Source organism: Chiloscyllium plagiosum, unplaced genomic scaffold (genome assembly GCF_037043375.1).
Source record: "Chiloscyllium plagiosum isolate Xiang-an unplaced genomic scaffold, Cpla_swu_hap1 HiC_scaffold_34, whole genome shotgun sequence".
Taxonomy (NCBI): domain Eukaryota; kingdom Metazoa; phylum Chordata; class Chondrichthyes; order Orectolobiformes; family Hemiscylliidae; genus Chiloscyllium; species Chiloscyllium plagiosum.
The window spans coordinates 26173242-26234189 of NW_028270172.1; the positions used below are offsets into that span (position 1 = coordinate 26173242).

General features: G+C 41.1%; 2 protein-coding genes across 5 annotated transcripts in view; one reads left to right on the forward strand and one right to left on the reverse strand.

Moving 5' to 3' along the window:
• The window catches only part of ahrra (aryl hydrocarbon receptor repressor a), a 191039-nt gene extending 171329 nt beyond the window's left edge, over positions 1-19710 (reverse strand). Inside the window, exons 1-2 of one of the 4 annotated variants that reach the window (XM_043719297.2) lie at positions 19564-19710; positions 18877-18949 (exon numbers count right to left, since the gene is read on the reverse strand). In XM_043719297.2, coding sequence (XP_043575232.2) covers positions 18877-18938 — 62 coding nt within the window. In that variant the 5' untranslated portion in view covers positions 18939-18949; positions 19564-19710. The other 3 variants (XM_087978560.1, XM_043719299.2, XM_043719298.2) reach the window with 3 other exon arrangements.
• A 17776-nt stretch (positions 19711-37486) lies between these two features.
• LOC122564292 (small nuclear ribonucleoprotein-associated protein B'-like) lies at positions 37487-52753 on the forward strand. The gene is made up of 8 exons (XM_043718965.2): positions 37487-37522; positions 38586-38737; positions 39246-39357; positions 41853-41993; positions 43070-43187; positions 45199-45327; positions 50818-50886; positions 52731-52753. The coding sequence occupies exons 1-8, from the start codon at positions 37487-37489 to the stop codon at positions 52751-52753; spliced, it is 780 nt and encodes a 259-aa protein (XP_043574900.2).
• Positions 52754-60948: the final 8195 nt, after the last annotated feature.

Sequence of the window (60948 nt, forward strand, 5' to 3'; positions counted from 1 at the left end):
TCTGATTGGACAGAGTCAACATAGATTTATACAGCAGAAATCATGGTGACAAACCGGAGAGTTTGTTATGAGGATGATGCAAGCAGAGTCAATGAGGAAGTACCAGTGGATATGGTGAATATGGATTTGCAGAAGACTTTTGATAAAGTCCCACATGGCAGAAATCGAATAAAACCCATGGGATTGGTTAACAGGCAAAAAGCAGAGAGTAGGAATACTTCAGTGAATTTCACTGCGACCAACAGGCTACCATAAGGATCAATGCTTGGGCCCTGGCTCTTCGCAAGTTCCATTTAGAATGTAGAAGCCAATTGTAATATTTATAATTTTGTATATAGTACAAAACTTGGTGGGAATGTGGGTTGTGAGGAAGATACAAAGAGACCTCAAACAGATTTAGATAGACAGTGAGTGGGCATGGCAGAGTGAATATAATGGGGATAAGTGTTGTGCCATTAACTTTGTAAGAAGAACAAAGGTATGGGACATTTCGTAAATAGTGATAACTTGCAAATCTGGATGTCCAAAGGGACTGAGCAATCCTTGTTCAGGCAGCCAACAGGTGCAGCAAGCAATCCGGAAGGTAAACTGCATGCAATCTTTGGACACTGGGGTAAAGCACTCTGCTTCAGTTGTATGAGAAACTGGTGAGATTGGACCTGGAGTACTTTATGCAGTTCTGATCCTCTTGCCCAAGTATGCACATACTTGCTACAGAAGGAAAGGTTTGCCAGACTGATCCCTGAAATGATGGGAATGTCTTACGAAGTGAAATCAAGGAAACTTCACTGGAATTTGAAGAATGGGAGGTAATGTGGGGGTCTAGAGCCACGGGGCACAGCCTTGGAATCAAATTTAGGACTTCAATAATAAGGAATTTCTTTACTAAGTGTGGCACATCATTGGAATTCTCTACTGCACAGTGCTCGAGAAGCTCAGTTATTAATTTCAAGACAGAGATTGATAGACTTCTAGTATTCAATGACATCAACAAATATTGGGGTAACACAGGACTATTGCTTTAAGATAGCTGATCTGATGATGACCCAAACTATGGAGCAGGCTTGAGGGGCTCAATGGCCTACTCCTGCTCTTACAAGATCAAAGAGATGTTTTGTGTTCAGTTACTGTACAAAAATGATGATGAATTAATACTATAATTACACAAGCATTCATCCTCAAAAGAACCTGGAATGGCTAATGGAATTTTCTTCATAAATTAACTCCACTAGAAATGAGTCAGTTTTGCCAAAGAAGAAAATCTGACCTAAAAAGGAAATATGTCCCTTTCATTCCCTCACTTTGCCCTATCCTCTCTTGAAGGTGCTGACTTTGCTGAAGGACAGATGTTATGTGCACGTAAACAGAAAGACAGTGGGAATTCAGAGAATGAAATTCCCCAGTTAGTGTTGGTAAGTAATGTGTTTTCAGCCTGAAATTTAACACAACATACTTAATGTAAAAAACTTTCTAACTGGAAATCAGTGGTATATATCAGACAGAGAAAAGAATCAGTAGTGTGGGTATTATAGAGACCATATCTTTTTGTGTTTTTCTGTATTTATGATTGTCAATAATTGGAAAAAGGGTTGTTTCTAAAAGCCAAGGATTGGCTACACTTTTAAAAAGTGGATCATTGATACTCATTGTAGATGCTGTTTACACTGTTGTTTGTTCAAGCAGGGAGTGAAGTGTACCAGAGACAAACTGAAGGCAAGGGATGTGTATGAAAGTAGATTTGGCCAGCAACAAATAGCTGATTGGTTTGTGGAATGCTGGCCAATTGTTGATGACAAGAGCCTTCAGCCTGTCAACAACTATGTGATTAGCTCCCAACAGGCTGAACAACTTACAGCTGTAAATGTTTCTTTAGAAGCCAACCGTCCAGAAAGGACAGAACTGTTCTTCATTGAACAAACTCTCAAGACTGAAGAAAGCCAGTTTACGCTGTAAGCTGCAGCTTTTCATCAATAAGTCACGGACTTTAAGTGTAACTAATCCTCCCTTCCTCCTGAAAGCAAGATTGAGGAGCAGTAAGTCCTGATAAGCTAAAGAAGCAGTTTAGTGAACCCGATGTGAATTAACTCCATAAAGGCCAGTATTCCTTCAAGTCACCCTTTATTTACACATGCATAGTACTTGACACTGGTCCGATTTCCTCGGAGCCAGCTGGGTGAGCAGAACCTCTGACATTCCTGTCAGCCAGATCTCCCTGACTGGACCAGGTTAACAGCCACAGTCAGGGAACTCATTCTAGGAGGTCCACCTGACTAACCTTGTTACAATCTTTATACTATGGACAGAGAACATTGAACTAGGTTCCCAGAATTTCTCTCCACCAATAACACTCAATTTATAGTGCCTAAGTTTCTGTATAGGTGGAGTTTTAGAAAAGAATTAGAGTTTTAGCTAGTAGAGTTATGAGTCAATCATTCATGATTGTTTATCTGTGATTAGAATCTACTTATGCATAATACATAGTAATTCATGGTAACCTGGATCTAAAAGACAGGGAATTGGAGGAATTTTGTGAACCTCTTATAAAACCTTTAACTTTCGTGATGACTCTGGAATACCCTTGGTTTTATTTCCAGCATGTTGTCCCAATGAGGTGTCACAGTATCTAACCAGGTGTGCCTTGTTTGGCTGGCTGTTGACTGACCAGTTTCAAAGAAATTACTAGCTGGAATAAAGAGAAGATCCATAAAGTGAAATCAAGAAGGTTGTAAAACTAGCATTGCAAGAGAAACAACAACTTGAATTTATATAGTGCCTTTAATGTAACAAAAGGTGCTTGCGAGGCATTACAACATACAGTAAGTGTCATATCAGCTCATATTAGGACAGACGGATAAGCAGAAGAGTAAGATGTAGATGAAGTCGTATGGAAATAGACATAGTTGGGTGAAGGTGCAGATGTGCTTATAATGTCACTGCAAGAACAAATATGGAGAGGGTTGGAATTGGTGGTGAGGAAAGAGTTTGATGCCATTGTTTTAGATCAAGGCCACAGACTAAATTTCATCATTCTCTAGTCCACAGTACACAATATCAATTGCAGTAAAGCAGATCAAGGATAAAACGCATATCTATTAATCTATATGATTCAGTCTGAGACCAATCATGAAGTTTATCATTGAAGGTATTGAAGAAGATTCAAAACAAAATTGTTTTAAAGAAATGGAACAGAGCCAAAAAAAACCCAGAAGGAGGAAACAAATTTTAAAATAAACATTTGTTTTTATTCAAGACAATGTTATGATTTTGTACACTGATACCTTTTGCTTTGTTCCAATGAACAACACAGGCGAGCAATTTGGAACTTGCCCATCGTGTTTCACAAAGATGCAAGAAAAAATTGTATTCATCTTCAAAAGAAAACAAATTACTTATTGATGACAAGAACGCAGTAAATCTGGTTAGTCAATAGTAAATACGTGACCATTTAGCAAGTGTTTCATTTTCAGAATTGGATTGATGGTTATACAGGTCAACGTACTGCCATCTATAGCATATAATTATGGTGAAATGTAAGTGACCTCTGATCATGTAGTAATTACGTGATGATTTCTGTGTGTCTGATAAATAAAGTCTAGTTTGTTGCCTGGGATAGGCAGCATAGACTTTGAGAGGATTACATTGGTAATGAGTTGGAATTATTAACTATGTGCTCCAAGAGGTATCCTATAATACTTCTACTTTATGGGCTTTGGTGTACAACTAAGTTGTGAGCCAGGAGGGTGTGTAATAATTCTGAGCAGGTTGATTAGAAAATATCTAGAAGTATTATATGGGAAGGATAGGGGAATGCGACTAATAAAGTTCATCATGCCAGTCCAGGCATGGTGAACTTACTGGTCCTTTCTGTGCCATGATGCAATTTATCTCAAGCCAAAAAATGTTAAAATATTAAAGAAGAATGATCAAAACCAATAAGAAATCCATTTGTTTCCAGATGTTATTCGCTCTATGGCCATGAAATAATATCTGAATAGACCGCTATTTAAAAATATACATAAATTGAGAAAGTAGAAGTTTGGCATTGCTGTGTTGTAGGAACATACTGGTGTGTTTCGTGTCTTGTTCTATGCAGCTTGAAAGTCAGGCATGAAACTGTGCAGCGTTCACTTATAGGTTATAAGGTTATTTTAACTTTGAGAAGATGGGTTTGATTCTTTTAATACAGGAAGCTGGAATTGGGACCTTTCTGTCAAAAACTACCTAAAAACTGCCTTTGGATTCCTAAGTTACAGATTGTCACAGATCTGAGAAGGTAAAGTTGAAATCAGACCTCCAGAAACCCTGCAAGCAAAGATAGGTCTCATTCACACCCATAGAGAATGTAAAAACATTCCAAAAAGAATAACTTCTAACTCAAACAAAGACCTAGGTGCAATTGACCAGTTAATGAATTGAGGATCCTCTATCACACTGTAGTTTGCAACAATGTGATATCATCAAAAAAAAACCCAGAACTGTTAGCAACTCACTTCATTCCAACCTTTGTGATTTGGACTCTTGATCCACAAATGTTCTTTTTGCCTGATGACATTCTCTTGTGTTTGTCAAGGTTGGAACTAATCATTCTGGGAAGATCATAGGGTAGCAAGTGGTTGAGGATGTAAGGGGAAGAAATAGGAGGACAGTGGTTGCATGAGGTGTCAAGCATGAAGCCTGTGATTACATTTTTACATTCAGTTTCACGTGCGACTTTTCTTTCTATGTACGTAGTCAATTGATCAATATTCTCTCTCTGACTTTGCAATGATTGTGGTAAGTAAAGTGCAGATATAGAGTCTAAACAGAACACATTTTGAATTGATTGGTCTTGGAAATGTCAATGGCCCCATTAGCCTACAACCATAGGCAAACAATAGACGCTTCCTTGCTTCATTTCAAAGTAGTTAGGCCCACTTTCATGATCATGCCTCATTGTTCCAGCTTCCCACACCAGAAGCAATGGGTTGTGTGCTTCTATCCTATCAAATTTGTCAACCATTTTAAACACCTCAGTTGGAAGGCTCCTCAGCATTCTAGACAAAGAAATGGAAGGCTAGTTTATGCAGCATATATAGTCCCATTCACTGAAATGAATGAGCAAAAAACAATTGTTTGAACATACAGAGTATTGCTAAAAAAAGAAACACTTTGCTCTGATTAATGCGGCACAAAATATTTCAACAATTTGCACCCATGTAAAAGGACACTTCATACGAATTGAGAATGCTGATTGGTTGACAAGTTGAGTCACTGGTAGAGGCATTGAGATGAAGAAAACCATCAACCAGTTCTCCTTGTTTCATGATCACGTAAGCATCTCATTCATTTCGTGAAGAGATGTAATCAGTCAACTTCCCATGTAATGTATTCTTGCCATCAAGGCAAAAAGGAGCAAATTCGCGGAGTAAAAGTCCAAACCACAAAGGGTGACGTGAGTAATAGCAACTGGACCTCACATTTATCTTGCCTGATGCACCTCTTTCAGACATTTAAGATGTAAAATAAAATAAGATGGTAAAAGAAAAGCATTCAACTACTAGGATAGAACAAACAAGGAAAATGGACACTAAAATCAATCTGACATTTTTTAATAGTTTAAATTCAAGATGGGATAATATGATCATGTTTTTCTTTAATACATCTGTTTTTTTTGCTGTTCAAAGTCACATAGAGAATCTTTAAACCACATCTGATTACAACAGGGACATTAATTAAAGAGTAAAACAATTTGTGCTGAATAATGCAGAACATGCACAAGTACAAAAGAAACTTAATGCAAATTATTAATGTTGCAGCCAGTATTTAATTCTGCTGTTCTCATTAACCATTACTAGAAGTCAGCCCATTTCTTACACTAACATAAATAACTCTTCTTAGAAAGGGAGAACATCAACCTTTCTTTGCATTCAAGGATCAGCTGATAAAAATTGGGGAATGCTTTGATATGAGTGATTGTGTTAGTTGATTAATCACAGGCCAAAAACAGCCAAAACCAAAATTCATTAAGAAATTTGCTCAAACCCGGGATCTTCCAACATACATTTAGCCAATGAAATGTAGAAATTACTTCAAAAAAAAGGTAGAAAATACAACAACTGATTTGCAATATACATTACTGTTTACATTATTGTCCCCAAATCAGCAAATAATTTCTCTTAGGTATATTGCTCAAGGGATAAATGATTGCCAGGACAACTCAGACAAATCTCTGCTTCACCTCAAAATAATTGCATGGGATTCTTTTCACCAATCCAAGAGAGTAGATGCAGCCTCACTTTAAAAGTCTTATCTGAAATACAACAGAGTGCACCTCAAATATCTAGAGATAACATTCAAACTCAGTGGAGAACGCTCTACTAAAAGGGTCAAAGCTGGCACAGGAGTAAGTCATTGAGTTCCTTAAGCCAGTTGATTCTATTAGATTAGTGGATCTGAATCTCAACTCCATTTACCCTCACTCCTTATGAAGTAGAAATCTCAATTCTGAAAGGACCATTTGCCTCCTACATCCTTTCTAGGGACAATAAGCTTCTGAAGCCCACTGCTCTTTATGAAAAAGTGCTTCTTTATCTCACTCTCAAGTTCTCTGGTTATTATTTTAAATGTGTGCTCCATCAGAAAAGTGTTGGCTTTCAGTATCTTTCCAATGAAGTTTCCAAGTTTTCAGGGCACAATCCTGTCATTACTAGCATCAAGATGATACTATAAGTGAGTACCTTTGGGTCATTCGTTGGTCAAAGCTCTCCTTAATCATCATCTCCTCACTACATGTGAGACCAGGAGCAGGGCTTAAAGTGCAAAGACAAAGCAGGACAATCATTTTAGCACCCCCCAGCCAACCCCCAACTTTAAAAATCTGAGAAATGAGAAGTGGGGCTGAAGGCAGAGAAAAGAGTGACAGACTTATCACCTCCAATGGTGGATCTGATTGGTTAGCTAACAGGAAAGAATAAACAGAAATGGATAATTTCAGACTGGTAATATGTAAGAAGTGACGTGTGACAAGAATCAGTGCTGCAGCCTCAACTCTTTACAATCTGTATAAATAACTTGGATGAAGGGACCAAATATATTGTTGTTAAATGTGTTAATGACACAAAAAAAAAGGTAAGAAATTAGTTTGCAGGGAAAGCATAAAGGAGTCTGCAAAAGAAAATAGCTAATTTAGGTAAGTGGGCAAAAATTGGAATATAATGTGGGAACATGTAAAATTGTCCACTTTAGCAAGAAGTGGGCGGCACGGTGGCACAGTGGTTAGCACTGCTGCCTCGCAGCGCCAGAGACCCGGGTTCAATTCCCGCCTCAGGCGATTGACTGTGTGGAGTTTGCACATTCTCCCCATGTCTGCGTGGGTTTCCTCCGGGTGCTCCGGTTTCCTCCCACAGTCCAAAGATGTGCAGGTTAGGTGAATTGGCCATGTTAAATTGTCCGTAGTGTTAGGTAAGGGGTAAATGTAGGGGTATGGGTGGTTTGCGCTTCGGCGGGTCGGTGTGGACTTGTTGGGCCGAAGGGCCTGTTTCCACACTGTAAAGTAATCTAATCTAATCTAATACAAAAACTTCATATTATTTAAATGGAAAAGACCTGCAAAACACTTGATGTACAGAGGTATCTGATTGTCCTGGTAAATGAACCACAAAATCAGTATGCAGGTAGAACAACTGTTTAGAAAGGGACAAATTGAATATAGTCATTTACTGCAAGGGGAATGTAATCCTGAAGTAGGCTACATTTGTACAAGGCTTTATATGAAATATTGCAGGCAGTTTTGGATATCTTATTTAAAGAAGGAATGTAATTGTATTCAATTAAGTTCAAAGAATATTGTTTGGATTAACTCTTGCTATGGAAGGTTACCTTGTTAGGAAAGGTTGTAAAGTTTAGTCTTGCATTCATGTGAATGTGGAAGAATGAGAGTTGATCTCATTGAAATAAAATCTTGAGGGAGCTTGCCAGAATGGAATTCTGAAAGGATGATTCCCTTGTGGAAGAGACTAGATTGAGGGAACACAATTTAAAAATAAAAAGGAGTCTCCTATTTAAGATAGGGATGAGGAGGATTTTACTTCCATCTCAGGTGCTGAAGAATACTTTAAAAATCTTTTCTCCAGAGAGCAGTGGAGGCAGTGTCATTGAATATCTTTAAGGCTGAGGTAGCTTGACTCCAATTTTAGTAAAAAATCTGAGGGTGGATAGGAAAGTGAGTTGAGGACACAGCAGCCATGATCTTATCAAATATTGGTACAGGGACTGAAAGGTCCACTCATGTTCCTAATTCATATTTGTATTGCTACATAATAAGACAGCATATAACAATGCTATAATAGATAGCAGTACATAATATGACGACAATCTAGATTTTGATCTTTGCTTCTGAGCATTTAATCTTCGTCAACAATGATATTCATCAAGTCAAATGAAAATAATTTAGCCACAAAGCAGGAGCTGACCAATGGCCCTGAAATAATCCAAATATTGAAACACGGATGCAGGAATGCTGATGTCTGACATTATTATAGCAAATCTGAGTAAAGAACCATCTGATATTAATTTAAGTTTAGATCATTGGGCCCTCTTCAGGCAGAGTTGGGTTCAGTCATGAGAAAAAGCTATAAGTGAGAAATTGAAGCATTTGTGGAACAAAAAAAGCAACTATTTTCTTTTAGATATCACACTTGATTTTATCATGCTAACACCAAAGGAGACCTACTTCAGAATCTATCAATTTAAAATCAGATTGGTTGTGGGCTAAATATTGAACAGGTCATGAGAGAGCACCTTTTTGTTTTTCTTTGGAAAGATCTCAAGGAACTTGTGGAGGGCAGCATCTGAAGGTAGCTAGGTAGCAAGGATGAAGTGGTGCATGACAGCAAATATGATTGGATGACTCAAGGGATGCAAAACAGCTAGTGCTATGAGGCCTGTGTGAGTCATGCTAACGGTATAAGAGAGATTGAATAAGTAAATACTCTGTAAAGAAAACGTCTCTATCATAATAGGGACAGATAACGATAAGAATAATATATAAACAAGCTTTGCATGCAAGTATCAATTGCAATGTTGTATAAAAAGCCAAGTCTACAGTAAATCTTACTTCAGCTTGAAGGTGTACTAAGAAGTATTTCCAATAAAGATAACCTTTAAAACTCCTGCCCGGTCTCAGTCTCGTTCCTGTTTGCCAGTCTTGGAAACAACCCCCCCCCCAACAGAATCTTTTACATTATCCGAGAATACAGACAAGGTTCACTTTGTGCACCATCCAAACACTAACACCTCCAACAGCACACAAATGGCAGTAATGGAATGAAGTGACAACATCGATTTTGTGCTCACTATTTCTGGGAAGGAACTTCAGCTGAGGGTCACCTGATCCATGAACATACAAAGTGAGGAGTAGGCCACTGGGCCCCTTGAGCCTGCACTGTCATTCAATAAGATCATGGCTGATCTGATTTCTACACATTCCTACTTACCCTGATCTTTTAAGCCCTTGCTAATCAAAAATCTGTCTACCTCTGTCAAAAATATTCAAGGATTCTGCTTCCACTGCCTTTTGAAGAGAGTTCCAAAGACTTACAACTCCCAGAACAATGCAATTCTCTTTATCTTAGCTTTAAATGGGCAACCCAGCCTATCCATTCAATGCATTGTGTAAACTTTCCCTGAACTGCAACTTTTGATGGATCCCTCCGTAAAGGAGACCACCACTCTCACCAATGCCAGAAACAACTGAAGGACCATCCTACTTTTGTATTCAATTTCTGTTGCAATAAACAACAATATTTGACGAACTTTCCTAATTGCTTACTATTTATGCACAGGAACCAGATTCTTTTGCTGCTCAGTGCTGTGCAATCTCTCTCCATTAAGATTTTTGTATATTCTTCCTGCCAAAATGGGTAATTGCAAATTCTGTTCCAAGTACCCATATAGTTGTCCACTCACTTAACTAATCTATATTTCTTTGTGCACACCTTATGTTTTCTTCATAATTTACTTTCCTGATTATGTCTGCATGGTCATCAAATTTAGCAACTGTTGAGTCAGAGATATATAGCATGGAAACAGTCCCTTTGGTCCAACTAGTCCATGCTGACCTTATATGCTAACCTACTGTAGTCCCATTTGCTAGCACTTGGCCCATATCCCTCTAAACCCATCCTATTCATCTACCCATCAGATGCCTTTTAAATGTTGCAATTGTACCAGCCTCCACCACTTCCTCTGGCAGCTCATTCCATACACACACTATCCTCTGCGTGAAAAGTTGCCCCTTAGGTCCCTTTTAATTCCTTCCTGTCTCATCTTAAACCTATGCCCTCTAGTTCTGGACTCCCCCACTGCAGGAAAAAGACCTTGTCTATTTACCTTATCCATTCCTCTCATGATTTTATAAACCTCTATATGGTTATTCCTCAGTCTCCATTTATGTAATTTGTAAAATGTTCAGGTCCCAGCCAGTTTCCCCTTTGTTTTCTGGCTGCGTGCGTGTGCACGTACGCGTGTGTGAAAGAGAAGTCAATGCTGCTGTATGCCAACTCTGATAACTGTTCAGCAAGCCCACGCAGCTCGGCAGCTTGGAGGGAACATTGATTCCAGCACTGTCCTGTGTGGCATCCACACATTACAACTTGCCAACCAGAATATTACTCATTTTGCTTACAGTTTTCTGATAGCTCCTCAATATTCCATCTGTGCCAGTATGTTACCCCCACGCCATGTTCTTTTATGTTCTGCTATAATATTTGCTAGGGCACTTTATTAAAAATAGGAGAAATTGAGGACTGCAGATGCTGGAGATCAGAGCTTAAAAATGTGTTACTGGAAAAGCGCAGCAGGTCAGGTAGCAAAGGAGCAGGCATAAGCCCTTCTTCAGGATTCCTGTGCTTTTCCAGCAACACATTTTTAAGCACTTTATTAAAAATGCCTTTTGAAAGTAGAGTATATTACATCCACCTAATCCCCTTTATCCCACAGCATACAGTACTTGTTCAAAGTACTCCAGTGCATTAATTAAGCACTATTTTCCTTTCACAAAACTGTGTTGACCCTACTTGAATTTTTCTGAAGACCCTGGTATGAAGTCTTTAATAATAGCTTCCTATAACAGATTGTTACATGCACTATTTTACAACCTAATGAAACTTTTCCAAAATTTAGAGAGTTTTGAAAAACTAAAACCAACTGTCTCACTAGCCACTAAATGACCTTAGGAGGAAATATGTTAAAATCAGAAGCTCCAGCAATTTGCTTAGTACCACTTCCTTGGTGATTGTGCTCTTCTTGAGCTCCTTCCTTCTAGTTTCTGATTAACAACTATTTCTGGAATATTGTTTACATCCTGTATAGTGAATGCAAAAGCCTTGTGCCATTCATCCACCATCTTCTTGTTTTCCATTAATTCCCCAGTCTATTTTCTATAGGACCAATGTTTGCTTTAATTAATGCTTTTAAAAGATTATGAAAACTCTTATCAATTCATTTTATGCTTCTAGGTAGCTTTCTCTTGCATTATAATTTTTATCCTCATGATTACATTTTGTAGTCTTTTAATATTCTGTACAATCTTCTGTCCCGCAGCCCATCTTTACATAATTATATAGTTTTATTTTAAGCTTCTTCCTTTTTCAGAAAATAAATATTGTGTATTTTGAAACACCCTTAAAATATCTGTAATGCATCTCTATTGACTTATCATTTAACCTAATTTGCCAGTTCATTTTAGTTAGGTTTGCTTTCATACCCTTACGTTTAATGTTCCAGTCTTGGTCCACTCTTCCCTCCCTGAAACTAAAAGTAAAATTCAGTCATATTAAAAAAGGTGGCTGCTACCTAGAGATGCCTTCACTGACATCATAGACTAATCCCATCTCATTGCATAATATCAGCTCCCATAATCTAGTAGCACTTGATGTCTGGTTGGTTACAGAACATGCTGTTGTTTGTGGTATATTTTCTGACATATCAATAAACTACTCATCCATTTCACCTTTGCCTCTTATTTTCCTACTGTATATGCAGATTAAAATCTATGATTATCACTGTACCTTTCTGACAAACTCCAGTTATTTCTTCTGTTGTACTCTACCCTACCAACATGGTTACTACTAGAGTCCATACACGATTCTCACACATAAGATTTTGTTTGGATCATTTCTCATTTCCACCCAAACTGTTTCCATATCCTCATATTCTGAACATAGATCTTCTTTCTGGGTTGTGCTAATACCATCATTTAACAGAACCATCCCTCAAAAGTAAGCGTTATCCACTGCAGATACCTTTCATGCTCCAGCTTTTACAGATGATACAAAATGCTATGGAATTGTAAGTGTGTGCTCAGTAAACACAACTAACTATGCGGTCAGTTTCTCCAATTTATTCTCCTAGTGCAGGGGCTTTGACAAAAAAAAAGTTCAGTCTCAGATGCTGCAAGAACAAATATGCTGTAACCCAGGTGTTTTTATTAATTTAAGAAAGTGTAATGTCACAGACTCCTGGTGAGAGAATGGATGCACAACAGATACATTCAACTGAAACATTTACAAGTTAAAAACAATCCTGTAATGTAGAGTTGATCACTGGAAGACAGAGAGAGAGAAAATCACTCAATGTGTTGTGCTAGTCGACACACATTTACTTGTGCAGTTTCAGATTTCCGAGTGCAGGGTTTTATAGATGGCTATATAACTGTGCAGAGTTCAAAATACATAACAAATCAATGGAGTATTAAAAGTTAGAATGAACCCTTTCAAAATACAAGTCAATAATTTTTTTTTTAAGTTGAACTGGGCAGAGCTAGCAGGTCTATAGCACAGATAGACGGACCCTCATCCAGGTCAATGGAGAAGGCTGTATACTTCTCCCCTGTCCCATTCATTCTTTCCAAATAAATCTCATGTTTAGATGGAATGGTTTATATGATAAAAACACCCAAATACTCCTTGTTTGGGTGAAGTACCCTAAATATATAAACAGCACATTCTTATATAGAACAGTTCGTTAGGAATCAGGATAATAACTAAAGATCATAAAATTGTCAAATTAATACCCACACAGAATAAAGGAAAACAGATGGATTAAAATGATGCTGAAACTTGCTAACCTTGCAGGTTTCAAACATTTTGGAAAAAAAAGGAAGAGAGAACGTGTGGACTGAGTGTGAAAATACAGGGATAATGCACTGGGCTTGACCAATTCTGATAAAGGGTCAGCAGAATGGGGTGGAGGGAGTGCATCCTCTGAGGGTCTATCTCTAGCAAAAGCAAAAGATGAGTATTATTGTTTTCTTACTTGTGGTATAATTACTCAAAGATTATGTATGTCAAAACTTGGGTTGTCAGCAGACACTGCCAAAAGATTATTCACAACCAAACTGCTATCAGTCTGAATACACAGCAACACAGTGAACTGAATGCTGAAGTCTCATCTGACAACAGAAATGGTCAGTAAGAGCTCAAAGATCATGAGCAAAGACTTGAACTCCGACTGCAACTGAACCTGCCCAAGCAACGTGATGGTTGGCAAAGAGATTCAATCTCCTACTCAAATGTACTTCACTGAAGTGAAATGGTTCTGCAAGAGTGGATAACCTGATTTACAAGTGGCTTTAAGAATCTCCCCCTCCCCCAAAATGTTAGGGGTGAAATTGTGGACAACAAAAGGACAAACTCTCCTCCTTTGAATGGAGAAAGTTACAATCTAACCCTACCTGTTGAAGGGCTTGGGGCCAACTTTGACTTCAGACCTCACTTTACCTCACTCTCTCAGTTCAATTTCAAGTTTTGGATGTTTGCTCATGAGGTATGGGTGTTGGGCAATGAGCTGCAGGGCACAAAATTAGCTCTGTTGGATGCCTAGGACTGACGCCTTACTGTTATCAACAACATGCATTTATCTAATACACACAGTAAAAAATATCAGGAGGAGGAACCGGACAGGGAAAGACACTTTAATATTGCTTGTCTTGGCTCAAGAAACTCAAGCATGGGAACACAATCTTGGGACAGGGGAAAGGTGGGCGCACGTTAATCATTCAGGAGAAATTTCTTTGCGTAAAAATGGTTATACACACCTTTGTGATTCTCTATCCATGGGGATTGTGGTGTTCTATTGTGTGATTGCATAGAAGATTGGAAAATAGAGATTTTTGATCTCCCTGGGAATCAAAGGATATGAATAGTGGGCAGAAAGGTGAAGTTCAAGCTGACGATGGTCGGAGTTTAATTTAGATAAATGTGAGGTGCTACATTTTGGAAAGACAAATCAGGGCAGGACTTATTCACTTAATGGTAAAGGTCCTGGGAAGCATTGCTGAACAAAGAGACAAGTTCATTAGTTCCTTGAAAATGGAGTCGCAGGTAGATAGGATAGTGAAGGCAGCATTTGGTATGCTTACCTTTATTGGTCAGTGAATTGAGCATAGGATTCAGAGGTCATGTTGGGTTGTACAGAACATGGTTAAAAAATGTGGTGCTGGAAAAACACAGCAGGCCAGGCAGCATCGAGGAGTAGGAGAAGAATCGACGTTTCGGGCATAAGCCCTTCTTCAGGAATGAGTCTGGTGGGGGATAGGGCGCTGAGATAAAAGATGGTGGTGGTGGTGGGGGGGGGGGGGGGGGGGGGAGGGAATTTGGGGGGTAGGGTGCTGGGAATACGATAGGTGGAAGGAGGTGAGGGCGAGGGTGATAGGCCGGAGAGGGGGTGGGGGCAGAGAGGTCGGGAGAAGATTGCAGGTCAAGAGGGTGGTGCTGAATCCGAGGGTTGGGACTGAGATAAGGTTTGGGGGGGGGGGGGGGGGGGGGGGGGGGGGGTGGTGAAGTGGGAAAATGAGGAAGCTGGAGAAATCTATATTCATTCCGTGTGGTTGGAGGGTTCCTAGGCGGAAGATGAGGTGCTCTTCCTCCAGGCGTCATGTGGCCAGGGTCTGGCGATGGAGGAGGCCAAGGACCTGCATGTCCTTGGCAGAGTGGGAGGGGGAGCTAAAGTGTTCAGCCATGGGGCGGTTGGGTTGGTTGGTGCGGGTGTCCCAGAAATGTTCCGCAAGTAGGCGGCCTGTCTCCCCAATGTGGAGGAGACCACATCGGGTGCAGCCGATACAATAAATGATATGTGATATGTGGAGGTGTAGGTGAATTTGCGATGTATATAGAAGGATCCATTGGGGCCTTGGAGGCAGGTGAGGAGGGAGGTGTGGGCGCAAGTTTTGCAATTCTTGCGGTTGCAGGGGAAGGTGCCGGGAGTGGAGGTTGGGTTGGTGGGGGGTGTGGACCTGACGAGGGAGTGGCGGAGGGAGTGGTCTCTCCTGAATGCTTATAGGGGTGGGGAGGGAAATATATCCCTGGTGGTGGGGTTTGTATTTCAGACAGACCCCACCACCAGGGATATATTACAGACAGACCCCACCACCAGGGATATATTTCCCTCTCCACCCCTATCAGCATTCGGGAGAGACCACTCCCTCCGCGACTCCCTTGTCAGGTCCACACCCTCCACTCCTGGTACCTTCCCCTGCAACCGCAAGAAGTGCAAAATGTGCGCCCTCACCTCCCTTCCCTCCAAGGCCCCAATGGACCCTTCTATATCTGTCGCAAATTCACCTGCACCTCCACACACATTTACTGCATCCGCTGCACCCGATGTGGTCTCCTCTACATGGGGGAGACAGGCCGCCTACTTGCGGAACGTTTCGGGGAACAGCTCTGGGACACCCGCACCAATCAACCCAATCGTGGCTGAACACTTTAGCTCCCCCTCCCACTCTGCCAATGACATGCAGGACGTTGGCCTCCTCCATCGCCAGACCCTGGCCACACGACCTCTAGAGGAAGAGCGGCTCATCTTCCGCCGAGGAACCCTCCAACCACACGGGATGAATGTAGATTTCTCCAGCTTCCTCATTTCCCCTCCCCCCACCTTATCTCAGTCTCAACCCTCTGACTCAGCACCGCCTTCTTGATCTGCAATCTTCTTCCCGACCTCTCTGCCCCCACCCTCTCTCCGGCCTATCACCCTCACCTCCTTCCACCTATCGTATTCCCAGTGCCCCTCCCCCCTACCCTTTATCTCAGCCCGCTCGGCACACCTTCCTCATTCCGGAAGAAGGGCTTATATCCGAAACGTCAATTCTCCTGCTCCTCGGATGCTGCCTGGCCTGCTGTGTTTTTCCAGCACCACATTTTTCAACTCTGGTACTCCAGCATTTGCAGTTCTCACTTTCTCCCAGAACATGGGTTAAGCCACTTCTGGAATACTGATGCAGTTCTGGTTTCTCAGCTAATAGGAAGGACGTTGTGAAACTTGAAAGGGTTCAGAAAGGTTTTACAAGGATATTGGCAGAAATGGACGGTATAAGCTGTAGGGAGAGGCTGAATAGGCTGGGGCTATTTTCTCTGGAGCATCAGAGGCTTATGAAGTCATTAGGGGCATGAATAGACAAGGTCTTCTACCCAAGGTAGTGCAGTCCAGAACTAGAGGGCATACGTTTAAGGTGAGAGGCAAAAGATTTAAAAAGGACCTAAGAGGCAATCTTTTCACACAACGGGTGGTTTGTGCATGGAAATAGATACAATTACAACATTTAAGAGGCATCTGAATGGGTATATGTTTGGAGGGTTTGGAGGGATATGGGCCAAATGCTGGCAAATGGGACTAGATTTATTTAGGATGTATGGACAAATTGGACAGAAAGGTCTGCTTTCATGCAATACATCTCCATGACTCTATGTAACAGCAGAGCAATCTTGATGGGTTGTGGGGTCTACTTTGGCTCCCAGCTCTTGTTCTTTAATGCAGTAAAATATCCAAACCACTTCACAAGATTGTTCTCAGATACAATTCAAAACTGATCTACAGAAGGACACATTTGGACAGGCAACTAAGAAGCAATAATTGGAGGAATGCATAGATCTTAGACAGTAACAGGGAAGAGCGAGGCTGTGGGGTGGGGGGGGGGGTATTTGAAAACAAGATTAAGAATTTTAAGTGAGCTTCTCACAGACATTCCTCAATAGGCCACTCAAAAGGAGAATTTTAACCTAACCCCATCTGATGGAGTGAGAAACTACTTGAGGGCCAATATCAATCTTACACTCCACATTTCTCAGCATTGATGGTTCAATGTGTTTCAACCGGACAAAGATGATAGGTGAATAAAATTTGGTAACTGGGTTTTAAGTAAGGATTGGTTCATGTTCGTACTTTTGCGCTTTAGGGGAAAAGAAACAGACCCAATGAAAAGAAGGGCTATGCCCCGAGCAACTAGTGCTAGACTCCTTTCAAAATATTTGCTGTATCTTGGTGCATGGTAACAGGATAGGACAAGGTAGGTCCTTTGTTGAGGTTATCACTGATCTGCTAACATTAATCTTCTAATGTGAAGTTGACATTTCCCTCATGCTCAACCTCTGGTGTGATATGAAACAGGTACTGGACCCGAATGAATTCTGTTCTGGATTACTTTAATATGGGGGCTCCTTACTCAATAGGAGCAACTCCTGCATCACTGAACTCTATGGCCAATATTTATTGTTTCTGAACCAAATATTGAATTGGAGCCAGACGCATTTGTCAAAATAATATTCCATTTAAGACAGTATATTTCAAGTGCACAGGCTCCATGCACATGCTCAATATGTCACAGATTTTATGAAACAACAGCTGCACAACCACAATATAAACAAATAGCACCCTTGTGTTTAAAATATAATTGACTATACATAATGATAAAAAGCATGCTGCACACAAGAACATCATCTTAGAACTAAATGGTGGTATCATGGATTTAATTGTTGCAAATAAGGATTTAGCAGAAAGAATATTGAGAATCATTTCTGATCCAACTGCCTGAAGAAATATTTTTAATTCAAATCTCCAAATTGCATGTACAATTCTGACCGCTGCAAGTAATTACAAAGAAGTAGTGCATGTTCATTAAATAAATCAGCTGTGATTTGGAGAATCCTATTGCAGAGGAATACACAGTGGCTCAGTAGTAAGCACTGCTGTCTCACAGCACCAGGGACCCGGCTTTGCTTCCATCCTCAGGTGCCTGTCTGTGTGGAGTTTGCACATTCTCCCTGTGTCTTCGTGGGTTTCCTATGGGAGCTTTGGTTTCTTCCCACAGTCCAAATATATTCAGGTTAGGTGAATTGGCTATGCTAAATTACCTATGGTATGAAGGTTGGATGGATAAGCCATGGGAAATGCAGGGTCACAGGGATAATGTAGGGGAGTGGGTCTCGGTGAGTTTCTAGGGAAAGAAACTGACATTGTTAAGGACTGCTTTACACGTGTGCACCTTGTGGAGTGTAAAATTTACAAAAAACTTTTTTTAAAAACCTTCACGAATGCGGATTTTACAAAGAGCCTGTATACAAACAAAATGCAACTATGCAACATCTAATATCATTCATACTAAACACATCTGTACATTCAATAGTGAAATGTACACATTTTAAATTGGATGTGTATTTAAATATTTAATGTTCGGGAGATCGATATGTTCAATAATTAACATCTGTACTTAAATAATGAAACAAGAATCATTGTTTGCAATGGCAACTTGAAATGCCCCGAGTTTCATCTGTCTTGCTATTACATGCAGGTATTAAAACCCCGGACCCCTTACAATAAAACTCTTTAATCCCTTAGCATAGTCCTCTTCACACCGATTTGATGGGTACTTTATTTTTTTAAAAAAGTATATATTTATATAATAGATTTCTGGCCAGGAGGAAAAAAAACAAAAATCGCGATTCTATTCAAACAATCACTGCGCCAAGCACCTGGCACCAACCGTGTGTTTAATTTTTTTTAAAAAGGCAACAAAATTAGACATGTTACAGCTGTCCATCCGGTTGCTGGTACTGTACTCACTGTTTCTGAATCGGTTTCCTCCGTTTTCTGCCAGCGTACATACACTCGCCGAGCGGAATCATGGTTTTAAGACCTGCCGACAGTTACAGGTGCTGTTTTAGTCAGTCGAGTTCAGTCCACTTCCCTCTGTGCCATCCTCATCATTTATTACATTAGTCCCTTTAAGTGATACACCGCACAGCATTCGAGTCAGCTGCCCTTGATTTTAGTCGATCAGTATTGCAACTTTCATGGTTAGTTTAACTAGAGTGTAAGCACTATCTAACCCAATCGAGCTGTCCTGGCCAACAGCCAATCGCTATTAAATCCCAACTGTGATAAGACTTAGCTGTAAAACTCGCTTTAGATAGGCATCGCGTCACTGTTAGTACAGAAACCCCTGACTCCACCTGCAAGTTGCTACTCGTTATCTATTCCTCCAGCCTCTGAAACTGACCATCTTCCTGGCTGAAATCGACATACCTGTCTGTCACAAGCCGACCCTGGACGGAACTTGGAGCTATGAATACAGCGCAGAGATAGAACTAGTTGCTACCACAACGCAACCCTCGTCTACCAGTTCACACTAAACGCAAAACCCACAAGAGCAATTCGACAGCACGGGTCTAAAATTTGGTTGGCTTGGAACATGTAGCCCCGAGTGATGGGTTTTGCCGCGCTGAGTAACCCAACCAAGCAAAGACTCACTTCCTTATATTTCAGGTGCCGGATCCTTTTCAATGTCATGAGAAGCTTTGCACGCAATGTCATCCAAAACACTAAGCAGAGTGGCGAGTGCGCGCACACATACACAGATTGAACTCTCATTCATCAGCGCGCCAAACACACTGTGGCCTTACACACCAAAACATTGAACCAACTAGACACCAACAGCCGGCTCATGTCTCGCTGACACTGCAGTCTTGCAAATTGTAAGATTTCAAATGTTGTTATCTGAGTGCTTTCGGCTCCAGGTTGCTACGATTGCCATTTTCATACATTTTCTAATTGCAGGGAGAGCCCTGGTAAATGCTGGGATAGAGGGTTACGGGCAGGATGCTCCACGGAGGGTTGGTACAGGTTCGATGGACAGAATAGCCTCCCTCTGTATTTGTTGAGATTCTATAACAGGCTGAAGGAGGAGCTGGTCAATACTAAATGGTTAAACAAAGTGCAATCTCTGGCCACAGCATTATTCCAGAAGACCTGTAGAACACCAGCAAATCATATGACTGACCTATATTAGTGATTATTATAAGCCCAAAGACCAGCCTACTTTGCCAGTACTCATTGTGATACTGATCATCCCTTAAAACACCCCTCTATCACTTCAACATGGACTGCAATCAGATGAAACGTTGCCTGAACATGAACGAATCATCCTTTGCTTTAAGATGCAACTTGGGATTGAACACTCGAGATATTAAAACGTAGAATGACTTATGCTTTTTATTGTGCAAAATCATTTAGAATTTACTTTTAGCCTGTACTAATCAGGTTTTTGCTGTTGATTGGTCAATTGCTGAGCAGCTTTACCTCACCACCAGCTGCTGCTGCTTCTCTCCCATTTGCTCGGATATATCATTCTGGTTGACCAACATTCATGATTTTTAAAAAAAAATCAACCAACCTGTTCGGATATATTGTGACACACTTCAGGGGCAAATAAGAGCTCAACCACTGCACCACAAATGCCAGAAGAGGAGCAGAAGTTGCCTTCAGTTAGTTACTGGGAAGTCAGAAGCCACTGCATCTGGTCTCTCCCAGACCTTCTGTCCCATAGTCCATATTGCTATTCACCTCTCTGCCTTCAGTCTGAGATTGAACACCAGCGGCCGATTGAACCTGGAGCTGAACTTCCATCTGATTGCCGAGACCATCGATGCCCAACTCTGGAATTATTACCCTTAAAATACACCTCTGGAGCAGGTGGGGCTTGAATCAAGCTTCAGGACTAGCGATAGTGACACTACCACTGCCCAAAACCACCAGACCCTCCATACACTTTCTTGAGACTATAACAGTGTCACGGCATTGTTACCAAAAAAAATTGCAAATGAATTGCTACCTCTAACTTGCACAACTCCAATGCTCTCCTTAGCATCCCACTCTCTCGCAACCAGAATTGACATCTATATTCTAACACATTCCTGGTCTAAATCAGTTCTCAGTCTCACAAATATATCAATTATAAAATGTACAATTCCACCTGCCCAAATCCCAATGGCCTTACATCTCCCTTTCTTTACAACCTTCTCTAACTCTATTTCCCTCCAGAATTTATGCTCCTCCCATTAAGGCCCACTTTGAATTTCTCTACCATAAGGTTTTGGTTGTCATGGGCTTAAACATAGATTTTTTTCTTACACAATACTATCCCTGTCCTGGAAGTGTTTGATGGGGACAATGTAGAAAGACCATCCCTTTCAGTTTTAAAAGAAAAGTAGAATTTCTTCTTAAACTGTCTGCCTATCTCTTTTTCAAATGATTCTTAACACATGCTTCATTGGTCAAGTTTTTGATTGTCCACAATTCAGAATCAACTGGTATATGGATACACACTTATATAGTACTTTGGGATTTTTTCATTACATTAGAGGTGCTAGAAAAATTTAGGTTACAATTGATTAAATATTTCTGTAGTAAAGAATTAACAATCAACCTGATCACATTCTATACAATTAGAAGAATTGTTAAAAAGTTGAGCAAAAAATTCAAGAACTGCTCAACATTAAATAACTTCCAGAATTAGTCACAGGAAAATGCAAAAGAAACCATAAAATTGCATTTCTGACACCTTATTAACTAATGCCTGTTGTTTGACTGAAGCTTGATCCTAGATGTAGTTGACACTGAGCCCTGGCATTTCTTATACAGAAGACTGGAAAATATCACCCTCTGCTGGACATAAACATTCATGCAATTTCAAAACAAGTTGGGGCAGATTTTTTTTTAAAGAATTTAAATTCATTTGCAATTTTTTTTGGTAACAATGCCGTGACACTGTTATAGTCTCAAGAAAGTGTATGGAGGGTCTAGTGGTTTTGGGCAGTGGTAGTGTCACTATCGCTAGTCATGAAGCTTGATTCAAGCCCCACCTGCTCCAGAGGTGTATTTTAATATGATTAATGTGTTTCCTTCCTAAGTATTTGCTGATCTTTTTGTAATAGTTATTCAGCTGATTGAGGAATACAATCCTGGATCTTTGGTGTTCTGTATCAGGCTCACACAAGAATTAATGCATGGATGAGAAGTGCCACTTGGTTAATGTTTCCACCTATTCAGAGTGATATTAAGATTTTTCCTATAAAGCAATGAATTGTTTCCAAAGAATAAAGTTGCTTCCACATTAATTCTTTGAAGTAGAAGTTTATTACCCTTTTTGATTACATTAGATGAACTAGAACTTACTGACAAAATGTCATTTATAACTCGAAGGCCATATTTCCTTGTTCCACACCCAGAGTTTTCAAGCAAAATAAAATTTGACCCTGAATCAAAAGGAGGTAGATAAGAGTTAGGTAAAGATCTGGAGCGTTGGAGGCTGAGGCGTGACCTTATCGAGGTTTACAAAATTATGAGGGGCATGGATTGGGTAAATAGGCAAAGTCTTTTCCCTGGGGTCAGGGAGTCCAGAACTAGAGGGCATAGATTTAGGGTGAGAGAGGAAAGATATAAAGAGACCTAAGGGGCAACGTTTTCACAGAGTGGTACAGGTATGGAATGAGCTGCCAGAGAAAATGGTGGAGGCTGGTACAATTGCAACATTTAAGAGGCATTTGGATGGGTATATGAATAGGAAGGGTTTGGAGGGATGGGGGCCAGGTGCTGGCAGGTGGAACTAGAGTGGGTTGGGATATCTGATTGGCATGGACGGGTTGGACTGAAGGGTCTGTTTCCATGCTCAATGTATTGAATGGCTTACTTCAGTTTCTACATCTTATATTTTGTAGCACAATTACAATTAATATGTGGTACATTATTCTGGGATGTGAACTTGTTATGGTGTTCTCTGCTCTGCTGGTAGACAATGCTACTGAAATGAAAAATGTGTAGCTGGAAAAGTACAGCAGGTCAGGCAGCAGCCAAGGAGCAGGAGAATCGACAAATTTCCTGAAGGGCTTTTGCCCGAAATGTCGATTCTCCTGCTCCATGGATGCTGCCTGACCTGCTGCGCTTTTCCAGCAACACATTTTTCAGCTCTGAGGTCCAGCATCTGCAGTCCTCACTTTCTCCAATACTACTGAAATGTCTGATTTTCAAGTTATATTTATTTGTGGATAATACAGTGACCCAAGATGTGAGTGTTAAATCACTGCAGCGCAATAGACAATAGGTGCAGGAGTAGGCCATTCAGCCCTTCAAGCCTGCACCGCCATTCAATATAATCATGGCTGATCATTCCTAATCAGTATCCTGTTCCTGCCTTATCTCCATAACCCTTGATTCCACCATCTTTGAGAGCTCTATCCAACTCTTTCTTAAGTTAATCCAGAGAGTGGGCCTCCACTGCCCTCTGGGGCAGCGCATTCCACACAGCCACCACTCTCTGGGTGAAGAAGTTTCTCCTGAGCTCTGTCCTAAATGGTCTACCCCGTATTTTTAAGCTGTGTCCTCTGGTTCGGCACTCACCCATCAGTGGAAATATGTTTCCTACTGCCAGAGTGTCCAATCCTTTCATAATCTTATATGTCTCAATCAGATCCCCTCTCAGTCTTCGAAACTCAAGGGTATACAAGCCCAGTCGCTTCAGTCTTTCAGTGTAAGGTAATCCTGCCATTCCAGGAATTGACCTCGTGAATCTACACTGCACTCCCTCAATAGCCAGAATGTCTTTTCTCAAATTTGGAGACCAGAATTGCACACAGTACTCGAGGTGTGGTCCCACCAGGGCCCTGTACAGCTGCAGAAGCACCTCTTTGCTTCTATACTCAATTCCTCTTGTTATGAAGGCCAGCATGCTATTAGCCTTCTTCACTACCTGCTGTACCTGCATGCTTGCCTTCATTGACTGATGTACGAGAACACCTAGATCTCTCTGTACTGCCCCTTTACATAAATTGATTCCATTGAGGTAGTAGTCTGCCTTCCTGTTCTTGCCACCAAAGTGGATAACCATACATTTATCCACATTAAACTGCATCTGCCATGCATCTGCCCACTCACCTAACTTGTCCAGGTCACCCTGTAATCTCCTAACATCCTCATCACATTTCACCCTGCCACCCAGCTTTGTATCATCAGCAAATTTGCTAATGTTATTGCTGATACCATCTTCTATATCATTAACATATATTGTAAAAAGCTGCGGTCCCAGCACGGATCCCTGCGGTACCCCACTGGTCACTGCCTGCCATTCTGAAATGGAGCCGTTTATCAATACCCTTTGATTCCTATTAGCCAACCAATTTTCAATCCAATCTAGTACTTTGCCCCCAATACCATGCGCCCTAATTTTACTCACTAACCTCCTATGTGGGACTTTATCAAAAGCTTTCTGCAAGTCCAGGTACACTACATGTACTGGATCTCCCTCATCCAACTTCAGTGTTACATCCTCAAAAAATTCAAGATGATTAGTCAAGCATGATTTCCCCTTCATAAATCCATGCTGACTCTGTCCTATCCTGTTACTACTATCCAGATGTGCAGTATCCTTTATAATAGACTCCAGCATCTTTCCCACCACTGAGGTCAGACTAACTGGTCTATAATTTCCTGCTTTCTCTCGCCCACCTTTCTTAAAAAGTGGTATAACATTAGCCACCATCCAATCCTCAGGAACCGACCCCCAAATCTATTGAACTCTGGAAAATAATCACCAACGCATCCACGATTTCCCTAGCCACCTCCTTCAGTACCCTGGGATGCAGACCATCAGGCCTCGGAGACTTATCAACCTTCAGACCTAAGTCTCTCCAACACCAAATCCTGGCAAATATAAATTCCCTTCAGTTCAGGTCCTTCAGCCACTGTTACCTCAGGGAGATTGCTTGTGTCTTCCCCAGTGAACACAGATCTGAAGTACCCATTTAATTCCTCTGCCATTTCTTTGTTCCTAGTAATATATTCCCCTGTTTGTCTTCAAGGGTCCAATTTTTGTCCTAACCATTTTTTTGCCTTGCACATACCTAAAAAAGCTTTTACTATCCTCCTTAATATTCTTGGCCAGTTTAACTTTGTACCTCATTTTTCCTCTGCGTATTTCCTTCTTAGTAATCCTCTGTTGCTCTTTAAAAGCTTCCCAGTCCTCAGTTTTCCCACTTATCTTAGCTATGTTATACTTTTTCTCTTTTAACTTTATATGTTTCTTTACTTCCCTCGTCAGCTATGGCCGCCCATGCCTCCTCCTGGGATCTTTCTTCCTTTTAGGAATGAACTGATCCTGCAACTTCTGCATTATACACAGAAATATCCGCCATTGTTCCTCCACGGTCATCCCTGCTAAGGTATTGCATCATTGAACTTTGGCCAGTTCCTCCCTCATAGCTCCATAGTTCCCTTTATTCAATAGAAGTACTGTCACTTCCGACTGTACCCTCTCCCTCTCAAATTGCAGATTGAAGCTTATTGTATTATGCTCACTACTTTCCAATGGCTCCTTCACTTCGAGGTCTCTGATCAATTCTGGTTCGTTACACAATACCAGATCCAGAATTGCCTTCTCCCTGGTCGGCTCCAGCACCAGCTGCTCTAAGAATCCATCTCTGAGGCACTCCACAAAGTCTCTTTCTTGAGGCCCAATACCATCCTGATTCTCCCAGTCTACCTGCATGTTAAAATCTCCCATAACAACTGTAGTGACATCTTTGCGACAGGCCAATTTCAGCTCCTGATTTAACTTACATCCGACATGCAGACTACTGTTTGGGGGCCTGTAGATGACTCCCAAGAGGGTTTTTTTACCCTTAGTATTTCGAAGCTCTATCCACACTGACTCTACATCCCCTGACTCTAGGTCTCCCCGCGCAAGGGACTGAATATCGTCCCTTACCAACAAGGCCACCCCACCCCCTCTGCCCGTCAGTCTGTCCTTACGATAGCACGTGTAGCATTGAATATTCATTTCCCAGGCCCTGTCCACTTGAAGCCAAGTAGCGGAATTATATATATTGAAACCCATCAGTCTATGTCTTGGTTAAGCCAGGACTCTTCTGCATATGACTGAGTCACTGGTTTAACATTGTCACTAGAATTGATACAATTTACCAAGCTAATTTCACTGGCATGCCCAGCCTTATTGCCTTTACCACTGGAACAGGAGTAGGTGGTCCCCAGGGAAAGTGTCCCAGCTTCTGAACCAGAAGTTCTGGGTTTCCAAGTCCCAGTCCAAGATTTAAAGGCAGAGGGAGGTCTTCTCTTAGTATGTTGATCCTCAATCTGTTTGGCTATATAAATCCTTCCAGCATGTGCAGGTGACAGGCAAGAAGAAAGGGTGGAAGAGATTCCCAGTCAGCAACATGATAGAATGAAATTGGAGCCTCAATCAAACATAGTCAACATGGATTGTGAAAAGGGAATATGCTGGACAAATGTATTAGAATTCTTTGAGGATAAAACAAACAGGGATGATAAAGGGAAGTCAGTAGGTGTAATGTATCTGAATTTCCAGAAGGCATTTGAGAAGGTTCTATATTGTAAAGTAAATTACACAAACTAGGAACTCATCATTTTGGTGGTAACGTGTTAGCACAAATTGAGGATTGGTTAACACACAAAATACTGAATTTGAAATATTCTTGACTTGGAGGAAAGGGCAGAGTGTAATCTATCCAATTTTGCTGATGACACAAAAATAAATGATAGAGCACATTGTAGGGAGGACATAAGGCTGGGGATGTAAATAGGTTCAGTGTGTGAGCAAAAGGTTGGCAGATGGAGTTTAATGTAGAAAAGTATGAGGACATGCATTCTGGCAATCAAAAAGCAGAGTATTATTTAAATGGAGAGAAATTTCAAAAACCAGGGGTTCCAGTTGTCCTTGCACATTTAATATAAGTTAGCATTCAGGAGTAGAAAGAAATTAAATTGAATTTTGGTCTTTACTACTCAGGGTTTAGAAATTGAAAGTAGGGAAGTTTAGTTAACAATCGTATGTCTGTGACGTGGCACCTGGAGCACCGTGCAGAGTTTTGGTCCCTGTATTTAAGAAAGAATGTACTGTCCTGGCATTGGAGGCAGTTCAACAAGAGATTCACTAGGCTGGTTCCTAGGATGGAAGTAACAATAATCAGGTTAGGCCTTTGTTCTTTGGAGCTTAGAAGAATAAGGGGTGATCTGATTGAAACATTCAAGATTCTGAGTGGGACTTAACTGGGTAGTTGTTGAGAAGATTTTTCAACTCATGAGAGAATCTTGAACTAGGGGACATAATTAAAAGAGTAAAGTGCATTTCTTTAATACATTTAATAAATAAGTCAAAGGAATTTCTTTTCGCAGAAGGTAGTGAATGCCTGGAGTTCTCTATCCCTGAGAGAGATGTGATGGCTAAATATTTAAAGAATAAGTAGATAAATATTTTTTAAAAATTGTGGAGTTGAGGGCTGTGATGCACTGACAAAAGTGGAGTTGAGACTTTTGGCAGATCAATCAGGATCTTATTGAATTGCAGGGTAGGCTTGAGAGATAAAATGCCTGCTCCTGTTCTTATGTACCACCACTATCCAGGACTCTAGGTGCCACAATATGTGGCTATAGCACTTCAGATTCATTTGGCTGGGTGTTCAGAGTGGATAAGGTTGCTGCGAACAGCACAGGCTTTTATTCCCATTCCAGTTAGGCTGGATTCAGCCTATCAGTGGGCGGCACAGTGGCACTGTGGTTAGCACTGCTGCCTCACAGCGCCAGAGACCTGGGTTCAATTCTCACCTCAGGTGACTGACTGTGTGGAGTTTGCACATTCTCCCCGTGTCTGCGTGGGTTTCCTCCCACAGTCCAAAGATGTGCAGGTCAGGTGAATTGGCCATGCTAAATTGTCCGTAGTGTTAGGTAAGGGGTAAATGTAGGGGTATGGGTGGTTTGCGCTTTGGCGGGTCGGTGTGGACTTGTTGGGCCGAAGGGCCTGTTTCCACACTGTAAAGTAATCTAATCTAATCTCCTTGGGCTACCCATTGTGGAGATTGCAATGTTGTGAATGCAGATTTCTCCAGCTTCCTCATTTCCCCTCCCCCCACCTTATCTCAGTCCCAACCCTCTGACTCAGCACCGCCTTCTTGACCTGCAATCTTCTTCCTGACCTTTCCGCCCCCCACCTCCACTCCAGCCTATCACGCTCACCTGAACCTCCTTCCATCTATCGCATTTCCAATGCTCCTCCCCCAAGTCTCTCCTCCCTACCTTTTACCTTAGCCTGTTTGGCACACCCTCCTCATTCCTGAAGAAGGGCTTATTCCCAAAACGTCGATTCTCCTGCTCCTTGGATGCTGCCTGACCTGCTGCGCTTTTCCAGCAACATATTTTTCAGCTCTGATCTCCAGCATCTGCAGTCCTCACTTTCTCCATGTTGTGGATCAGACCTGCCTTCAAACAGAGACCACAAGGAGAATGAACAGGATTAAAATATTGGTCTTTTGAACCTGTTCCACTAACTATTGAGATTTTGGTTTAACTTTACCTGAATGCCAAACACCGCTCTTTGGTTTCACACCTTTTCATACCTTTGATATTTTCTCACCAATCTTAGACTTAAAATTAATAACTAAAAAGAGAGTATTTTATACTTCCAACATCTTTCAAGTAAAGTAGTAATTCCTAACTTCTCATGTAAATTGTATTGTCCTGTTATTGTTATAACAAATTAGGCTAGGTTCCTCTGACAGCATTTAATATTTCTCTCCAATCACCTTTCAAAATGTTAAGATTCTCAATCTTAATCTCAATTAAGATTCTCAATCTCAAACAGATAAATATTTGTGCTCTTTGTAATAAAATCCTGGTACATATATTTGCAGCTCAAAAATCTAACTCTTGATGCTCTGGTAACATTCTTGTTAATCTGACCCACATTTCTTCCACATTTTATGTATGCTACGGTGTAGTGCCAGAACTGCACATAGTACTCCTATGTCTATCCACCTAAAGTGGTCTAACCCGGCTTTGTACAACTGCAGCAAAGCTTTTGCAATTAGAAATGGAAGTTAATATTTTATACACCTGACTACTAGATGTTGGTGATATATACAGGGACCTTTACATTTTAGAATCTCCACAGTGCTTTTCTTTTTTTTTATCATTTAGATAATTCAACATTTTCTTTCCAAATGGATTACTTGATAATTACATATATTGATATCAATCCATTACAGTTTTGTTCACTCACTTCATCAATGGCTCTTTTTAATTTTAAGCTTCCATCCATCCAACTAATGTATGTCATTGATAAGCTTGGATGCATTGTTTTCTATTGGTGCTGTCCATGCCATTAACAGTGACTAGTTGGAGGTCCTAGCTCAGAGTTTGATCACCGTCTTCTTGGAATTCTCTACCCCAGAGAGCAGTGGATTGTTGAATATTTTAAAGGCTGAGTTAGACAAGTCACCAATCAATGAGAAAGTCAAAAGTTGCTGGGGAAAGGCAGAAAAGTGGAGTGAAGGTCACGATATGATTAACCTTAGCTTATTTGAATAATGGAGCAGGCATGAGAGTCTGAATGGGTTACACCTATTTATATGTTGTAGCACATATCTATTATCCCAACTCTTATACTCTCTATTCATGGTGAGATTAACCCAAGAGACTTACCATGCCTCAGGCAAAGAGAGGTTGAGAAGGAGTGTCCAAATATACATAAGAACATTAAAAACCAGGAAAAGTGGTCCATCTGACTCTTCGAGCCTGCTCCGCCATTCAATAAGATCATGGCATATCTTTGTGGCCTCAGCTCCACTTACCCACCCTCTCACTATAACCCTTTATTCCTGCACTGTTCAATAAATTATCTATCTTAGCTTTAAAAGCACTTGATGAGGAATCCTCAACTATTTCACTGGGCAGGGAACTCCGTAGATTCACAACCCTCTGGTTGAAGAAGTTTCTTCTCAATTCAAAGTTAAAAATCACACAACACCAGGTTACAGTCCAACAGGTTTAATTGGAAGCACTAGCTTTCGGAGCATTGCTCCTTCATCAGGTGGTTGTGGAGTACACAATTGTAAGACACAGAATTTATAGCAGAAGTTTACTGTGAGATGTAACTAAAATTATACATTGAAAAATACCTTCATTGTTTGTTGAGTCTCTCATCTGTTAGAATGACCATAATAGTTTCACTTCTTTCATATGTAAATCACAAAACATTTTTTTAAAAGTTACATTCTCTGGTTAACTGTAACAATTGGTGTCAGCCAGATAAGATGTTAAGATGTTGAAGGTGTTAGTCCCTTGTGTTCCCTGTCTGTGCCATAATGTTGAGACTGATTCTAATCTTAAAAAATGAGTTAACAGAGTCTTATATGGATTCATACAGTTTTTGAGCAAAGTACAATGTAATTCTGCAAGTACAAATTCACCCCACAAACGTATGTTTGTGTGTGCGTGCGTGTAGGAGTATCTGAGTGTGTGTATAGTGCAATGGTAGTCACCTGTAGTGTGACATGAACCCAAGGTCCCGGTTGAGGCCCTCCCGATGGGCTATCAGCCTCTGCTTGGCCACTTTTCGCTGCTGTCTGTCCCGAAGTCTGCCTTGGGGGATGGTCATCTGAAGGTCAGAGGTCAAATGTCCTGGACCGCTGAAGTGTTCCCCAACTCTCTCAGACACTCAACCCCCCCACCCCAGACACGCACACACACTCCCTCCCACACTCACACATGCATCCTCTCACAGACTTAGACATTTTACAGATACACTCTCACACTCTCAACCCTCCACCTAGAGAGACAGACCAACAGACAACAGTAACCCACACAAAACAGACACACAAAAACCCACATACGTTTGTGGGATGAATTTGTACTTGCAGAGTTACATTGTACTTTGCTCAAAAACTGTATGAATCCATATAAGACTCTTAACTCATTTTTTAAGATTAGAATCAGTCTCAACATTATGGCACAGACAGGGAACACAAGGGACTAACACCTTCAACATCTTAACATCTTATCTGGCTAACACCAATTGTTACAGTTAACCAGAGAATGTAACTTTTAAAAAAATGTTTTGTGATTTACATATGAAAGAAGTGAAACTATTATGGTCATTCTTACAGATGAGACACTCAACAAACAATCAAGGTATTTTTCAATGTATAATTTCAGTTACATCACACTATAAACTTTTGCTAAAAATTCTGTGTCTTGCAATTGTGTACTTCACAACTACCTGTGGAAGGAGCAGCACTCCGAAAGCTAATGCTTCCAATTAAACCTGTTGGACTATAACCTGGAGCAGTGAGATTTTTAAACTTTGTACACCCCAGTCCAACACCGGCATCTCCAAATCATGACTTCTCAATTCAGTCCTAAATCTGCTCCCTCTAGTTTTGCAGCTATGCCCTCTTGTAGTTTCAAACCCAACTGGAAACATCCTCTTTGCTTCGATCTTATCTATTCTCTTCATAGTTGTATGCATTTCTTTAATATCCCTCATTCTTCAAATTCCAATGAATATAATCCCAATCTACTCAGTCATTCCTCATAGGCCAATCCCCTCTACTCTGGGGTCAACCTAGTGAACCTCCTCTGCACTCTAGTGCCAGTACATCCTTTCTCAAGTAAGGAGACCAAAACTGCACACAGTTCTCCAGGTGTGGCCTCACCAGCACTTTATATAGCTGCAACATGACCTCCCTGCTTTTAAACTCAATCCCTTTAGCAATGAAGGACAAAATTCCATTTGCTTTAATTGCCTGTTGCACCTCCAGTCCAACATTCTGTGATTTGTGCCTCTGCACAGCAGCATGCTCCAGCATTTACTATTCAAATGATTTTTTTTTACCGTTATTCCGACCAAAATGGCTGACTTCACATTTATCAACATTGTACTCCATCTGCCAGACTTTTGCCCATTCAATTAAACTATCCCTCTGCAAGGTTTCACAGTCCTCCGTACACTTTGCTCTACCACTCATCTTTGTGTCATCCGCAAGCTTTGACACACTACATGTAGTCCCCAACTCCAAATAAACTATGTAAATTGAGAATAATTGCAGTCCTAACACTGATCGCTGAGGCACATCACTAATCACCGATCACCAACCAGTAAAACACTCATTTATCCCCACTCTTTGCTTCCTGTTTGTTAATCAATCCTCTATCCATGCTCATACATTGCACGGAATAGCTTGCATCTTTATGATGCAGCAGCCTTTTTGTTGAATGCCTTTTGGAAATCTGGATACACCACATATATTGGGTCCCTGTGCTTGGAATGTTTAGATTAGATTAGATTATTTACAGTGTGGAAACAAGCCCTTCGACCCAACAAGTCTACACCGACCCGCCGAAGCGCAACCCATCCATACCCCTACATTTACCCCCTCACCTAACACTACGGGCAATTTAGCATGGCCAATTCACCTAACCTGCACATTTTTGCACTGTGGGAGGAAACCGGAGCACCTGGAGGAAACCCACGCAGACATAGAATGCCAGTAGATTAGTTACACATGGCCTGCATTTCATGAACCCAAGCTGCATCTTGCCAACAGGACAATTTCTATCTAGCTGTCTAGCTATTTCTTCCATGAAGATAGATTCAAGCATTTTCCCCATTTCCAAAGTTAAGCTAACCCATCTAAATTCCCCACCTTTTGTCTACCTCCTTTTTTAAAGGGTGTCATCACATTTTGCTGTTTTCCAATCTGCTGGAACTGCCCCCAAGTCCAGTGAGTTTTGGAAAATTCCTACAAGTGCATTGGCTATTTGTCCTGCCATCTCTTTTAGTCTCTTGGGACTCCTTCCATCAGGGTCAGGAGATCTCAGCCAGTGCTGAATTGAACCCATGCCATTGGCATCATTTTCCATTACAAACTGGCTGTCCAGTCAACCAAGCTAACTAAACCTCAGCTCATCAATCCAAATTGACTCACTTTAATCATCTCAATACATCGGTACTCGGTCCTTAACAATATATTCAATAGCTTCATTACAATGGGTGTTAGACCAAGTCAATGATATATTAGTTTATTTCTCTCTTGCTTTTCTTAAGAGTGGAGGTACTTGCCAGTTGAAAGGGACTATTTTTGACTCAAGATTTGGAAGAATTGCAAGATTAGAGAGCTGGCAGATAGATAACTCATATTTAAGAAGGGTGATAGAGCACACCCTTAGAATAATAGAACAGTCAGTCTGACATTGGTGGTAGGAAAAAATAACAGAATCCCCATTAAAGCTGAAAAATAGAACATATCTAGAAACAATATATGAAGTAATGAATGCTCAGCATATATTTTTAAGAGGAAAAATATTGCTTGACCAAATCCATGAATTATTTGATGGAATAACAAAGAGTAAACAAGAGTAATACATCAGATGACATCCAAATGGGTTTCGAAAAAACCTACAATAGAAAAGTGTGACATAATAGAGTAAGACCAGCACAAGCTAAGTTGGGTGGCAAATAATAGAATGTATAACTAGCGGGTCACATCACAGAGGAGATATGGGGCACTATACAAAGTAGTGGAAAATGGGATCCCACAAGAATTATTACTAAGAAAGCATATTAAATAAAATCCTCCACTCACCATTGTGATACACACCATTGTGTGTCTATGTCACAGAGATATCCTAAATTCATCTAGTGCCATTTGCCAGCACTTGGCCCATATTCCTCTAAAGCCCTCCTATTCATATACCCATCCAGATGCCTTTTAAACGTTGCAATCATACCAGCTCCACCACTTCCTCTGGCAGCTCATTCCATACACACTCCACCCTCTGTGTGGAAATGTTGCCCCTTAGGTCCCTTTAAAATCTTTCTTCTCTTACCCTAAGCCTATGCCCTCTGGTTCTGGACTCCCGCACACCAGGGAAAATACCTTGTCTATTTACTCTATCTATTCCCCTCATGATTTTATAAACCTCTAAGGTCACCTTTCAGCCTCCAACATTGCAAGGAAAACAGCCCCAGTCTATTCAGCCTCTCCCTATAACTCAAACCCTCCAACCCAGCAACATCCTTGTAAATCTTTTCTGAACCCTTTCAAGGTTCACAACACCCTTCTAATTGGACGGAGACCAGAAGTGCACACAATATTCCAAAGGTGGCCAAATCAATGTCCTGTCAGGTGCAACATAACCTCCCAACTCCTCCACTCAATGCTCTGACCAATAAAGAAAAGCATACTAAACACCTTCTTCATTATCCGATCAATCTCACTTTTTAAATTAAACAAGGAACAAGGCCATTATGAATGGGACTCTGACAGCTTTTAAGACACAAATGTGACATGACAAATCTGTGCTCAACAGGCTACAAGTTGAGCTTTTACTTACAATGTTTAGCTTCCAACTGTAGAAAGGATTGTGATTCACTACTGATTTAGGAACTTGGTGTTGAATAAGTTAATTGACCTGAAGGGGTTAATGATCATGTTACATCGGTAGAATGAGTGAAACCAATGTCATATGGACTGGGTGGAGACAGGGGTCAACTCTAGCTTTCAGGCAGGGGTGAACCTGTTCCCTAAGGGTAACACAATTATGCCTGTATTTGTACTTATTGCTACAACACAATAAGCTTCCTTGTTGTCTAAGAACAGTGCCTCTTATGTAGATACTTTACGTGGTTTAACCTCTAACACTAAATAAGGCCAAGACAAAGGAGGATTGGTGACAATGAACTACATCAAACAACCCTTACCCAATACTACATTCTGGGAGAAGTGGCAGATACTAGGAATGGTGGCCTAGGAACATGCCTCACCTGATTTCTCATCAGTCCTTGCACAAAAATCAGAGATTTTACATGATACGTTTGCAAAAAGAAACATTTAGTAAAGACCCCCCTGACATAAAAATTATTTATAAGGGGGATATTTATCATTGAGAACAATAACCATAACCAGCTGAAGATGATACTCGTCCCTAACACAGACTACAGATGAATTACTGGATGTTGCTAAATTATACCTGGGACTAATCTCATGATTGGTACTTGACAAATTCAAAGTCTCCCCCGATTGGCTTAATTTTCTCGCCAACCAGGAGGAATTGGAAAGGCAGTAACGGGATCACAATGGTGAGGGAAGACTTTATGTTTTGCTTAGAACAGAATCTAGCGTGTTGGAATAATGAGTGTGTTAACTCTTGATCTAACTGGAATGAGAAGTTTGAAAGAGTCGAGGTCTAGCAACCGCCTGGTCGATTGTAAGTTGGGAAATGGGTGAAAAGTTTACTCAACAGGGACAATTCAGACGAACTGCAACACAAGGATGGCGGATTGGACTATATCGGGCCAGGAAGCTGCACTGTTGTAAAATTGTACAGCAATAACTAAATTGGATCTATGCATTGTAATAAGGAACGTTTGACTCTAATTATTCTAGCAAACTTTTTTTAAACAAAACAACCGTATTATCGAGAACGAGAGTTGGAAATGTTGCACCAGGCCAAACAGTATCCACGTAAATACATTGAGTTACAACAGAAATTCCCGTTTTCCCCTGTCGAGAATCTTATTGCCTTTTTTTCCCGGTGTGGGTTGACTCGCTGATTTTGAGGCTTAAAACGGTTTGATAATGAGGGGTTCGGCCTAATGAGACACCGTGTGTAAAATTGTGACTGCAGTTTTAACACTGATATCAAAGTGCCTGTACGCACAATTTCGGATTGCCAGTTTAATCGACTGCAACTCCAATCCTCCCACCATTGCTTGCAAATCACATTTAAAAAGATGGGGCAGAAATCCGAATTACAACGACCAAAGTTCAAACTTTATATCCATATTGTATCTTTCTGTTTTAGTGGTCGAGTTCCGAATTTCTGAAAAGCTAGTGACTCTCTTAACTTCATTTGCAAATAGCTGGGAAAGATCCAACTTTGGCTGGAGACTTTTTTTTGTAGACCTGTTCAGAAATGTTATTTCACAATTCTGGAGGTGGTTGTGGGACTTGAATCCAGTTTGGAGATTATGGATGCTACCAGTGTGCCACAGGAGCATTAAAATGTAAAGGTTCTACCAGAACCTGAGATTGAACCAGGGACTTTGTCTATCCTAATCGACCCGTTTAGGGATATTGGCATATCTCTGAAGCAGGTGGGACTTGAACTTGAATCAGAAGGAGGGTCACCACCTCCACATCACAAGGATCTTAGGGACCTTTTGTGTAATGCACTGCCAACCAAATTATTTCAGCTGCTGCAAACAGCTGACAGGCCTCTAGTTTAATTTTGGCTCCTCCTCCACTTGTATCTAACAATGTGCTTTCACAAATATCGATGAGCAGCACAGCAGCTCCGTGGTTAGCACTGATGCCTCCTAGCACCAGGGACTTAAGTTTTGATTTCAGCCACAGGAAGCTGTCTGTGTGGAGTTGTGTTCTCCCTGTGTCTGCATGGGATTCTTCCAGGTGTTCTGGTTTCCTCCTGTAGTCCAAAGATGTGCAGGTTAGGTTGATTGATCGTGGGAAATACAGGGATAAGGTAGGGCTGTGGGCTTGGATGGGAAGCTGTTCGGAGGGTCAGTGTGAATTCGATGGGCCGAAAGGCTGTTTTCACGCTGTAGGGATTCTATGATTCTAAATTGCTTCAATTTGTGCAGAGAACAAGCATGGTGGACAATTCGGACACTGGACTTATTTGAGAAGCTAACCAGTTAATCCCACTCCCCTAATTTGAAAGATCTCCATCCTTCAATGTTAAGATTGGAAAATTAAATTCTTTACATCAAGGGAATGAAAAGTCTGATTTTCCACCCAAAGCTTTGATTAGATGAGAATTTTGCTTGAGTGATGAGGGCCTTAATTTGAGGCAATAACATCAGTACTATCTAATTTTGCCTCATTAATACACAAGTTGTTTTCTCAAATAGTGGAGAGAAGTTAGATGGTGACAAATCTCAGCAGGAACAATTGTGTGGATACCAGATAGCTGCAGTTCCTTTGGTGTCTTCTCCAGTCCTCCATCTTTGCCAGCATTTCCCAACATTCCCACTGAATAAGGGTACCTTGGGGCACCTTTATAGAACTGTCATCTGCTGGACCAAACTGAAGGGGTAGATGGTCATCCTATTTCACTGGCTGTCAAACTGATAACCATGTTAAATTTCTATGCAACTGGCTATTTCCAAAAATCCCCAGGGGACCTATGTGGGATCACTCAATCCTCAACCCACAAACGTGTCAAGGCTGTGACTGATGCTATTTGTATAAGAGCGCACAACTTCATCCCATTTCTTATGTCGTGGTTAGTGCTGCCGCCTGGGCAGTAGACTTTGCAAATAAAGTTGCCTTCTCCCAGGTGCACATACTGTACACCTGTTGAGAGCACCATAACATTGACATGGCTGACTTTACCAATAGAAAAGAGTTCTGTTCCATCAATGTTTCCATCATCTTTGATCATCAATATCATATCTTCGAGTTCTACGTCAGGTGCCTTGGGGCCTCTGAGCCTGATAATCCTTCTTGACGTTCAATGAACACGCATCCAGCACTGACCTGGCTCACTTCCTGACCAACCTGGAAAGGCAGGCATGATTGAGGAGTCTGAGATGTACCGTGATGATGTGGTAAGGCTGTTGCTTGTCTGATGCCAATCTCCTTGGACTGGTGCCTTGGAATTTGCCACAATGTCTATTTCTGTGCTAACTCTCGGGTTCCTGCTTCCTTTCAGTGGCTGGATGCCATAGCGTATGGTCGCTGGGAGACAAAGGACTATCTTCTGCAGTCATGGCTAATGATTCAGATCTACAATTCCCAAATGAGGCCAAGAGTAGATACAATGCAATCCATTCTCCGACCAGGACCATCTTGGAGTGGAAGATCGGCCAATTGAAGATGAGATTTCATGCTTAGATTGTCCTTGCTGTATATTCCACACAGAGTGCATTGCAGAATCTTTTGCATTCTGTGCTCTGCACCACTTGAGAAGGCGAAGGGGGATGTGTTAGATAGTGAAGAGCTGAAAAAGGAGCTGAAGTATTTTGGGGGAGAAAGCCAGTTTGAATAGGAGGACCATTGCCTTCTCGATGACGGAGAGGTGCAGCATCAGGCACAACGGGCCAGACCTGATTTAATTGACGCAGGCTTCTGGGTGCCTCCATCCCAAATCTTTCCTTTCTCATTTCCACTATATCAACTGTGAAGGGCATCTCCTGCCGGGCTGTTTTTGACCACGTTCACTGCTGGGCTTTAAATGTGGTGCCAGGAAGGTCCTGGCAATGGTGAGTGTGCGAGAGTGCTATAAAGGGGTGATGCACTTAATAAGGTAAACAGGAGAGAATTGAGTGAGGTAACTTGCTAGAGAGAAACTCTCAATGAAACTCTCTGAAAATAACAACTGGCTCGGTTTTGGTGAAATTCATACCCGAAACTCTTTCTCACCATACATGCTGCCAGCCCTGTGGAGAGTTTGTAGCATTTTCCATATTTAATAACACTCCCTTGCTCTTTCCCCAAAGTCCTGTGATGTGTATTTTTCATTATTTATTTTCATATAACCAAAGGTTTCACAATTCTGAAGTCGTTTCCTGTTGTGTGTGCATCTTCTCAGTTATTGTTTAAGACTGAGATAGGCCATCCTGATAGTGGTTCACAATGAGTTGCATCAGCAAATAATTTTTCTCTTTGCAGCCAATAGGAAGAAGTGCTAAAATGGTACAATATGTGGATTACAGGATGCGATGTGTGCTCCAAGATGGTCGTGTTTTCATTGGCATTCTCAAAGCTTTTGACCGACACATGAACCTCATTCTCTGTGACTGTGATGAATTCAGAAGGTTGAAGTATGTATGGATGATTGCTGTTGTATCTTTCTGCTGTGTAAAAATAACCGAATTGGCTTTGATCCCTTATCCCAAGTCGCACCAAGTTCTGTTCACCTATCACCCCTTTTCTCGCTGGGTTACATTGATTCCTGTCCAGAAACGGCTTTTGCTTTCTTTCTGGCTGTCTGCTTGTTTGCAAATCCTTCCATTGTCTTGCCCCTCTACCTCTGGAGCCCCCTTCAGAGTTACCACCTTAGGCTATCTGCTCCTCCAATTTTAGCTTACGCCGTGGATTTTTTTGTCATTGAACAATAATTGGATGTGCCTACATTTGACTGAGCTTTCGGCTCTGAAATTTCCTTTATACCTCCTTCAGGTCCTCCTTAAGCTATATCTCTGGTAAAGCTTTCACCACCTCTCCTAGCATTGCCTTATGAGATTTGGCTGCTTATTTTAAAGTATTTATTTGAATATTTTCTAAAGAACCATTATAAGGTTTTTCTTTTTATTTGCTTGATTGGTGTAGGTCAAAGAGCTCCAAGCAAGGTGAGAGAGAAGAAAAACGAGCCCTTGGTCTTGTGTTGCTTCGAGGGGAAACCCTTGTGACGATGACTGTGGAAGGGCCTCCTGTGAGAGATGTAGGTATACTTCGCACTTATTCCCATTACATCCCTTCCCAATCCCTCCACTTAAACTTGTTACGAGGGAAAAGGAAAGTTAAATGCACTTTGCTACAGGATGCATAAAAGCAACTATGTTAAATGCTTAATCTCCCAATATACTGCCACTCAGACTGTAATTTAATGTTTTCAATATTCTGATTGAGGATTTGGTGAATGAAAGTGTATGAAGAAGCTGCCAGTAATGGAGTGAGGGAGGTGATCATGATCTTGGGGTCAGGGTGGCAGAGTTTTCTGAAAGATTTGCGGGACATTGCAGTAATAGATTGGGAAGACTATGGAGTGAATCAGTAAAGAATTTTGATTTTTACTTTGCATAACAGTAAGCATTGGCTGTCCTGCACAGATGTCCTATTCTGGTGGGATATCTTGACTACATTCTAGGGGTAAACACGATCGTTAGCTAATTCGCAATTAACAATGATTATCACATTTTTGAAATTGCGATGTATATGGTCAAACTGAAAATTATTCTCAATATTGAGCTGGTAAATGGATGTCTGCATGGATGAGTCAAGAATGATCCAAGTACCTGCCCAGATAACCAAGATATTTAGAATGTTTTGGGCACAGAATTTTCTAATTGGAAATAATTGGGTCAATTTCACTCCGCGTCTGCATCAAGGTAATACTTGTCTTCCGCTGGAGATTGTGGATTACACAACACTACGCTATTAAATCTGGGAAACACTGAAAACTGAGTTGTGGGAAGAATTGACTCAAGTATGTGAATGGTCGATGAGATCCTGTAATCTAGAGGGTAATGTCTTATGAGTTGATCAATTCCTTTACTTGGTTATACTTGTCCTCCTATAAATGTTGCACTGTGTGTAACAATATCACCAGTAAAATGTATTTTGTCAGTAGGGTATTCTGTTATCAAATTTATTTTGTGAAATATCTGGCCTAATCTCTTATGGTTGTAAGCTTGTCCTTCATGGTTTGCCTTGAAGCATTCTCTATTGTCCTGTATAAGTTAGTGTGCTGGGGGAAGGGACTGGGTGAGGGGCATGAAGGTTACAAAGCTAATTACAAGAAATAGAATACTGTTTCAGATGTTCAGGTGTTAAATTCAATTAAATCGCATTTTTACAAGATGTAATGCTGTTTTAGAATCTTTCCGTCTCCAGTGTTTCCAAAATTAACTGTGGATGTACTCAATTAGGCAATGTGTTTGAAAGACTTCATGTTTATTGCCACTCCAGTTATGGAAACCCCACTTGTCCTGGGGAAAAAAAAAGTTATTTGGATGTTTAATGGTTTTCTTTTGTGAGGCAGTAGGAGATATTTCCAATAATGAAGTGGTCTGTAATTGGAAAATTTATGTAGTTGTGATTTTAATAAATGTCAATAAGGAATAATATTTAGTGCATAATATGTTGAAATTAACATAAAGCTGTTAAATTATTTTGTTTTGCTGTCCTCAGTAGTAGTACTCATTTCATTTTGGATGGTCATTGGTTCAAGCCCTACTCGAGCACATTATTTACTGGTCCATCCAGGTCTACTGCACCATCAGATACTTTGTCTCTTTAGGTACAAAGTTAAACCAAAGCTATTTCTTCCCCTGGATGGGCGTAAAAGATGCCATGTTATTAGCTAAACATCAACATAGATGTTCTCCCAGTGTATCCCAAACAATATTTCTCCCTTAACTAATATCTGAAAAAATCACCTGTCATTATCTCATTTCTGGGATATTGCTGTGTGCAAATTGGATACCATATCTCTCTCTTTCCTGATGTGCTGACACTTCTGTAATATACGAAAATAAAACATTGGATGCAAGTGCTTTACCACGATTGTGTATCTAGCTGTGTGTGATTGATGTGTCTTTGGTAGTCACTGCACCTTGAACAAATCCATCAGTTTGTTTTTATTTGAAGATTTTTGAATGTGGAAAGGTACCAAAGTAAATGAAAGCTTGTATTGGGCTGCAGAGCAATATGAAAGGTCATCAGCTTGAAACGTTTAACTTTATTTCTCTCCATGCCTGACTTGCTGCATTTTCCCAGTATGCTTCTGTTTTATTTCATACTGGCTCCATCTACTAGGTTCCTTTATGAACAGCAGTTTTAAATGCACTATCGTAATTTATAAGGTCACTATAGATAGTGAGTGTGTGTTTTATGAGATAATGGACAATGAAAGAGGGTATTTTGCTTTTTGATGCCTCAGCTGATTCCAGAAAGTACTGATGTCAAAGATATGGAATGTATCCAAAACTTCCCGTCCCATCTTTGAAGGAATATGAATGTATGGAATTCAAAGCAACCGAGTGGCACATTGAGTTATGTTTACATACGAGAATCCCAAGGTAGACTGCAATTAAAATTGTGGGCTCTGATGGAGTAACCAAGTTTAGATTGCTTGCTAGTTTAAATTTCTGAGGTTATTTTACCAAATTATTCAGTTTCTGAGGATTAATATTCTGCAAAACCCTCTCTGTGCAGATTGGCATTTCGAGAGTTCCTATTGGTGGTCCTGGTGTTGGTAGAGCAGCAGGGAGAGGGATGCCAGCTAGCATACCAATGGCTCAGGTACCTGCAGGACTAATGGGGCCCATAAGAGGTGTTGGAGGTCCTTCACAGCAGGTAAGAATGAACCACTGACTTTGCACATTTCAGATTCTACTTCTAAATGCATATCTCTGATAAGATGGAGGTTGTTCCTTCCTAACCCTTAAAGAATTGGGCTTTTGTTGAACTAGAGAATTTGTCAAACCACCGGATACCATCTGTTAGAGTCAGCATGGGACCTTTTTAAACCATTATTTTCTCTACTCCTGCCCCTCTTTAAAAAGCAGCAACTTTGCTCGCTGTTTTAATCGGCCTTTTTTTTTTTAGCAGTTAGCCAGCTGGAGATTTGCCTTGCTGCACAATAAAGGCAGGATATGTTGCTGTGCGTCGGTTAACGCATGGTGACAGCTAACATTCCCTCTAAACTGCACAGCAGTGCAGTTACTCAGGTTCTGTGTGCACCAATTTACATAGCAACCCTCTTTCCAGCATTAACCTCTGGTTTCAGAAACCCTGTTGTCCACAGACCACAGAAGTCCACTCGACAGAAGAAATAACCAGAGGGAACACCAGTAACAACTGTGTATTTTTCAGATTAACTGGTACTTTCTGATGTGTGTAGGTCTTGATATACCGGTTTGGAGGAGAAGGAGGATGAATTTCAACTTCAGAGCATTGGATAGTATTAATTTGGCTGACTGTTAAATGCTTACCTCTTTTCTTTTTATTCCATTAGTTAGTCATCCCTATCTGCTCATCTTTTCACAAAAGTTACATTGTGCTCCCACTGTGTGAACTGATTCCATACTTGAAATCTGATATGGATTTTGGAAACTGACTCCATGCCTTACAAGAATTCCCAATGTTTACTGCAAGATGATCTTTTTGTTTTGAACAGCTCATTGAATTCTAAGAATAACATTTTTAAATTTCCTTCAATGGATACTAATGTTTTTTGGCAATGTTCTATACTTTCATCAAGTTGTTTGATTCTTGTAGATTCTTCTCTCTTCTCTCACTTGACGACAGTTAGCATTTTGCAAGCTGATTATTGTAGATTGTTGGTTAATATTTGATCATTCTTGTCACCAATAAGTGGTTGATCTATGCATTGCAGATGTACAAAATTGTGTTGTATGTACTTTCTTCAGGAAATGACCCCTCAGACTAGAGGAACTGGAATCGTGCCCACTCCTAGCTTTTCTGCTGTCCCACAATCTTATGCACCAGTGAGAGGTGCTCCGCCAGTTCTTGGTGAGCCAAGGCCAGGTAGGTTAATGTCTATTTGTTCTGATACTGGCTACCAGTGATTGGCTAGGAGAAAGTGAGGACTGCAGATGCTGGAGATCAGAGCTGAAAATGTGTCGCTGGAAAAACACAGTAGGTCAGGCAGCATCCAAGGACCAGGAGAGTCGACGTTTCGGGCATAAGCCCTTCTTCATTCCTGAAGAAGGGCTTATGCCCGAAACGTCGATTCTCTTACCAGTGATTGGCACCAACAGCATTTGACCTGGCAAGATTTGGAGACTATTGTGAATATGCATTTGTTCAACTTGTATTTTAAACTTGCAAGATGGACTCTGTGTCTGAGTGGTAATCTGGCATAGGCTGGATTGTCTGCTTGTTGGAGAACCTACCTGGATGCCCTAAAGGAAAAATAATCTTGTCTGTTAGATTATTACCCAGGTAGTGGTGTTAAAAATTACACCCAAACAAGTTGTCCTATCCTAATTCAGAATAGAAGTATTTGAACTTAGAGCTCTGCACCAAGTACAAGTCATAATGAGCTCTCTCATCATAACAATTTCTAAAATTACATTCCAATTCTTTTTTTTTTTGCCCTCACATTGTTAACCATTCCTTTTTACAGTATCCCGGCAGTGTAATGTCAGTCAATTTGGCTCATTCTAGTAGCAGAGTGATATTTCCTTATCATCAGCTCTCTTGGCAAACTTGCAATTGCATCTATCCAAATTCAAGTTCCTGAATTGATTTTACAAAATGTAATGCTGTGTGATTTATTAGTCTGTATTGTGACCTGGTGGCGAAACTGTAGAAGGAAGCAAAATGCTGCAGATACTGGAAATTGTTTGCTTGTTTCTTCCTTTCACTCTATGACCAAATGTGCTGAGTGTTTCCACCATTTTTATTTTTAACTCTGGGTAATGCAGTGTACAGTATGTGTAAATTTGATGACTACTGGTAAAACTAGGCGTCCCATGTACAATGAGGTAGGTCGCGTTGTAGTGCTAATGCCACTAGGCTACTAATTCAAAACCTCAAGATAATGTTATATAGAATCAGTCTGGAATTCCACCATGGTAGATGGTGATCTGGAATAAAAACTAGTCTAATGAAAACTATTAACCGCACTATCATTTATTGTATAAAAAGTCTGATTTAGTATTAGCATAGCATCCCTAAAGTGTGGGAACAGGCCATTTAGCCCAAGACCACACCAACCCTCTGAAGAGCAGCCCATCCAGACTCATTCCCCTACCACTCTACGTTTCATCTGACTAATACAAATAACCCACACCTCCCTGAACGCTATGGGCAATTTAGCATGGCCAATTCACCTAACCTACACGTCTTTGGACTGTAGGAGGAAACCAGAGCACCCGGAGGGAACCCCCACAGAGATTGGAGAATGCGCAAACTCCTCACGGACAGTCACCTGAGGCTGGATTTGAACTCTGGTCCCTGGCGCTGTGAGGCAGCAGTGCTAACCACTGAGCCACCATGCCACCCCTTCTCTTTTGGGGAAGGAAATCTGACATCCTTATCTGGTCTGGCCTACATGTGACTCCAAACCCACAGGAATATTGTTGATTCTTAACTGTTGGAAATGGACAATAAATATTGACCGAGCCTGTGATGCCCACACCCCATGAATAAATAAGCAAAACATAATGCCAGGGCGACAAAAAGATGGAAGTCTTGTCTATGAAGTGACCGTAGAATATGGACAGAAAATTGAATCAGCACATGCAGGCATATATCCATGTTTTACATTTTTATATTTATTTTTCTTAAATGTTTCAATGTTTAGAGATCTTGCAGTTTTATTTTTCTTTGTAGCTGAATAAGTTGAGCACTTTCTACACAGAGGGAAGATGGTTCCTTCTGCATGCCTTTGCAGATTTAAGGGCAATGTTGTCCATAGTTGCCTGTCTGCTCTGTTGGTGAATGCTGCTGAAGCAGGATAAAATGACAGCGAAAGGTATCCCAGTGCTGAACACTGCAAATTGCTAACATCCCATCAACCTCCATATTTCAGGCTTTATGAGACCACCTCCTGGCATGAGACTTCCATTTGCACCACCACCGATTGGGATGCCTTCAGGCAGAGGAGCTCCAATGGGAATTCCTCCAGGAATGCGACCACCAATGATGCCAAGGATGAGAGGTAGGTGCATAACCAGCATTTCACTTTAGTAGGCACACCCCTTCACTGAGGCTGTTCGTTGTGGTTTGGAGGGGCTTGATTTTTCACATTGTATGCTCCTGCATCAGAGTGTTATTTGTTTGATTTTGCTTTGTGAGATGTTCGTACCTGAGATTTTCCTACTGCTCTCAGCATTAATTGTGTTTATGAATTATTAATAATTAATTTAGCACAGAAGTAGACCATTCGGTCCAACTCCTCAATGCCAACCAGGTATCCTCAACTGAATTAGTTCCATTTGCCTGTGTTTAGCTCATATCCCTCTAAACGTTATCAACTTGCACTTGTCCAAATGTCTTTTAAATGTTGTAATTGTACTCTGCTTTACCATTTCCTTTGGCAGCTTATTCAATATATGCAGCACCCTCTGTGTGGGAAAAGTTGCCCCTTGAGTCCCTTTTAAATCTTTCCACTCTCACTTTAACCTTATGCCCTCTAGTTTTGGACTCCCCTACCCTGCAGAAAAGACCTTGGCTATTCATTTTATCTATGCCCCTTATGATTTTATAAACCTCTGTAAGGTCACCCCTCAGTCTCCAACACTCCAGAGTCAAAGGTCCCAGCCTATCAAGTCTCTCCTTATGGCTCAAACTTTCCAGTAACATCCTTGTAAATTTTTTCTGCACCCTTTCCAGTTTAATAGCATCCTTCCTAAAGCAGGGTGACCAGAATTGTACACAGTCCTCCAAAATTGGTCTCACCATTGTCTTGTGCAACCACAACACACCGTGTCTGTGTGGGTTTCTCCCCGTGTCTGTGTGGGTTTCCTCCGGGTGCTCCGGTTTCCTCCCACAGTCCAAAAAATGTGCAGGTTAGGCGAATTGGCCATGCTAAATTGCCCATAGTGTTAGGTGAAGGGGTAAATATAGGGGAATGGGTCTGGGTGGGTTATGCTTCGGCGGGTTGGTGTGGACTTGTTGGGCCGAAGGGCCTGTTCCCACACTAAGTAATCTAAAAATACGAAATCCCAGCTCCTAAATCAATGTTCTGACCAATGAAGGCAAGCGTGCCAAATAACTTCTGCATCAACCTGTCTACTGTGATACTACTTTCAAGGAACCATGTGCCTGTACCCCTAGGTCTCTCTGTTCAACAACACTCCCCTGGGCCTCCGACTAACTGCCTAAGCCCTGCAGTGATTTGTCTTGTAAAACTAAACTTTTCACATTTATCTAAATTAAACTCCACATGCCACTCCTCAGCCCGTTGGCCTAGTTAAGCAAAATCTCGTTGCACTCTTAGATAACCTTCCTCACTTTCCCCATACCACAAACTTACTATTCATACCTCATACTATTCTCATCCTGTTTGTTTGTATAAATGACGAAAAGCCATGGACCCAGCACCATTCGTTGCAGCACATCGCTGGTCACAGGCCTCCAGTCTGAACAACAAGCTTCTACCATCACCCTATGTCTCCTACTGTCAAGCCAATTGGTTAGCTTTCCCTGGATTCCATGTGATCTAACTTTACTAACCAGTCTACCATACGGAACCTTGTCAAAGGCCTTGTGAAAGTCCGTGTAGACCATGTCAACTGCTCTGCCTTCATCTATTTTCTCAGTCATCTCTTCAACATACTCAACCAAGTTTGTGAGACATGATTTCCCACACACAGAGACATGCCAACTATCCCTAAGATTGCAATCGTCTGTTCATTCATCATTGCTGCTGATTCTCATTGCCTTTCACTAGAGTTCTCAACTCATTTTATTTCCTTCTTCTTGATCTGCCCCATGTCCTGTCCCGATAATAGAGTCTACAAACCATTTACCTGATCCCTCGCTGAATCTTCACTGAATTAATGATTATCTTATTTCCCTTTGTGTCCATAGCACTATTAGTGGCTAAAGTCAAACATCACACAACACCAAGTTATCGGGTGAAGGGGCAATATTCTGAAAGCTTGTGTTTTCAAATAAACTTGTTGGACTGTGATCTGGTGTCGTGTGACTTTTGACCTTGTCTATCTCAGTCCAGCACCAGCGCCTTCACATCACTGTTATTGGTTCACACTGGCTATCATGAAACTTTTCTTGAGAGGAGAAATCGCACACACTTTGGATCCTTTAGCCACTCAATCTACTTCCTACTTTTGTTTCTTCCACACCATGAATGTATGGTTGCTTCTTAAATCTGCCCATCTTTTCTCGAGCTCCCTGTTTAAAATTCTCCCATTAGGTTTCCATTTCCAAAACAGGCCAACCAAAGTTAAAATAATATAGTTTGAGTTTTATGAATATGATGCATTATTTCTCCTCAACTGCTTTGCACCTCACGTTTCCTTTCTTCAAGTTTCACTATTATTCAAGTCAATGGTGGCCTTACTTGGTTTTATTTGTGGTCTACCCTATTGCAGTAACACCATCTCCTTTTCTATTTGCCCCTCAACTATTACTTCTGAAATCCTTCAAGAAATAATTAGAATATTTTTTTATTGTCAAATGGTAAAATTTACAAAACACTAGTTTACTCATTACCTGTTAACTGCTATATAAATGCTAGCTTTGTTTTTAGCAATGTAAATTATGCACTTGTAATCATGCTGGTCTCCTTCTTTTTCAAGGTCCTCCAGGATCTAGAGCACATCCTCCAAAACCTTAGAGACTTATCCATGAAGGACTTTGCTATCAGGCTTTACATTAGTAATAGTGCCTTCTGAAGCAATTTACTCTAAAGAGTTCACAAAATTGTTGTGTTCCTTTTCAATTCTTGAAGCATTTGTACATGAACCAGAACTCTTTGGCAGAAACAAAAACATAATTTGGGGTATGAAAAATTGCTGCCCATGAATGTCTGATAAAGTGCGTCTGCTGAGACCCAGCACAATCCAACACTTCTGTTTTTGGGCTATGTTTTTTTTTCTCTTGTTAAGGGCAAGTCCCTGTTTTCTACATTTTCTTTTCAAAAATATATTTTATTTATAAAATTTTGTAAGCAAAACATCCATTTGTATATTGCAGGATTTTCAAACCGCTTCAAGTACAATTGTAATAGCCTACACAATTAGCAAATACATTCCATTATCAGGTATGTAGGCCTATGGCTAAATATTTTAAAGTACAAAATATGGGAAGTGTCATTGTTACAAAGTTCCCTATGCAACATGTTTAACTTTGAAATGCCTCTAATATGTTTGTAATACTTTATCACGAACATAAAACATTGAGATGCACATTGCTAGGTCTCAGACGGTAAGCTGTCCCCATTGTGCCTTTACAGTGACTTCCCCCAAAGCTTTAGTGAATCACAATGCAAAGACCTGACTTTGGCATGTGCTGGTTTTCACACTTCGGTTGGGGATAACTCTACATTAGAAGACCAGCAGGTTTTGGGTGGAACAAAGCATCTTTCACTGATTTGATGGTCCTCCTGGCACAGTTGATGTTTGTCTTGGTGTGCATTCCTGGGAATGGTCTATAAGAGTACAAAACCTTGTGTCGTGGAGCTACTTGGGTTGAACCTCAACAAATCCCCAGGCATTCTTTGCAAAGGCATGTTTCACAAACAGGTGGACAATAACCCAACAAAGCCAGTGTGCTTTAGGAAGGATCTGACAGGATCTTGCCATCAGTCAGGCTATAGCTTGGTGCTTGTTTGTCAGTTCTCTGATCATGTTTTCAGGATCCTTGCATGGGAGGGGGAGCAGCAACATAGGCACCAACGACATGGGTAGGAAGAGAGATGGGGATTTAAGGCAGAAATTCAGGGAGCTAGAGTGGCAGCTAGGACAGACATTTGTTATCTCTGGTCTGTTACCTGTGCCACGTGCTAATGAGGCGAGGAATCGGGAGAGAGAGGAGTTGAATACGTGGCTACAGGGATGGTGCAGGAGGAAGGGTTTTGGATTCCTAGATAATGGGGGCTCTTTCTGGGGTAGGTGAGTCTTCCACATGGCCTTCACCTGAACCAGAGGTGTACCAGTATCCTGGGGGACAAATTTGCTAATGCTCTTCGGGTGGGTTTAAACTAATTCAGCAAGGGGATAGGAACTTAAATTGTAGTTCGAGTGTAGAGGAGGTTGAGATTAGGGAGGTCTGAAATAAAGGCTCAGGGTTGCAAGAGGGCACCAGCAAAAAAAAACGTTGGTTTGAAGTGTCTATTTCAATGCCAGGAGCATCCGGAATAAAATGGGTGAACTTGCTGCATGGGTTGTTGCCTGGGATTTCGATGTTGTGGCCATTTCAGAGACACTGGTAGAGCAGGAACAGGAATGGTTGCAAGTTCCAGGATTTAGATGTTTCAGTAAGAACAGAGAAGTTAGTAGGGGGGGGGGGTATTGCATTGTTAGTCAAGGACAGTATTACAGCTGCAGTTGAGGACACATCAACTGAGGTGGTATGGAAACTGGAAAGAAGAGGTAATCCTTTTGGGAGTTTTCTATAGGCCTCCACATAGTTCCAGAGATACAGAGAAAAGGATAGCAAAGATAAGTCTTGATAGGAGCGAGATTGACACGGTATTGTTATGGGGGACTTCAACTTCCCAAATATTGACTGGTAATACTATAGTTCAAGTACTTTAGATGGATAAGTTTTTGTCCAAAGTGTGCAGGAGGGTTTCCTGACGGTATGTAGACAGGCCAACAAGGGGACGAGGCCATTTTAGATTTGGTAGTTGTCAGGTGTTAGATTTGGAGGTGAACTTTGATTAGTGACCACAATTCAGTTATGTTTACTTTAGTGATGGAAAGAGATAGGTATATACCGCAGGGCAAAAGTTATAGCTAGGGGAAAGGCAATTATGATGCGATTAGACAAGATTTTAGGATGCATAGGATGGCGAAGGAAACTGCAGGGAATGGGCACAATAGAAATGTGGAGTTTATTCAAGGAACAGCTACTGTATGTCCTTGATAAGAATGTAACTATCAGACAGGGAGGAAGTTGTCAAGCGCAGGATCTCTGGTTCACTAAGAAAGTTGAATCTCTTGTCAAGAGGAAGAAGAAAGCTTATGTTAGGATGAGACGTGAAGGTTCAGTTAGGGTGATTGAGAGTTACAAGGTAGCCAGGAAAGATCTAAAGAGAGAACTAAGACAAGTGAAGGGGGGGGAAGACATGAGAATTTGTTGGTGGATAGGATCAGGGAAAGCCCAAAGCTTTCTATAAGTATATAAGGGATAAAAGAATAACTAGAGTAAGATTAGAGCCAATCAAGGACAGTAATGGGAAGTTGTGCATCAAATCAGAGGAGATAGGGGAAGCGCTAAATGAATATATTTTTGTCAGTATTCACTGGAAAAAGATAATGTTGTTGAGGAGAATACTGAGAAACAGGCTACTAGACTAGACGGAATTGAGGTTCACAACGATGAGGTGTTAGAAATTCTGAAAGTGTGAAAATAGATAAATCCCCTGGGTCAGATGGGATATATCCTAGGATTCTCTGGGAAGCTAGGGAGGAGATTGCAGAGCCTTTGGCTTTGATCTTTTTGTTGTCATTGTCTACAGGAATAGTACCAGAAGACGAGAGCATAGCAAATGTGACCTTGAACGAGAAGGGGAGTAGAGCCAACCCTGGTAATTATAGACCAGTGAGCCTTACTTTGGTTGTAGGTAAAGTGTTGGAAAAAGTTGTAAGAGATAGGATTTATAATCATCTAGAAAAAGGAATAAGTTGATTAGGGATAGTCAACATGGTTTTGTGAAGGGTAGGTCGTCCCTCACAAACCTTATTGATCCTTTGAGAAGATGAACAAAGGATGAGGGTAAAGCTGTTTATGTGGTGTATATGGATTTTGGTAAGGCGTTTGATAAGATTCCCCATGGTAGCCTATTGCACAAAATAGAGGCATGGGATTAAGGGTGATTTAGCAGTTTGGATCAGAAATTGGTTAGCTGAAAGAAATCAGAGGGTGGTGGTTGATGGGAAATATTCATCCTGGAGTTGAGATACCAGTGGTGTACTGCAATGATCTGTTTTGGGTCCACTGTTGTTTGTCATTTTTATAAATGACCTGGATGAGAGCGTAGAAGGATGGGTTAGTGAATTTGCCGATGACACTAAGGTCAGGGGAGTTGTGGATAGTGCTGAAGGATATTGTATGTTACAGAGGGACATCGATAAGCTGCAGAGCTGGACTTAGAGGTGGCAAATGGAGTTTAATGCAGAAATGTGTGAGGTGATTCACTTTGGAATGAGTAACAGGAATGCAGCGTACTGGTAAGATTCTTGGTCGTGTCGATGAGCAGAGAGATCTGTGTCTGTGTACATAGATCCCTCAAAGTTGCCACACAGGTTGATAGGGCTGGAAAGAAGGCAAACAGCATGTTAGCTTTTTTTGGTGGAGGGATTAAGTTTCAGAACCATGAGGTCATGCTGCAGCTGTAGAAAACTCTGGTGAGGCCATACCTGGAGTATTGTGTGCAGTTCTGGTCATTGCATTATGGGGAGGATGTGGAAGCTTTGAAAAGGGCTCAGAGGAGATTTACTAGGAAGTTGCCTAGTATTGAGGGAAGGTCATATGAGGAAAGGTTGAGGGACTTGGGGCGGTTTTCGTTAAAGAGAAGAAGATTGAGAGGTGACTTAATTGAGACAAGATAACCAGAGGGTTAGATCGGGTGGACAGTGAGAGCCTCTTTCTGAGGATGGTGATGGATAGCACGAAGGGACATAGCTTCAAATTGAGGGGTGACAGATACAGGACAGATGTCAGAGGCAGTTTGTTTATTCAGAGTAGTAGAGGTGTGGAATGCACTGCCTGCAACAGTTGTAGACTTGCAAACTTTATGGGCATTTAAACTTTATGGATAGGCATATGGATGAGAATGGAATAGTGTAGGTTAGATTAGCTTCAGATTGGTTTCATAGGGTGGCACAACATCGAGGGCCGAAGGGCTTATACTCCGCTGTAATGTTCTGTGCTCTAATGAGGCAGTCTGCTAAGGGAACCATCCAATATAATCCACCATCTTTAGCCACAGAGTCTTGAGTGTGGCCAGTGTCTAATGATAAATGATGAAGGACTTATGCCCGAAACGTCAACTCTCCTGCTCCTCGGATGCTGCCTTACCTGCTGTGCTTTTCCAGCACCACACTTTTTGACTATTGATAAATCTGCTTGTTTCGCAGATCTTGGATGCTTGATCAGATTCCTTGATACTTCATGTTATAGACATTCCCATCTATGTAATTATTCTATAGTAACGATACATGTGCAGGCGATGTTAATAAAATTCTGGCTCATGTCAATGTTTGGCATGTGTGCATGTATGTGCAGGTCATAGCAGATATCATTTTGAGGGTATTGACATATATATGAATGTAAGGGCTGCTGCTATTTTGGCTCAGTGGATGTGTAATGCAGATCTGATACTACTGTTCTGGTTTCAATGCTGTAACTAAAACTATTGCTTAATTATAGACCTGTCTTCAGCAGACAGTTAGCTTTCATCTCTTTAAAGCAAGCTTCTGTTGAGGTAGATGTTAATAGATTTTTGCTGGTTGTTACTGCAATTCAACTAGCATGTATATTTTTCTTGACTTTTAAAGATGCAAAATCTACAGGGAGTGGTGTGGCAAGTGTTGAAGGACTTGGTCCCAACTTCGAGATTTTCAGATGTGATACAGTAGTAGGCATTCTCTTTGGAAAATGGCATGACCAGTTGCATCAGCAGACTGCTTGTAGATCAAGATAAGATGCTAGAAGATGAAGGAGGAAATGTAAGGTCTAGGCAGGAGTTCATATTCACTCATGCTACTCAAAGAATGGGTTCCTAGCTAAGCAAAACTTTTATTGTACACTGCCTAAACAGATTGTAACAGCTCAAGTTGTTCATTGAAACATTCTACACTTTTTGAAGTGTCTCCTGATTGAAATATATCACCTTGTGCAGTCACATCTTTGCGATCAATGTTTTTCCTTCCACAGTCTAACGTCCATTTACATCTTTCCATTTTCTTCTCCCCACTATCCACATCAAACCTCCTGCTGACTGTTACCTGCTACAATGAGTAGCAAATTTCATATTTCACAACTCTAAGGAAATTCATCATTCTGTGTAATCTATTCACAGCTATCTTATTATTAATGTTTCTGTATTATTCTAAAATGTTTACAGAGGTATGAATTTGCTCAAAATGGAATTCTGCCAGAACTCTTTAAACTCAAGAGTTTAGGTACCTTAAAATAAACTAGTACTTCTAACACACTTTCCACATCTTCATCATGCCTCAAAGTACTTCATCATCGTTTGTGTGGTAAAACATGACCACAAAATATAGAGAAAGATGCCATTAGCACCACTGAAATGACTGACTGACTGGTTAATTTGTTCTTGTAGAAGTTGGTCGATTTCAATATTGGCAGGACGCCATGGAACTCTTTTGTTTCTTCTTCAAATTTACATCCCCCTGAACAGGAAGTTCAATGTATGATCCGGAAGGCAATGTCTCTGACTGTGTATTGTAGACTTTTATCCCCATGTTTTCTGCTCTGTCAGATTTGTGCTGGATATCAATAACCTAAGGCCTTTCGTTCTTTATTAAACCAAAGTAAACCATGAAACACTGCCAAAACTCTTACCCATATCATGCTTACAAACACCCACTTGATATTTAGAATCCATGATCCTATGGGCAACCACACTTGTGTTGAGTGGCAAGAGGTCACTTTACCACATCTGATTCACTCTCTGTTACAAGCCTTTCCGAGTTGCTGTTACAGTTCCGTCAATTACTGTTGCAAAAATACACATTTAGTTACTTAATTAAATACCCACTCACGGGTTCCTTCAGACACTGAAGCACGTTATAACCAATGACACTTCTGATCATTAGGTCACTATCAGATTTCATATGTTTTTGTTTATTTCGTTTCACTTTACCAAGAAATTTTTAGGTTAATATCTGTCTGTAGTAATATGTCCCATGTAACATTGGAGCAACAGACTTGATCATGTGTTCAAGTTCTGACATGACTTCTGCGATATGTTATGTTATATTTGTTCTTGTACTATGAACAGATTAAGATCAGAAGATTTATTCATAGTGAAACAAATACATTACAACTTTATCACAAATCATTTTTATTCACTTGTAGATTAATGTCACTTGCTGGATCAGCATTTTGAGTATTGTCCATACCGAGTTGACCTTGAACAGGTGATGGTGAGCTGTTGCCTTGAACCACTGCTGATACTATGCTGTAGATACACCCATGAGGGATGGAGTTCCAGGGTATTGACCTAGCAACAGTGAACAAATGGAAATATGGGATAGTGAGTGGCTTAAAGGGGACATTGCAGGTAATGGTGTCCCCATGTATCTGCTGCCCTTATTCTTCTGGATGGAAGTGGTCATGCATTTAAAAGGTGCTTTCTGAGCTCTTTGGTGAATTTCTGCCGTGCGTCTTGTAGATGGTACACACTGTTGCTATTGAGGGTCAGTGGTGGAGTGACCGGATGTTTGTAGATGTGTGCCAATCAAGCTGATTTTCTTTTCCTGGATGATGCTAAGTTGCTTGTGTTTTTGAAGCTGCACTCGTCCAGGTAAGTGATTAAATATTCCATCACATTCCTGGTAGTACCTTCTTGATAGACAAGATATGGGCAGTCAGGAGGTGCATTACCTTGCTGCAGTATTCTTAGCCTCTGACCTGCTCTTGGAGCCATTGTATTATATGGTGAGTCCAGTTTAAATTTGGTAATCCCTGGGATGCTGATACTGGGGTATTCAGTAATGGTAACACCATAGAACATAAAGGGATGATAGTTAGATTATCTGTTATTGGAGATGATCATCGCCTGGCATTTGTGTAACACAAATGCAACTTGCCACTTTTCAGCACAAACCTGGATACTGTCCAGCCCTTGTTGCAATTGGACGTGGACTGCATCAGTATCTGATGAATCACAAATGCTGCTGATATTGTGCAATCATTGGTGAACATCCCCCACTTCTGACCTTATGATGGAGGCAAGGTCATTGATGAAGATTGAAGATGCTTGGGCCAAGGACACACCAATATGGTCTGGGCTCTATTACTTAAGCTGGCTGCCTGATTTTCATGATTAATAGCTCCTACTGTATTTGGTAATCCAAGGTTGGACTAAAACCTTGGAACAGGAATATCACAGGTAATGATGTAACATCGATATCATCACTTCGCTCTTCTAAAAAGGTAGACAGTTGCCTAATCATACATGTAGTTTTACAACATTATGAACCTTTATAAGCTATAGAATCTGAAGCAAATGTTACCACAAGCTAGACTTATAAATTTTCACTTAATACTATTAATGTGCTTTGTTATTCCTAACTGATTGATGCAAATGAGTAACAGTTTTCATATTTCATTTAACAACTTAATAAAATTTCACTTGGTTCAATCTTGATACAGAAGAACTGTTAGCTTCAGTGGATGAAAGAGGTGTGGCAAGTTGTGAAGATGCAGAGGTTTAACCTTTTATATAGGATGGTGAAAATCTTTCTTTGTCTAAGCAGTTGTTTCATTTATACAAGATGGAGTAAGCCACGTCAGAAAGTTGACAAAATTGATAACAAAGTAAATTGCCTTAGCAGATATAAAGCACTCGAAATAGCATTTTTTCACACAACAGCTCCCCCTGGAAGCCATCTTCAGCAGAGCATGTGGAAAAAACAAATCCACGTTTTGGTCATCAGTATTGTCTTGGCTTTACAACCCAAGCGATTCCTTAATTCACGCTATCAGCATTTGTTTTCTATCGGCAAATGTGCTAGTATTATAGCTCCTATTTTTAATTGGAGGTTAGATTAGATTAGATTACATTACAGTGTGGAAACAGGCCCTTTGGCCCAACAAGTCCACACTGACCCGCCGAAGCGCAACCCACCCATACCCCTACATTTACCCCTATACCTAACACTACGGGCAATTTAGCATGGCCAATTCACCTGACCTGCACATCTTTGGACTGTGGGAGGAAACTGGAGCACCCGGAGGAAACCCACGCAGACACGGGGAGAACGTGCAAACTCCACACAGTCAGTCGCCTGAGGTGGGAATTGAACCCGGGTCTCTGGCGCTGTGAGGTAACAGTGCTAACCACTGTGCCACCGTGCCACCCACAAATGGTGGAGAATTTCAGCAGTCTGCATCAAAGTAGTAGATTGTCCACTCAAATTATTGTTTGGAAGGAGCCACAGTTGTCAGTGAAAGCACCCTGTCTTGACTGTTGATAGAAAAATAGGAGGGCCATTGTGGAGCTTTAATTGTAGCAGGAGAAGCCCAAGTAGAAATGAAAGCACAAGCGCAATGTTCTACTGTTTTCCCTGTTGGAAAATGTTTGTCTCAGCTTTATTGACCCTCCCTAATTACCTTTGAGAAAATGGTGAGTACCGTTACTTCTAAGCTGTTTGACTGCCCAGATGCTGGGAACAGACCTGAATTTCAGCTCCCCGCCACCCCTCACCGTCCCCAAAACGAACCACCCTGTCCCTTTCTACTGAGCATCTTCCAGAGAGCCCATCTCTACTGAATGCATGATCTCCCACATCCCCTTGAACTATAATGCTACCCTTACTACCCCAACCACCTCCCCCCTTTCCTCAACCCAACCCCAAGCCTTTCATTACAGTTTGGTCATTGCCCAACATCCTGCCACACAGTCCCCTGTCGAGACCACACTGGTAGTGACCCAACTATCGGATCACTCTCCTACAGCATCCCATATCCTCACATTCCCCACCAGTTTGCCCGCTTTAGATACAGTCTAATCAACCTGTTCAGAGATGTTATTACACACCTCTGGGGCAAGTGGGGCTTGAACCCCGCCCCCATTATATAATGAACATCCCTTTTATCAGTATTGCACCCTGCACTTTTCCGGTTATTGCTTCTGGTTCTCAGCATTGACTCTACACCAACCCCTGCCCCCACCCCCCCACCCCCGCAAAGTCCTGACAACCAAAATGTTCGCTAATGCCCATTCTGGTGACTGCACGACTGTCTGTGCTCCACCTCCCAACTGACCTGGATGGACAGCCAAAGTATTGACTGATCTGATTAGATTAGATTACCTCCAGGCCTCAGGCAACTATCTGTGTGGAGTTTGCACATTCTCCCTGTGTCTGCATGGGTTTCCTCCAGGTGCTCCGGTTTCCTCCCACAGTCCAAAGATGTGCAGGTTAGGTGAATTGGCCATGCTAAATTGCCCATCGTGTTAGGTGCATTAGTCAGAGGGAACTGGGTCTGGGTGGGTTACTCTTGAGAGGGTCGGTGTGGACTGATTGGGAGATTAGATTAGATTAGATTAGATTACTTACAGTGTGGAAACAGGCCCTTCGGCCCAACAAGTCCACACCGCTCCGCCGAAGCGCAACCCACCCATATCCCTACGTTTACCCCTTACCTAACACTACGGTAAGGGGGTGGAGAGAAAGAGGTTCATTAATAATTCTTTCTTCTAAGGTGAGCTGGTTTTGGACCTTGGAAAGGTGTCCAGATTCTGGGTTATTGAATTGTTGGGCTTGGATACTGAAGTTCACAAATGGCATGGTGGCTTAGGGGTTAGCACTGATGCCTCACAGCGCCAGGGACACTGGTTCAATTCCCACCTTGGGCATCTGTCTGTGTGGAATTTACACATTCTCCCCATGTCTGTGTGGGTTTCTTCCGTGTGCTCCGGTTTCCTCCCTCAATCTAAAAATGGCTGGGTGCTGGAAGGTGGGATTAGATTGGATGGGATATCTGGTAATGGATGAGTTGGACCAAAGGGTCTGTTTCCGTGCTGTACGTCTCTGACTGTATGTGCAGGTTAGGTGAATTGGCATGCTAAATTGGCCATAATGTCCAGGGATGTATAGGTCAGGTACATTTAGTTTGGGATGAATATAGGATATTAGGGTAGGGGAGTGAGTCTGGCTAGGTTACTCTTTGGAGGGTTGATGTGGACTTGTTGGACCGAAGGGCCTATTTCCACACTGTTGCGATTCTATGATTATTTTCCCAAGACTCTGAAAAAGGCTTACACAGTCTGCAGAAAAATAGATTTTTGAAAAATAAAAAAGGCAGTTTGATATTTGACCTTTGCACAGTAGTAAGCTATGAAGTATTTTTTTTTAAAAAAAAGTCATCCCAGCATGATTCCAAAGTCTAATTGCAAAAAAATGGAACCTTCTCTATGTAAATTACAAGTGCATAACCTCATGAGCTGCTGAACATTTATTCTTTAAGGGAATTTTGCAATCATCCTGATATCTGAGTTGGGCTATATGAACTCATCGAAAATACAATTCAAGGATGGAAAAGATTTCAATTTTCACTACACCCGCAAAGACCATTTCCCACCAATGAGCTAGACATGTGAACATACAGCTACAGAGTTATCAACAAAAGAATAGCTTATCTTTTGTTTTCTCTTGAACATGCGAGTGCTGAGTGATTGATGTTACGTTTAGACTTAGGATGAATATGTCAATAAACGTAGTCCAGAAATTCCAATGGGCAGACAGTCGTTGCAGGATTATAGACTGGAGTTTCACATTGGAACCATACAGAAATCCCAAAGAGGTTGTTTCCAAGGTAATTGCATGTGAAGCTAAACATTGAGATCAGCAATTCCCTGTGTCTGGAACTTTCCAAGAATGTCCCTTAAACAATGCTCTGCCTAAGTTATAGGGCCATGTAGCCAGTTGGAGAGGCTGTACAAGCCAGTTGACAGCGATCCCATTAGTGACTCCTGGTTTTGGCATCGCTACCTCACAAGGAGCTCTGAGCTCCATGTAGAAGAAATTGAAAGAGGGAATGTAGCCTTCAGAGTCAGAGGATTCAGAAACTTTTGATACACTTCAGCTTAATAGTTAAAATTACAGGATTAAACGCCTGCTTTAACTCTGGGGTAACTGAATCACCAACTGACTGCTGACATCTACTAATGTCCTAAATCCATCTTACTGCATTTGGACACCACCTCAATTCAACCAACACAATCTCTCCAGATCTGCTAACACCTGAACAACTTGACCCTGTTGCACCTGGCATATCCACCAACAGAATGCACCAGATTAGTACTCTGCCCCAGCCTCTTTTGCACTCCGAAACCAACAGTGCCCTCCCAACCCAGCTGAGCCTGCTGCCCAGCCCCTCTCCAACCTCACCAAGTCCCACTGGGCAATGTTTTTCCACCCCCCCCCCCCAACAACCTGATCTGTTGAACCTGACACTATCCCCACCCTTGACTCACCTACCATGCCAGCACTCCTACCCATCGCTGGACCTAACATCCACCCCTGGCCTGTCCGGGCCCTACTTTACCAATGCCACCCACTCACCGGAACCAACCTGACCCAGTACAACTGACCCAATTGACTTTGAAGTCCCTTCCTGACCAATCTCATTGGACCCAACAACAACCCTCCAACTTGACACAACTCAAACCTAACCCATTAGATCCAATGACCCTTCACCCAACCCGACCCCTCTCGCCCCAACATCAGCAATAAAAGAAGGGAATTAAAAATGTCAGTTTACTTTTCTCCCCTGTCCTTAACAGAATCTGTTCCCTTTAATGACATGAACATCTTAGGCAAATCATTCTTCATTTAACTATATAAATTCCAGGAAAAACAAAAAACTCTACTTTTGAGTTTGTATAAACTCTACTTTTACTTTAAATATTAGATTCTAAGTTTTATTCTAGTAAGCCGATGTTGTATGCTTTTTTAAGGCCAATATATCTTGAGGTTTGGTCTAATGAGAGAAACATACATCTGTCACTGTAGCTCACCACCATCTTAAGGGCAATTAGGGATTAACGTTGGCCTAGCCAGGAATACCCACATCCCATGAATGAAATAAAAGTAAAAGTAGAACCTCCCCCCTCATTGTATTCCCGTCTCTATGTCTACCCTGGCAAATACCTTTGGAATTTTAATGATCAGAGTTTCTTCATTTATTGTGGAAATGACTTTCATTTTATACAGTCTTTTCCAATAGTAAACTTAAAATTCATTTTCATGTGTCCAAATCAATAACATACCTGGCGGAGTCAAGTTTGCTCAGTTGGCTGGAGGGCTGGTTTGTGATGGTGATACCCAGCAGTGTTTTGATATGGAGGTGAACCCCTATGTTAGTTAAACCAAACACCCAGAAAACTTTACCTGTAGTTGTTAAGATGTGAGTGACGAAGAACTTCCAAAGTCCACTATTTGAAGTAAATAACTTTAATTTATTTTTCTAACTCTAATAGTGAACATTAAACAAAAATCTATTCACAAATTCAAACTCCCCTTTCTCTTTAACTACTTATTCTCTAACTCCAACTCTATTTAAAAAAAAAGCTGTTCCAATAAAACACTTATTAAAATTACATTAACTTAATCGCAAAGCCACACCGTGTCTGTTTTCTTTCGTATCTTCACTCTTGCTGCTGATCTTCCAGGGTCGTCGTCTGTCTTACTGAGAGTATGTTTCACTTGAAAAGGTACCATTTTGATAGTGTTTTCTAGTTTCTTTAAAGAGCACATGTTAAATGGACAGTTAGCTCTCTAACTCTACATCAGCTGCTCACTGTTCGATGACAGTTGCTCTCCCTCTCGTTTTCAAAACACCGGGTTTACATACCTCCAATGACACATTAAATTCTTATAATTTGATTGGT

Coding starts and splice junctions, on each gene's coding strand:
- LOC122564292 (XM_043718965.2), top strand. CDS start 37,487: ATGATTGAGGAGTCTGAGATGTACCGTGATGATGTG. Junction 41,994..43,069: donor TTGGAGGTCCTTCACAGCAG/GTAAGAATGAAC, acceptor TACTTTCTTCAG/GAAATGACCCCTCAGACTAG. Junction 43,188..45,198: donor TCTTGGTGAGCCAAGGCCAG/GTAGGTTAATGT, acceptor TCCATATTTCAG/GCTTTATGAGACCACCTCCT.